This window comes from Episyrphus balteatus, chromosome 2 (genome assembly GCF_945859705.1).
Source record: "Episyrphus balteatus chromosome 2, idEpiBalt1.1, whole genome shotgun sequence".
Lineage (NCBI taxonomy): Eukaryota > Metazoa > Arthropoda > Insecta > Diptera > Syrphidae > Episyrphus > Episyrphus balteatus.
The window spans coordinates 70,349,254-70,421,342 of NC_079135.1; the positions used below are offsets into that span (position 1 = coordinate 70,349,254).

The 72,089-nt window shown below is 32.0% G+C and overlaps 3 protein-coding genes and 1 pseudogene across 4 annotated transcripts; 3 read left to right on the plus strand and 1 right to left on the minus strand.

Annotated features, from left to right (window-relative positions):
• Positions 1-30,958: 30,958 nt before the first annotated feature.
• On the minus strand, positions 30,959-42,611 carry LOC129911532 (dual specificity protein phosphatase MPK-4). Of its 2 annotated transcripts, XR_008771653.1 has the most exons (8): positions 42,447-42,611; positions 41,929-42,384; positions 41,723-41,854; positions 41,395-41,494; positions 34,834-35,069; positions 34,314-34,754; positions 34,100-34,255; positions 30,959-32,714 (listed from the first exon to the last, which is right to left on the minus strand). XR_008771653.1 is itself a non-coding variant. In XM_055989361.1 (7 exons), exons 2-7 carry the CDS (start codon positions 42,050-42,052, stop codon positions 34,152-34,154), a joined length of 1,137 nt encoding a protein of 378 aa, XP_055845336.1. In that variant the 5' UTR covers positions 42,053-42,384; positions 42,447-42,611; the 3' UTR covers positions 34,096-34,151. The 2 variants fall into 2 exon arrangements, 1 of the variants encoding a protein (XP_055845336.1); XM_055989361.1 differs by lacking the exon at positions 30,959-32,714 and having other exon boundaries at positions 34,096-34,255.
• A 3,681-nt stretch (positions 42,612-46,292) lies between these two features.
• Positions 46,293-50,791, plus strand: LOC129911541 (putative gustatory receptor 2a). The gene is made up of 5 exons (XM_055989371.1): positions 46,293-46,568; positions 47,834-48,950; positions 49,996-50,064; positions 50,406-50,495; positions 50,648-50,791. Exons 2-5 carry the CDS (start codon positions 47,943-47,945, stop codon positions 50,750-50,752), a joined length of 1,272 nt encoding a protein of 423 aa, XP_055845346.1. The 5' UTR covers positions 46,293-46,568; positions 47,834-47,942; the 3' UTR covers positions 50,753-50,791.
• Positions 50,792-64,134: 13,343 nt separating this feature from the next.
• LOC129909513 (uncharacterized protein K02A2.6-like) lies at positions 64,135-68,474 on the plus strand. Its single transcript, XM_055986588.1, has 2 exons — positions 64,135-65,067; positions 65,135-68,474. The coding sequence occupies exons 1-2, from the start codon at positions 64,135-64,137 to the stop codon at positions 68,465-68,467; spliced, it is 4,266 nt and encodes a 1,421-aa protein (XP_055842563.1). The 3' UTR covers positions 68,468-68,474.
• Positions 68,475-69,139: 665 nt separating this feature from the next.
• On the plus strand, positions 69,140-71,219 carry LOC129911542 (cyclin-G-associated kinase-like; annotated as a pseudogene).
• Positions 71,220-72,089: the final 870 nt, after the last annotated feature.

Consider the following 72,089-nt stretch of genomic DNA (forward strand, 5'->3'; position numbering starts at 1 on the left):
TTAAAATCAATATACATATATTGTGTGGCTACCAATGAATTATACATTACACTGAATGACATAATTTGTCTCCCTGGTTACTCCGTAACTCAATTTATGCTAACAGTTTTTTTTCCCTGCATTGTCTCCAGTGGGGGCCCTGGGGTCGGTCGGGGGCCCCGGGGCACCACCCCGCTTGCCCCAAGGGAGTGTACGCCCCTGATTGCGGCATCCTCATCCCCTTCGTTTCAATTAGAATGGTCTCCTTCACAATTAAAACAAAATGAAATTGAAAAAGAAAAAGAAAATAAGGAATGCACTGATTCTGTTGATAATACGTTTATTGATAAAGATATACAGATGTCACTTGCTTCAACTCCAAACCCTCCCTTTCAATTAGAATCGCCACCTTCCTTTGAAAATTCAACAAATAATATTGATGACAAATATTTAGTAGAAACTACAATTAAGTTAGTTGTTGAAAATGCACTCAAATTCACTTTATTACTTCATTCAAATGATAATATAGCAAGAAATGATGTTTATCAGATTCAGAAATATATTCTTGAATTATTACTTGAACCTATTTTTGAAATGATTAAGAATCTTTTCCATAGTAAGCTCAAATATAATTATGATCTAATAAACGAATTAGCTAGTATTTTAAGTGCTTTCAAAAATCCATTTCGGAGCTGTAGCTCAGATTATTTGTTAACAGAAACACTTAAGAGCTCTGGACATATGGATAATTTAAATGAATTTATAATAAATACAGAAATTAATAATAAATTTCAATGCGGAGAGTTACAGTTAGATGAAGTATCTGCAAAAGGCATTGTTTTGCCTCTCCGATCACAATTTAAAACATTGTTTGAAACAAATAACTTTCTTATCAAAATGTTAAATCACATGGAAGCCTTAGAGAAATCAACTCGGTTTGAAAATTTCATTCAAGGGGAGTTGTGGAAAAAAAAGAAAGCTTTGTATCCGAAAAATATTCTCATTCCATATTTTTTATACGCAGATGAATATGAAATAAACAATCCACTTGGATCTCATTCTACAACTCATTCTGTTTGTAATTTTTATTATTCTTTTGCATGTATGCCCCAAAATGAGGGAAAATTAGAAAACGTCTTTTTAGCAGCAATTGTCAAATCAAAAGACTTAAAGAAATTCGGAAATGCCAAATGCTTAGGCCCCCTTATTAGCGAGTTAAAATCACTTGAAGAAGAAGGTGTTTGTATTAAAGTAGATTTGAAGATTTATACAGTTCATTTTGTTTTGGGTCTAGTCCTTGGTGATAATTTAGGGCTAAATACATTATTGGGTTACAACAAATCCTTCTGTGGTAGATTTTGTCGTTTTTGTCGTTTAAGCAAAGAAGAATGTTGTATTTCATTTTCTGAAAAAACGAATGCAATACGAAGTAGGGCGAACTATGAAGCCGATGTTAAATCAGAAAATCCAAAAGAAACTGGTATTCTTAATGAATGCTGTTTTAACGAAATCCCTTCTTTTCACGTTGTTGAAAATTACAGTGTTGACGTGATGCATGACATTTTTGAAGGGATCTGCCACTATGATCTCTGTCATATAATAATCAATTTTATTCAGACAAACAAATATTTCACGCTAGAAACATTAAACAATCGAAAGCTTACTTTTGAATATGGTCCAATTGAAATCGGAAATTTATCGAATGAAATAACTCTAACTCACTTACATAAACGCCATTTACGTATGTCTGCAAGAGAGATGATAACATTTGTCCAGTTCCTTCCGATAATGATTGGAGACCTTGTTCCAACAGATGATGAAATTTGGGTTTTTTTGTTCAATCTATTAGATATTATTGATTCCGTTCTATGTTTTGAAGTTACGAATGATTCTATTACACATTTGAAAAGTAAAATTGAATTGCATAATAAAGAATACATTAAACTTTTTCAAGACAATTTGAAACCAAAGTTTCACATCTTAACGCATTATCCAAGTATTATAAATAAATCTGGACCACTTAGAAGATTTTGGTCTTTTAAATATGAAGCAAAACACAAATTTCAAAGTGTATTCACATTCAATAACATCAAGAATAAACATTTTTCTAACACTAGCCAAAAAATTTCAACTTAAGTATGTTAACAGAATTTTAAACTACAAATTTAATTTGGAAAATACAAAGTATATTGTTTCCTCAAAAGACGAGAAGCAAACTGGGTTCAATTCCCTAATAAGTAAAAAACTAGGAATAAATAAAGAAAAACTTAAATATTTTAAAAAAGTTCAATGCAACGATGTTCTGTTTAAAACAGGATATTTTGTGGCGAAGCTTGTTCGTGATTACTCAATTTTTAAAATTCTTCAACTTGTTCAATACGAAGAAAATGTTTTATTATTTTGCCAGAAATTAAATGAAGTTCACTTTAATCCTCACTTCATGGCATTTGAGATTGATCCGTCGATCATGGGAGAATTTGCAATTTTAAATTTTGAAGAACTAGTCGGACCTCCAACTACAATTATAAGAACTGCAAAGGGAAAATGTATGATACGAATAAAAGAATATTATCTGCCCTAAGTTATACAAATTTTATTCCTTACAAATAATTCCTTTTTAAAATAATTTCCCCTTTTGCGATTGTCAACTATCAATTGATAGTATAATATTTTTCAATTTTATTTCAATTCTAGATATTTATCATTAATAGAAATGATCAATACTTTAAATAATTCTGTTATAAGACATCAACTATTGATAGTTGACAATGATACTTCCTTATTTTTTTTTACTCTTTGTCGCCTCGACGAAACTGTACCAATTTAAGAAATAAAAGTGGTGACGATAAAACGAGGAACATTATACATACACGAGGTTCAATGATGATATAAAGTCAATACATAAATATTTACGTATATGTATAAAATCCACTCAACACATGTATCTACATTTCTTGTGTATGTATGTATGCATATAGTCCTTGTACATGACACATAAACATAATACATACAAGGATTTGGCGTGTATCTTATAATACATTAAGAAAAGGGTTGAGATGTAGGTTATATACTACATAAGAAAGTAGTTATAGATGCAGGCATAACAAAAGAACATTCTAGAACACGCAAATAGTATATACATATAAGGCGTAAAGAAGGAAAGTTGAAAACATTCCGAGTGAGATCTTTAAGTGCGTGCAACTATTTACAGTTAAAGTTATTATTCTTTTGATTTATTTTTGAATTTATTTTGAAAGCTAAAAAATGGAAGAAACCAATAGCCAACAATACAACGAACCAGCGATAACGCAAGGAATTAATAATGATCAGCTAATAAATGTTAATCAGGACGCAGCGATAACGCAAGTAACACTGGTCAACAAAATTAAACTTTTTTTTTGTTACAGAAACCAAGGTATACTTTTCTATAGGATTTTGGTGTGCTAAGCTCGAATCCGAAGTCAAAAAAATTCTATCACATCACGTTTTTGAGATAGTCTAGTAGAACTAAATCTTGTCTTTCTAAATCCGTTTAAATCTTTTAAAAATCTCTTTTCTTCTTTGAGAAATCTGAAGTTGAAATCAACGTGTTTGGTATATCTTATGTTTATTTACTTTTAATAGCGAATCTCGAAAAGTTCTTTGCCAATCGCTTTCAAATTTTGACACAACGTTTCGTTTACATTCCATTAAGTTCTTGTCTTGTTTTTAACAAGAAAAAAATTATATTTTTCTCACTAGTAATTATTTAGTATAACTTATCTGACACAGTCACGCTTTGATGTATCTCACCGCGATTCACCACTTTCGCAGATATAAAAACTTGCAAGATTCAAAATAGAACGTTGTGTCAAAATTTGAAAGCGATTGGCAAAGAACTTTTTGAGATTCGCTATTAAAAGTAAATAAACATAAGATATACCAAACACGTTGATTTCAACTTCAGATTTCTCAACGAAGAAAAGAAATTTTTAAAAGATTTAAACGGATTTAGAAAGACAAGATTTAGTTTTACTAGAAACCGTTACAAATTTATTTAAAACAAATAACCAAAAGCTAAGAAATAATCTCGAAAACTGGTAAAAAGCGGCATTTTCGATTTTCTAACGGGATTATCTCAAAAACGTGATGTGATAGAATTGTTCTGACTCCAGATTCGAGCTCAGCACCCAAAAAACCTATAGAAAAGTATGTCTTGATGTCTGTAACAAAAACCTTGTTGACCAGTGTAATTAATAATCATCAGTCAATGAATGTTAACCACGAAGCAGCGATAACGCAAGTAAATAATAATCATCAGTTAATGAATGTTAACCACGAAGCAGCGATAACGCAAGGAAATAATAATGATCGGTTAATAACTAATGTTAGTCTCCTTCCTGGCTACCAAATGTATAATACGGGGGTATCAGTCACTACTACGATGCTGTCAAAGGAAACTGCTCAACTAGAGCAGGAAATCCTAGCAACAATAATAAATAATGAAATCGAGGATCTACTTCGGAGTTGGAATTTAGGACACCTTGCCAATCGTTTTAAAGGTAATTTTGGTTTAAATAATTTTTTATTACAATTCAAACTATACAATACAAAGTATTTAATAAGTTATTTTTTCTATTGCGATATCTTTTTCCTTAAATGTTTTTATTTTTTATTTCTTAGAACAAAAAATCAGCATGGACATACTGAAAATCATAAAGCAAAATCACATTGCTATGCTTTTTAAAAACGAGCCAATAGGTGATTTGGTTTTGTTTGAGCACAAACTAATGGAATGGCGCAATGCTAACAATTTTATTTCTAAGCCTTTGGAAATTGATGAAACACCCCACTGTTCCAAAAAGTTGGCTTCAACCCCACCACCATCTTCGCCGACCACTTCTCCGTATTGTAGTTCCCCCGAGCCATTTGAGATCTCAGCCACATTAGCAAATATATTGGACAACAATAAAAAAACTTTGACATTGGTCAAATATTATGCTCAAAATAAAAAACTTTTGGAAGAGCATCGGCAAACATTGATAAATGCTATTTGCAATCATTTTTTGGAAAACGATTTACATTTAACACTAAAATGCAGCTACAGGCTCGAAAATGAGATTTTAATTCGTTTTCCAACTGAAAAAGCGGAATATTACAGAACCGGCAAAAGGGGGAAAATTTATACGAAATTCTGCAACGCTAAAAACACATTAAAGTCGATTCGTAACCGATCAAGTACGCCCGAAGTTGTCATACCAAAAGAAGCAAATGCAACATGTTTGCAAAACATAGAATTTTGTAAGTTTTACCTACATTTTAATTTATTCCTTTAAGTATATAAATTTCTTTGTAGCTAATATTACCTGCGATCGTTTGGTGGAATTTATCTACTGCTTATTACTTGAAGTTGCTTTCAACTTTTATTGAAAAAGTAGTTATAAGCAGCCTTAAATACTAACCAGTAGATAAATGTTCCCAAAGGGGCGATTTTTTATGTTCAGATCTTTCCTCATCTTACTCAATTTTGTATTGTTTATTTCAGCTCCAGAACCTGATGCTGCAGAATATGTTTCAACCATTAAAAACGACAACTTGACAAATATCTTTATAGATAAACAAGGATTTTGAGGTCATGTTTGGCAAACGACCAGGAGTGGTCACAAGATGGCCCGAACAGGTCCTCAAAATCAAAGATTTCCTTCTTGAAGAAAACCGGCTGAAGGATAAAACCGCACGATTATTGATGGAGAACATCGATGATGTGACAAAAGGTAAAAATTAATTAATATATGTATAGCTGCTTCACATATAAAAAATATTTTCTTTTATTTTAAAATAATCCACATTTTAAAAATATGTCTTCTATTTTGATTTTATAAATCACAGAAAAAAATATTTTACTAATACAACCTTTTTGCCTATCTTTCCAGATGATGCATCCATAAAAGTAATGATGTGCCTCCATATCTTTTCCCCACTCAAAAATGTGTGAAGAGAAGTGTTGATGGCAGATCAAATGTGTTTAAATACACAGTCAAAAGCTCCCAGGAAGCCTTCTTATTTCAAGCCAGGACTGCACAGGAATTAGAAGACCATATAAAATTCCTGTTAAATAAGCATGAAAATATCCAGCCGTTTATCATGGGAATAGGTGAAAGTTTCTTATATGAAAATTATTTCGTTTACCTAGATGGTATTAAATACCAGTTTAAAAATTTTATCAATGCTGTAGATATATGTTTTAAATCCTTCCATCTTTTTAATCTGGAATATCCGCCTGCATGTTCGCAGTTCTGGACATTCATAGAGTACAATTTTTACGATATTAAAACCTCTAAAAATAGAACACCAAAAATGTACATACTATGCGAATATCTTAAACAGATAAATAATAATTAATGTAAAAATAAAAGTTCAATTCATTTAACAAAATAAAATATATTTATAACGTTTAAACTTTTCTTTTATTGAATGACAATTCAGATTTCATTTGTTGCTTAAAAATTTGGGTTGCTTTCTTTTTCTGGTTATTTGTTTGGAATATTTTTTTTTTAGGAACGAACTTAAGGATTGAAATGGTAATGTATATATTATAGAAAATGTTGCCAAAATTTTATGAAAATAATCATCAAATCTATGAATTATTTCATAAAGTTGTATGATATTTTTAACACAATTTAAAACATTTTTCATGAAAATTTATATATTTATTTATAAATGTATATAAATTCATGATGTGATTTTATTCATATAAATGCATATAATAGCAATTATATGAATATAATCATATCATGAATTTATATACATATATAAATTAATATATTAATTTTAATGAAAAATGTTTTAAATTTTATTAAAAACATCATACAACTTTATGAAATAATTCATATATTTGATGATTATTTTCATAAAATTTTAGCAAAATTTTCTATACTTTTTTACGAAACTAATGAAAAAAATCATAAGATTTAAGAAATATTTCATAGATTTAATGATTTAATTCATAAAATTTATGAAAACTTTTTTGCGAAAATTATGAAAAAAATCATTAAATTTAAAAAATAATTCACTAATTTAATGATTTTTTTCATAAAATTTAAGAATCATTTCATTTACTTTTTTCAAATAAAAAATGAAAAAATCATTAAATTTAAGAAATGTTCTTTAAATGTAAGAAACTTTTCTTAAACTTTGTTCTTAAATTTTAGAAGAAAAAAAAAAAAAGATAATGAAATAATTCTTAAATTAAATGAACATTTCTTAAAATTTAAGAATCTTTTCTTAAAACATATTCCAAATTTTTTGAATTTTTTTAAGAACAAAATTCATAAAATTTAAGAACTTATTCTTAGTTTTTAAGAAAGATTCATTCCCTTATGAATTCGTTCATAAAAAGATTCTTAAATTTAATGAATTTTTACATTGGCTCATTTGCCATGAATTTTTACATTAATTTAATGTACAAATTCATTAAATTTATGTACCTTTTTGGTTCAGTGTAAGAAAATAACAAGATAAATTCGTGAAATTGTAAAGAAAAAAACAATATTTGAAAAAGAAAAAGAATTAAATATTCGAATTAGAAAGAGAAAGCTAAAACTAAAACGAATTAAAAAAAAATATATTTTTCAAAAAGAAAGAGAAAAAAAATATATTTGAGAAAAAAAAAGAGAAAATTCATTGTAAATAATTAAATTTTTTTTATTTGAAATCTAAAAATATAGGTTGATATTGGTGTCAAAACCAATTCAGTGTCAAAGTGTTCAATTTTATATTTCATATTGAGAATTTGTTTCATCTTTAGCATTGAAAGAACTTTGAGTTCTCACCGAGTCACAGTGTGTCGAGCCCATATAAAAGTTTATCATAAATACTTGCAGCTAAGTTTTTGGAGTTTTAATATCTTTTTTTGTGTTTTTATGACAGGAATCGAAAAAAAAATTACAAATTAACAAATTAAACAACCTATTACTTTTTTTTTTAGTATAATTTATGAAATTAACATTTATTGAAGAAGCCACTTGTGAGCAAAATTAATTTTTTTTTTTATATATAAACAAAAATATACTTTTTTTGTGTGCTGAACTCGAATCCGAAGTCAGAAAAATTCTATCATATCACGTTTTTGAAATATTCCCGTTAGAAAATCTGAAATGTCGTTTTTTAACAGTTTTTGAGGTTATGTTCTTGAACGTAGTGATTTATTTTAAATAAATTTGTGACAGTTTCTAAAAGAACTAAATGTTTTCTTTTAAAGCCCGTTTAAATCTTTTCAATATCCTAATTCTACTTTGAGAAAACTTAAGTTGAAGTCAACTTGTTTTGTTTATCTTCTCTATACGAAAAAATCGTATGTTTATTTGCGTTTCATAGCAAATCTCGAATAGTTTTTTGTCAATCGCTTTCAAATTTTGAAATAACGTTTTATTTGCATTTTCGTAAATTCTTATATCGGCGAGGTTGGTAAATACGCTATAATACACAGTAGAGCGTGGCCGGGTCAAGTAATTACATTAAAAATTTAGTATGCAGAAAAATATAATTTTTTCTTGTTGAAAACAATATTTAAAATATTTGTAATTACATAAACAGCTTTTTGTTACTTGTGTATGGCTTAAAATTTTTAAAAACATCGATTTTTTCATTTTTGTGATCCCCTTGAAGATGTTTCTCAAAAAATGAATTATTTTGAGCACTTGACTCGTAGCACATAAATGTGAATATCTCTGGTAATCGCAAACAGAAGCAGACCAAACTTTGCCAATATTAAGTATAGTCCTAAGGCAAAATAATATAAAAAAATTATCGATATGATTTTATATATTTTTTTTTAAATTAAGTTTAAAAATTAAATTTTTTTTTTTGGCCATTTATCAAAGAAATTTTAATAACTCATATATAATTTTATAAATTTAATTTTTGTTTGTTATACGTTTTACAACAACACTCAAATAAACAAAATAACATTAACAAAATTTTTCAAACAATTACCAAACGTGAAATATACACTCTCAAAGATTCCCATAAATTCCTCAAAATATTTTTTATTTCCGAGGTACTCATGTTTCGGAGCTTATTTTGAATACATAACCTGGGTTATTTTCTAAGATAAATATGTTTTCATATGAGTTGACACTTCTAAATTATATTTTAATAGCAAAAATATTAATTTTTAACAAAAAAAAAATTGATTTATCATAAGCGGACGACACACTGTGCGAGTCGGAGAATTGTGCACACTTCATCTGAAAAGTCGGTAAGTCAATCATATCTATATTAAACATAAAATTGAACAAATTTTGATTACATTTGAGTTTTTTTTTATTGCTATATCACTCTTTACATGAAAGAGACAGATATAAAAGCCATATTTTAAAATTGAAGGTTCATTGGCCTAAGAATATTTTTTTTGTATTAATATGATCGAATCAGCTGTGTGTAGAGAAATTTTTTTTTTAATCTTATATTGCGATTCTCTCCACTTAACAAAACAGAAATATTAAATGAATTAATTTCAATACCAGAACTTAATTGTAGTGAGTTGAAATGGAGAATTAAATGAAAATTAAAAGAATTATTATTATATTAAAAATGACAGGGGAAGAGATATTTAGTTTTACTTATTAAAATATATTTACATTTTTTTTTAAGAAGATTCATTTACTATGATAATCTTGTAGTTACATTTTTTTATATAAATAAAAGGTTCTATGTTTAATTTACAAAGAAAAAGTAAACAGACGCGTTTAGAATTATTTTTAGTTGAAGATCGATTTTGAATTGAATAATGTTAGTTTCAATGATTTTGATGTGCTACCAAATAAGAAGAGTCATGGATCAATGCTAAGGAGGTTTTAAAGGGAAGTGAACTTGAAAGAAAAAAAAAGGGGATACTATGATTTAAAAACAAAAAAATTATTTAAGGGAAGTTTATTTTTAAACTTCTCCTTTCAAATTAGGGACCATTATTTAAAATAGGAGTAAATGATAGTGGTCAAGGAGTGTTTTAAGGAATTTATTTTTTTTAAAGCACTATGGGGAGGGCAAACTACTCCGAGAGCTCCAACACCTAAGCTCTCCAACAGAAATACCATCTGTATAAAAACACTTAACAACGAAGTTTTCGGGTCCTGCAAAAAAAAAAAATTAAAGTCCAACAACACCTCCGACTATATGAAGGTCTGAATAAAAATAAAGTAACACGGTCCTCTTTCTGTTATCAAGAACTCACCCCACCGACGAGCTGGAACAGCTGAGACAAGCAGACCTACCCAGATAAAGAGAGTGGACACCCCTTTTTACTAAAAATTATATTGTTACACGAGCAATGGATTCGAAAAATAGACCAGCTCGCTGATGTTAATGCCTGGGACGAAAAAACAATTATTTACCAAAGGCAAAGTCGGTTAGCTGGCTTGGCAAAAGAGTGGTTCAACAGTTTAAATTGTTACGATTTGACTTGGGACGAATGGAAATCGTTGATTTTAAAATCGTTTCCATACACTCACGATTTCGCTTCAAGTTTAAGGAAACTAGTGAACCGCGTTAAATCTCCGGCAGAGAGTATGACGGAATATTATTTTGCTAAGATGAACTTTTTACGAGCATGTAAAATTACGAGAAAGGATGCGGTGTCGTGTTTGATCGATGGTCTCGGAGGTGCGACATTAAAATACAATGCAAGAGCTGGACGTTACAACACACCGGAGGAATTGTACAGTGAATATTTATCGTCGGTGGTTGAAGAAAAATTGGAACGCCCGCCGACGAGACAATATTTGGCATCACCAAATATTTTTTTAGTCGTATATTTTTCTTCAATCATTCTTGTCATTCAATTTATTCATTCAACTTCTTTCTGTAAAAGGCACAAGTTCGCCCGCCATAACTTAACCAAAAAAGTAACAAAAAAGTTTCTACAAAGCATCATTCAAAATTATACAAACGAAAAAAATAAAAAGTGAAAATTAAATTTATATAATTTAAAACAAATAAAAATTAAGTTCTTTTATTAATAAAAAGAAATTAAATCAACACAAAAAATACAAAGGATGACCAACCCCCCAAGTTGGACTTATCAGCAACAGCAGCAGCATCAACGACCACAGGTGGTTTCAAACATTTGTCATATCCCAGACAAACAATCAGTCTTATGCAGTTGATTTCATTTTAGGAAAAGTCAGTGAAGGATTAAAAGAACGAGCCTTGGATGTCTTACAACGAAAAAAGTTATCGGATTTAGGAGGCTTACCGAACGTAGTGAAATTTAAAATCAATTTAAAATATATGATTGCCAGCAACATGAACGTTGAAGATGGCTTAGTTAATGGATCAAATGGGGTATTATAATTAGTAATAAAAATGAAGAAAAACCATCATAAAATTGATAAGGTATGGATTGGCTTTTCTTGAACAGCATTTAGTTGGAGCTGAATTATCCATTACAGAAAAATCTATCCAATTAATGTCAAAATAAGTGCAAAAAACTGATCTTTCGAAAATTGTCCCCTCTTGTTTTGGCAAAAGCAATTACCATTCACAAAAACCAAGGACAAACCTACAACGGTAGTTGCGACCGACAACGATGACTGTAACTCAAGTTTAAGTAAAAAAAACAACAACATATGTATGTTATGCGTATGCAATCTGGATGGATGAAGAATTGAATAAAAGCCGATAGGACACAACCCATTATTAGTCATCATCGATAGATCATCATTTTTAATTAATATAAAATGTGAATAAAGAATTATTATAATTTAAGACAGCATTTGAAAGTGTGGAACGGCAATTTATAGTGGACAAACTGAAACTAAAAATTGAAATAAAACATAAAAAGATCAACAGGTTTTTCCTTATATACCAAAATCTCTCCTCTCAAAAAATAGTAGTTTCGTTTCTCCTGAAAAAATAAACTCTTCTTTGGTAAATGAAAGAAAAAGAGAGCGAGTAATGCACAAAGTTTTGTCTCTTTTGTAATATGCAACATCGGAGTTAACAGTTATATTTTCTCGGCGTTTCGCGTTTGTTTTGAAGAATTTTTTATTTTCAAGTGAAATTAAAATAAGAAAAATAAAACGATAAATAAAATATAAACTTGAAGATCAAACTAAATAGTATTTTATTCATTTTAACATAACGTACAATAATATGGTGAAGATTTAGCGTTAAAGAAATAGTTTTGTTCTTAATGAGAAAATGAGCTTTAAAACTAGTGAATTAAAACTATTTATTACGATGTTTTTAAGTTGAAAGTATAAAATGAACTCATCACTGTTTTCTACTGCATTAATTTGGGAGAGACCGATACCGAATAAAGACATAAAATCACGACCCAAAATTGGTGGCCACTAGTATTAGTAACTACTAACCTTAGTTTAAATGACTTGTTCCGGAATCTTATCGATGCAATAAACTCTCCAATTACTTCAATGCAATCACCATTGTAAGCACAGAAAACAAGGTGTGAAACTTTTAGGAAACCGAATACGAAATAAAACACGATATTTCTTAAGTGAGAGTAATGTTAAGACTAAACAGCTTTATTAATTCAAATAAGCAAATTAGGTAAATAGATAATAAGAAAAAGTTAAGGATCTATGATGTTGACACATAGCACATTTCAATTACTTTTAATACTTCCACTTGTGTCATACATTATTAATTAATTTTGAACAATTCATTTATAAAACTTCAATATTTCAATATTTAAGCAATATTATTTTTAACAAAAAATTACATTTTCATTTTTAAATTCAATATTTAAGCAGTATTATTTTAAATTTAGTTTGAAATTCATTTTTTTAAAAAAACAAGTTAATGAATGCATATTCAAAGATAGTTTTAAATTACAAAATTTTTCTTTTGGCAAAGATTTGGTAAGCAAATCAGCAACTTGGTGTTCACTTGGAACATATTCTATTTTAAACAAATCATTTTCGTAGTTCTCTCTTATAAAATGATATCGCACATCTATATGCTTAGTGCGTTTGTTGTTCCTTGGATGTATTTAAATATACGCTTCACTGCGCATATATTCGTCCCATCTGGATTCTCCAAGTGCCGGCTCACTGAACTGATGGCAAAAGAAATGTCAGGTCTTGTCCCAACAGCCAAATACATTAGTGACCCGACTGCCTCACGAAACGGAAAATCTCCAGCATAGCAACCTCTACTGACAGCATTTGGGGTTTTCTCAGATGGAGTAGAAACCGGCTTCGAATCATTCATGTAGAATTTAGTTAAAAGTCTCTTCGCGTATGCTGCTTGATGAATCATAATCGCATCATCGTGCCTTCGTAAAATTTCCAACCCAAGAAAATAGTTCGCATCACTGTGGGTAACTTCAAATTCCTGCTGTAGATATTTAAGTAGATCATCCACATCTTCTTTACTCGACGCTGCCACCAAGCCATCGTCGATATATATTGCGAGCAATATCCTTTTCTTCTTAGAGCTGCTTATAAAAACGCAAGGATCATAAAGACTTACTTTGAAATCGAATTTTTGAAGAAAACCAGAAAACTTCTTGTTCCAGCACCTCGATGACTGCTTTAATCCGTAAAGACTTTTCTGCAACTTGCAGACTTTTCCGCTTTCATCATCGTACCCTTCTGGTTGCCGCATAAAGATGTCCTCCGACAGATCGCCATTCAAAAAGGCAGTTTTTATATCGAATTGAAATAATTTTAAGTTTTCAGCTGCAGCTATAGCCAAAATGGTTCGAATTGACGCGAATTTGACGACTGGGCTGAATGTTTCCATGTAATCCAGACCATATTCTTGACTGTAGCCCTTGATAACAAGACGGGCCTTAAAACGGCTAATTTGACCATCTGTTGACAGTTTTACTTTGTAAACCCACCTGTTACCAATTACCTTTCTTCCTTGGGGTAAATTGACCAGCTGCCACGTGTTATTCTTGTGTAAACTCGCGATTTCTTCATCCATCGCACATTTCCAATTTTCTGCCATTGAGGAATCTATTGCTTTTCGATAACTTGGAGGTTCCATTAGCTCAGCAACAAAAGCGAAGCCCTCAGACATAACAAAGTTAGACTGCTTCCTCTTACGAAGTTTTGATCTGTATTCTTCTTGAGTCGAATCAAATTTCTCTGTAGCGATACTCTTACTACGTCTTCTTCTTTGTACATCATCATTAACCTCGCATCGCGCACCCACTTCTTCAGCATCAGCTTCTTGGATACCAGTTTCACTTTCGTCCACCTCGCTTCCATCTACATCAACAGCAACAACTTCGACAACAGGAACACCCTCTTCATCAGCTTCAATACCAGCAGCACGTTCGACACCAACAGCACCTTCTTCACGAGATACGTCACCAACAGCATCTATCGTTGTAGTAACAACTTCCCCCTCAACATCAAACGTTTCGTCTTCAAACATTTTAACAAAACCAAAATCAGCCTCTGCTTCTTTAGGAGTAGGCTGTCTTCCAACACATTTGTTGAACAGAACATCTCGCGAAATTTCAACCTTTTTCGTCTCGTCTAAAAGAATTCTATGGCCTTTTGTATTACTGGCGTAGCCCACCCAAATCCCCTTTTTGGCTTTCTTATGCCATTTTTTTGTTTTCTGGCTCGGAATATGCATATATACCTCACAACCAAAATGCTTGAAATCAAAAAAATTGCTTTTTCTGCCAAACCAAACCTCATAGGGAGATTTACCAGCTATTGGACTTGGACAGCTCCTGTTTAATACGTAAACTGCAGTGTTGACTGCCTCAGCCCAAAGTTTAGCATTGAGATTTTGTCCACACAACATCGATCTAGCTGCTTCAACGATTGTCCGCATATCTCGTTCGGCTCGCCCATTTTGTTGCGGAGTATATGGGACTGTTTTCTGATGGCATATTCCCTGAGCCCTAAGTAATGATTCTACGTCTTTATTAACGAATTCTAATCCGTTATCGGTTCGCAAAACTCTAACAGCGTGACCAGTATCAATCTTCACTTGCTCTAAATATGCTTTTATTAACGCAGTAACCTCAGTTTTTTGTTTAATAAAATAAACCTGACGAAAACTAGAGCAATCGTCTTTCATTAATAAAAAATATCTCGACCCACCATATGACGTTTCATGCATGGGACCGCAAAGATCACAATGTACGAGCTCACCTGGTGTAGCTGCTCTACTCAGACTCTTGGCAAACGGTAATCTATGGCTTTTACCCATTGCACAAGCGGAACAAAAGAAAGAGTCTCCCGAATAGGAAATGTTGTTTGATTTCAGGAAATCTTTGACGTAATTCACGTTCTGATGACATAAAACCTCATGCCACGTCTGCAAATCATTAACACCTCTTCGATTAGAATCTTGCACAGCACTATTGACCTGAGATTCACTCGCCATCACCACTTGAAACAACAATCTAAACATTTTATTTTGGCGCACACCAACAGCAACAACATCATCTTTTGTAAACAACTCGCATTCATCTTTATTCGATCTCATCTCCAACCCTTTATCAAGTGCACAACTCGAGGAAAACAAATTCAATTTTATATCGGGAACGTATAATACATTTGATATATGTTTCTCCAACCAATCTCTCTTGTTATACGCAAGAATATTGATATCACCGGTACCGTATGCATGTATAATTTCACCGTTTCCCACACGAATATTAACTGGTTTATCAAATTTCTTGAAAGAAACAAACCACTCTTTTCGAGAAGTCATGTGGTCGCTTGCACCAGAGTCGAGAAACCAACTATCTCTCTCGCTCATCTTAGCAAAAACAGTTTGAGATATAAAAGCTTCTCCTCTTTTGAAATCGCATGTATTGTTTTTCTCTTTTTGTCTCATAGGACAATCGGCTTTCCAATGGCCTGATTTCTTGCAGATAAAACATTTTCCCGTTTTTTTGCGATTACTGCTACGATGACATGTTCTTGATGACGTTTTCCCTTTTCTTGCTACGAGAGCTTCACACTCAACTTCATTTTGCATATTCATTCGCGACTCCTCCATCAACAGACGTGCAGTTAAATTTTTTAAAGTTTGCTCACTTGCCACTGTAGACTCCCATGCACTGTAGAAGTGATTATATGTCGCCGGTAGAGTCATTAAAATCTTCGTAATAACCATGGTATCAGAGACATCCTCACCTAGGTCTTTTAGTTGTTGAACGATTTTTTGAAGCTTTGAGATGTGAACCGAAAGACTTTCACCTTCACTTTTGGTAAAGCTATAAAATCTCTGTTGCAACAAATGCACGGACGTCTTAGATTTTTGCTCATACACATTTTCTAGCTTGGTCCACATGTCGAATGCGCTTTCACAACTCATTATATGCAGCATTGGCTCCTGCCCTATAGATGTCACGATTACCCTTTGAGCTTTACTGTCGGATTTAGTCCACTTTTTTAGCAACTCAGAATCCGCTGCTTCTGTTTCAGTCTTAACGACAGGCTTTTGTAATGTACCAACTACTGTATCCCACAAATCGTATGCTCTTAGCAAAACTTTGATCTGGAACTTCCAAACCAGCCATTGCTCGGAACTAAGCAATTTTTCAACTCTTACCATATCAGTTTCCATTTTTGCGCCCCAATACGACAAGTTAAAAAAAAATTATAATCCGCGTTTAATCGAATACGAATTAAATTAAATTAAATACTTCCGAGTATATCTATAATTTATTTAAATAATTAAACGCTATAAAACTTATTAACTTCTCCGTCGCGTGTCTGGGCCCATAACCTGTGAAACTTTTAGGAAACCGAATACGAAATAAAACACGATATTTCTTAAGTGAGAGTAATGTTAAGACTAAACAGCTTTATTAATTCAAATAAGCAAATTAGGTAAATAGATAATAAGAAAAAGTTAAGGATCTATGATGTTGACACATAGCACATTTCAATTACTTTTAATACAAGGCATGGCATTAAAGTTGAATGATCAAAGTACTTGTAAAACATTATTTTAGGAATCAGTGAAACAGCAGCGTCTGTGTCCAAAACGAAATCGAGCATGACACAATTTACCTCCACTATCATTGAAAATGGGGCATGTTGAGTTTGAACAGACGCCTTTTCGCTTGACACACCACATTTATCAAGTATCTGTTCCAGCAAGCAAATTAATGTTGTATCTGGTGTGTCAAGCGAAAAGGCGTCTGTTTAAACTCAACATGCCCCATTTTCAATGACAGTGGAGGTAAATTGTGTATTGAAAACCGGATAGTATATTTATAAAATTCAATTTATCATGTAAATTTGTTTCAGGTGTCATTTCAAAAAGTTTAGTTTCACTAGGATCAAACTACTTCTTGAACGTACAAATTTTATCACGTGTATACGATATATGTACGTACTTCTAGATTCAAGCAGCCATTGATTTTAGCGGAACGAATATAACCGGTGAAATATATACTCCCAATAAGTACTTTTAAAGAACAAGTTTCAGTGGTTTTTCTGTACCAAATATATACATTAGAAGCACTTCCAGATGTGCTTCGCTGATGTACTTTTAAAGTACATTTGTCTGTACTTTTAATGGAGGGGAAATTTATTTCATCTTGCATGCAAGAAAGAGATAGCTGCTTCACGTATTCTTATATATAGAATGTATATACGTGACTGACCTATCATTTTTTAAACCGTTTAAACACTATTATTGTGAAGCACGTAATTTTTTTATAAATGATCCATGTGAAGAAATGAAATCTTCATGTTCTTGTACGCTTAGTACATAATATGATTGGTTTCTTTTTTTTTATATATGTATAACGAAATACAAAGTCATATGCCTTCCCTCTTCGTCATACAAAGTTTTAGACCAGCACGAATTTTTATTTCTATGCGAACAAGATGGACAGGGGTAGGAATCCTCCAAAATGCCAAAAAAATTTGCTACAAGAAAACACAAAAAAAAACACCCTTGCCCGATGTTATAGTACCCAATAATGACCTTCCCATTATAAGCGTAGATCACCAGCTGATGGGGTTCATGCATGTTCGATATGGGTTGGGTTGTACCTAACAATATAAAAAGAAAAAAATTCTTTTAATATACATAAAAGAAAAAATCAATACAAAATTAAAACACAAAACAAAAGTAAAATAAAAAGTGACAACAAAAAAGGAAAGTGAAAAAAAAATTCTGGAACATATTTGAAAGTAATTTTATTGACGAAAATTAATTTTGTTCGTGCTACAGGAGTCCCAAGTGCCTCAGGAGTCCTACGTGCTATTGGAATTGCAGTGTTATTATCTCCGTATGTTATTGCATAAAAATAAAGGTCCAACATCGTTTAATTATAGGTATAAAAAACTGTTGACGGAATAATTTATAATAGTTTTCGAGGTGCATACAATGCCTTGGGATAACTTGACAACGTAACAACATCAAATGAAGCCGCGGCGGTTCGCTTTTTAGAAGCACCGGATGGCAAAGGAAAAACATTTCTTTTAAATCTTTTACTTGCTAAAATAAGAAGTTCTCATAAAAACAGCATCTTCTGGTATTGCTGCTACATTACTTGATGGTGGAAGAACAGCTCATTCAGCTATTAAGCTTCCTCTTAATTTGAATTCAATAGAATATCCCATTTGTAAGTTTTCACGCAACTTTAAAACAAAATTATCGACGAAACAATATTTGGCATCACCAAATATTTTTTCTTAAGTCATAAATCAAATGAAAGGTGTAACAAACTGTAGTGTAAGTGCATGTTCTTAATGAGAGAGAAAAGGCAAATGCATATCAGGTGATAGATTGCTCTCACCGATCATATACAATGTACACAGTACAGGCAAGCAATAACATTGGCCATTATTCTGCAAATGACGCTTTCTTTAAAGGGCATTCGTAGTGGACCATTCGGTGAGTGCAGTGCGGTGTTATCGAGCCAGTGATTGTATAAAATAAAACGAGAAAATGTGAGTTTGTGAAATAAATTAAAAAGTAAAAAAGTGAAAGTGAATGAAAATAAAAAAGGTGAAGTAAAAAAAGAAAATAAAGTAAAATCGAGCGTACGTATTTATAATTACTCGTATATGAAACAAAAGAAATAGATAAATCAAACGGAAATCCAAGTAAAATGGAGATAGATGGTGAAGTATAAATACCATGGGATATGTTGCCCACAGAAAAGTTTTTACGGAGGAGCAAGAGCTGGAGCTCCCAAAATATCTTCTTCGATGTGCTGACATAATAAACACCACATGTCGCTTTTCCCCCATTCCAACACTAGAACTTGAAACAGAAGTAAAAAACTGCTTGGATATATGCTATGATCTGAATCTCAATGTAAGAGCAATATGTTGTGATCAAGGTCCAACGAACCGAAAGCTATACAAGCATCTTAATATTAATTTACAAAAATTTCACTTTAATTATAAAGGAAAATAATATACGGAACGTATGACACAATTAATAAAAAGTGCTAGAAATAACCTTTTAAAATATGACCTAGAGATACCAGATGGATCCATAAGCTGGAAAATTATTGAAATTTTATACAAAACAACACAACAAGTGTCCTAAGTAAACATCTTCCCACATTGATCCAACAGATTTTCAAAAAATGAATGTTGCTATGGCTGCACAGACACTTAGTCGATCAGTTCCTTGTGGGATTGAGGCATAAAATATGCATCTCCAACATCCGTTTTTATAAATAAAATAAATAAATTGTTTGACCTGCTTATAGAGATATCAACAAATATCAACAATAGCCTATGAAATAAAATTTGAGCAAGTTCTAAAAAAGGCTATTGAGATTGCAAGACTGGATTTAATGAAATTACTTCTTATTACAAATCACTTTAGGGTTATTAATGATTCAAAATGTTCAAAGTGCTCTTAGGAACCATTGAATATAATCATTTTTTTGATTTTTGCTCCGCGTGGAAGGCGTCGTTTTGATAATTTCTTTATAAAAAAAAACATTTCTGTGCCAATAATAACAATAACCCTACATGCAAACAATTCGAGGCTGCATATAAGCGACTCCTGGTTCATTTTGAGCTATAGTCAATTGTAAAACAAATTCAAATTGCTCGTTGGATGCAATGCAAATCCTTTAATGTGGAAAAAGCGCCATACAACTGCACGATGTTCCTCGGACAATTCTAATTTTGAACTATATAGTTACAGTAAACAACTCCACTCTCATTTCAATGTAATAAAATAATCAAATATAAATATTTGCAAACATGGCAAAGTTGCAATCGTGAGAAACGAAGCAAAACTAAAATCCCACATTGCAACTTGAAACCAAAGAATGTATAAACATAGCATTTTAAGAACAAATTTCAATTTTGAATAATAAAAGCTTCGGCAGTTTTTTAAACATTACTCGAACTAAAAAGGTCTACCTCTCCTTTTATTTATATCTGGCGCAGTCGGTAAACAACCGAATATCGGAAACGAAAATTTTATTTCAAAGATGAAATAAAATCGCAACGAATATCGGTAAAGAAAATTTTATTTCAAAGATGAAATAAAATCGCAACGAACATCGGTAAAGAAAACTTATTTCAAAGATGAAATAAATGCTCAACGAAAATCAGCAGACAAATTTTATTTCAAAGACGAAATAAATTCGCAACGAATATCGATCAAGAAATTTTATTTCAAAAAGGAAATTCAAATACCAACAATAAAAAAATAAAAACAAACAATTTATTTACAGATGTATTCACTTCTGATCCTACTTCAACTAACACAAATTTTGAGACAGTCCATAGAAATATCAAATATTAACAATGAAAACGGCTTTGTTATATTTAAGATGGATACCAAACTGATAGTGGATAACTACACGAAAATTCTCCACATAGAAGACATAGAAGACTATGATAACGCAATGAACGTTATAACAGACAATTTAAATAAACTAAAGTTAGAACCAAATAGCGATGAATATCTCAGACTTGATAAAGAACTCGCTTTAGCAAAAAACGACTTAAACATTTTGATACCAAATGTCTACAAAGACAAAAAACGACAGAGACGTGGACTAATAAACGTTCTAGGCTCCGGTCTAAAATTAATCGCAGGAACGATGGACTATGAAGACGCAAAAGACATTGAACAGCATCTAAGGATGATAGATAGAAATTCGGAACAAATTACACGAGAAACAAACAAACAGGTAATAATTAATAATAATTTAGCAATTACAAACAAATTGTAGATCATGTTAATACACAGCAACAAAAATTGAATACGTTTTTAAACGAACTTAATACAAGATCAAATTCTACATTATTGACTTTTGAAAAATTAAAATTAATTTTCCAATTCTACGTTGATATTGAAGTTCTAATAAGACAGGTAGAAAAAATATCTGATAGTATACTTATGAGTAGATTAAACATATTAGCACATAACATTTTTTCTAATGAAGAAATATCAGAATACAAAATATCAGCAAGAATGCTGCCTTACATTAAGAATACGGTTTTTTATAAAAACGAAGCACTTATTTTTTGTATAAGTCTTCCTAACTTTTCAGAAGATGAATTTTTCAACGCTTTAATAATTCCAATTCCGAATAACAAATTTGAAGAACTAGATTCCGAAGTAGAAAAAATAATAATACATAAAGACAATGTATTTGAAAACGAAAAAGAAATGGTAATAAAAAGAAATCTAAAGCTTCACAAACACAAATGTATTCAAACAATTTTAAAAGAAAATACAGTATGTAATTTAAGAATTAATAATTCAACTTATATTGAAAAAATTTATGATGATTTAGTTGTAACAAAAAACATTCCTACAACAGAAATTAAACAAAATTGTATAAATCACAAAACGAAAATTAATGGAAACAATCTAATCAAATTTAGCAATTGTAAAATTGAAATTCAAAATGTAACTTTTATAAATACTTTTAAAAACTATACTGACAAATTTATAATTCCAAACTTAAACACTAATTTTAAAAAAAATTATAAATACTTTAACTTTAGACAAAGTTCATGCTAATTTCATTGAAAATAGAGACAAAATTGAATATTTGCAATATAAACATCTAACAACTACAACAATTAATTCAAGCATTACTTTTATAAGTTTAATTTTGATTATAACTTTCATAATAATTGTCATAAAAAAGATAAATAAAATAAAACAAAGTGAAACAGAAACAAATGTTAAACAAAATAAAAGTCTAATTAAAAATGCAGATCCTTTTGCAGAGACTGCAAAATTCTAAAAGGGGGGAAGAGTTACAGTAAACAACTCCACTCGCATTTCAATATAATAAAATAATCAAATATAAATATTTGCAAACATGGCAAAGTTGCAATCGTGAGAAACGAAGCAAAACTAAAATCCCACATTGCAACTTGAAACCAAAGAATGTATAAACGTAGCATTTTAAGAACAAATTTCAATTTTGAATAATAAAAGCTTCGGCAGTTTTTTAAACATTACTCGAACTAAAAAGGTCTACCTCTCCTTTTATTTATATCTATATACATATGTATATCGGACGATGCATTTCTCGATGAAGTTTTAAATGAAACCGAACACTTAGTTGATAATATTCGATTGAGCGAATATTCTGTTGTAAAACGACTAAAAGTAAAGCTATCTTGTGGCTTATGTCGATATCAACTTGAATCTAATGATTTAACTTACAATCAAAAATCACTCATCGATGTTAAAAGTAAAGTTTTTCTAGTTAACCCCGACGTTGTAAAAATTTGTCTAGCTACTGAAAAAGTATACAGGGAAGATATTTCACTTCTGAACAAGACCCATTTCAAAAAAAAAAAAAAACAATTAGCTGTCCGCAAAAAAACTTGCAATGCAATTATTAACAATGCAGTTATTGTACAAACTTATAAACGTTTGTACGTTATTTATTCATATTAAAACATTATCAAAATACAAACCATTAGTGTTATTAGTGTGTTTAATTAACAAATTACAACAACTTTGTTTAAGTAACTAAAACAAATTACAACAAGTGTGATTAATTAACTACAACAAATTACAAGAAGTGTGTTTAATTAACTACAACACAAAATAACATAAGAAAGCAAGTATGTCTAAAACTCTAGAAGAATTGACAACACTGCAAGACCAAATTGGAGAAGAGATCTGCATCTTTTACCGAAACTACAAAAAGGATGGGAATGATCGAAAAACCCTTGCAAAACTGCAAGAAAGAAAGGAAAAATTGGATGATCTTTGGGAGTATTTCGATAAAAACGACAGTGAAATACGAGATAAATTCCCAGAAGCGCTTCAACATGCGTACTTCACGAAGTCGTATTACGAAGAAATTCGTAAGGTCTACGAGGCCATGAAGCTGAACATTATGAATCGGTTGGCCAATTTCCAAGGAAAAAAATGTAGCAGACCAGATCCAGTTGGAGCCACCAGCAGCATTTCAATCAGGATCATCGGTCAACCCAGGATCTACAAGGAAAACTGATATAAGTCCAAAGGAAATAAAAGAAAGTATTCAGCTTAATCAGGGAAGTACTTTCTCTTTAAAGAAGAAATTTAAAGTACTTCTCTCAAACTACTTCAAAATATCGTTGGATAATTGTTCACCAGAACTAAAACAGAGTCAGCCGGAGATGTTTAAGGTCAAAGTCAACAACATAAGAGAGAACTTTGACCAAATTAAGAACACATATAACCGGCTGGATGAATGTGTAAAGAATTGTTTTGCGGTGATCGATGTTAAAAACTATTTAGAGTGGCCATCTTTCAAGGATATATTCACTCGGTTTATATAAATCATATCAAGTTGAGGGATGTTCAAAAATCTGTTCATCTTCATTCAAAAACAAAAAAAAAAAAGACGAAGGCTAACATGGTTAAAAAATTTGGTTTAACCGACAATAATGTCAACTTTGTGTGTGAATGCTTTAAAAGAGCAGTACGAACACAAACAATGCTTAGTAAATAACCCAATTCACTACAAAGTTCAATTTTGAAAGTGAAAGAGTACAGTACAAAGTGAAATAAAGTGTTGGAAATTGTTGGTAGTCAATAAAGTGATTTAAAAGTGTGTTTGTTTGAGCCAATAATAAAAGTAAATTGAGTTGAAATAAAGTGTATTCTTTTTTGAACTCATTCCTCATTCTCATTGTATAAATGGAAATGGAAGCCATTTTGTAGTGTCTATCTCTAGTGTGTTGCGAGCGCGAGTCAATTTTCAATCGATTTAAAAATTATAAAATAAAACATAAAAGTGAACAATTAAAACAAACCAGAAACCACCAAACCACCACCGAATTGCCGATACCAAAGTAAGTATTGACTAGCAGCGCCTGCCAAATCTAGAACTGACTGCGACGATCCCATTGAATGAAATTAGTCATATTCAATAGAAGTTAAGCATAAGCTTAACTGAGTATAATCCGAGCGACAACAGCACACGATCGTCTCCAAAATCCATCATCCGCACGTGGGTCCAACTCAGTTTTGATGAGACGAACAAATAGTGTCGACTCGTGTGCGAGAATAAATCTTTAGAAATTTCGTTGGTTACATACCAAAATCTCAAACGGCTTGCAGAAAAAAAAATAAGTTAAAATAAAAGCAAACGCTTTCATTCCCGATGAGGACGTCATCGACTACGACTATTCCAATCTTCTACAGACTGAACATAAGGAGTTCTGGGTGAAGACGTTTAAGAAATACCAGGGGCCGCATTACCGCACACGATTACGATCTTACAATACGTTTCGACTATTTCTGTCTCTATTTAATTAGTAGAAAAAGATAGGGACACATAGCAACCATACGTTAACGTATGCCGTTATTCGACCCCAGGTAAATATTAATTACATAAATATGAAAAGTTTTTATTTTGAAAAGTGACATAGTTATAAAAAAAATAAAACGAAGAAAGTGAATAAATTAATCCGAGGATTAAGATAATATGGATACGGATAATAATAACTACGTGACAATGACGACGATGCGACGTAACAAATCTAAATGTAGAAGGCGTTTGTAATTAATTACATTAACAGTATCATGTACAGTTTCAAATCCCATTTTAAAATTTGTGGAAAATTTAATTAAATGTGGTCGAAGAAAAAAAAATCTATAAGGAGTAGCTGATTTTACTTAAACCACACTGCACTGTTGAAAACGAAAGTTCAACCAGCATAAATTCTATTCATTTGTCTCCCACCGACTCAATTGGTGGTGTAGGTATTAAACAAAAATTTCACTTCTGCACCAAGTGTTGTAACTTGTAAGTGCAAAAAACTGCACCAGTCCTAGAAAAAGCCATAGAAGGAGAATTTGTGGGTGTCAATCATCACTCTTTTGGTTTTGGTTTTCAAAACTTACAAAATGCTATCGTCTACGAACAAAACACAACGACTAAAATGCAACGTTCAAATCTGTAATGGTGTCATTGACTGCATCGCGACATTTACAAATCATATCTGGATCGAATTAGATGTAAGACCAAATTTATGTAAGTTCTTCAAGTCTACAATGTTCTTTAAAAGACTTGCCAACGAGCCTAGAACTCGAAGAAAAATACAGGTAGGTTGATACTTTTTATAAAATTAACTTGAATTTAGATAACTTGTTTTACAGTCCCCCTGTTTCATCAGATGTATGGAAGCAAATTAACAGAGATTTGGCTGAAGCTTGGAAACCCATAACCTGCTATAACTACGTCCATGGAAATAAAAATGGTGAAAAAAGTGGAAGGCGTTCGTGATTACATTAGCAGTGTCATGTACAGCGCTCAAACAGTAATTGCACAAGGAAGTTATATCAATGCATTTTATATTCCGGAGTTTGGCAATAATCTTATCCGCATAAGTAAAAAATGTTCGGTGTGGGCAGGAGTAGTGATGCCCTAAGTGAAGACGCTTCTTGTATCTGTTCCGAAACGCCAGGCGCATTGCATACAATTTAATACCAGTAATTCAGCGATGGAAGGGTATAACAGTTATTTCAATCAGTGATACAACTCCAGTCGCTGGTATGATCCGGAAATCATTTGCATGGATAGCTCCATAAACTATAAATATCTGAGGCAGAAACGTAAAGTTGATTTTGTTTTTTTCTAGGCCAATGATATGGCATCACCAACCTTACCCTATCGAGCAGAGGACTATTATTTTTCCCAAACAAACGTAAAGGGACATCACTACTGTTGAATTATCTAGTTAAGATTATAGATATACGCAGGTAGCCTTACACTAGTAGGGATAGATAGGCTATGTGTATCGTGCTGATCCTTTGTATACCACAATAAAAGAACGCATAGATTGGGTTTATGACTCACATCTGCAAGCAGCATGTTGTGTTTATAAAAAATGCGGCGCGTCATACAGTCGATATCCTAATTCAAATAGAGATAAGATAGGTTAAGAAATATTTGTATTAGATATAAGAAATAGCTGTAATGTAGTTTAGTTTTACTTAAATAAAAGAGTTCAGTTTTAGACACGACAAAGAGCAGTCGTTTTATTTGAAATAATAATGGTGTTAATTTCTTCAACTACAAAACACGTAAACGGATAAATTATGCTGCCAGCACTGTTACCAAACCGAAGACCATAAATGTGGACGAAGAGCTGAAAAATACCAAGGATCCGGATGTTGCTGGATTTTCCAACTGGAAGCCTAAAGATCCAGATTTTCACCCTTCAACAACGACAAAACGACATTTTCTGACAGATACAGATATACTGGATCTTTCACGATATTCATAGATCTGTGGCAACAAGGAATAACAACATAAGTCAACTTATGTCGAAATTGAGATTTTCACAAAATCTGATGCACAATAAGCGATTCTATCTACCATATTTTTTTCGTATTTTTATCTTAAGCGGTTTATGAATTACAGGTAAAAGAAAAATGACTCTAGCATTGACTTCTTATGGGAAGCCAAACTTTCAAAACGCTCTCCTGAAAAGTTGTAAAAACTGACTTATGTTGTTTTTCCTTGTTGCCACAGAGATATCAAGGTGACAGTCGGACGTCGGTTCTCGCCTCAAGCATTGGAATGTGGTAAACGAAGACTTAAAAACAGCATTATTTAACAAACAAAATGATGAACGAAATCATTTCAGAGAAGTATAATACTGCTTTCATGTTACTGGGCTCTTTGATCTTTTAGATTACGAACATACTCCGAATGAATGGCGGCTCTTCATTGTCGGGATCAACCATAAGTACACATAAATTCTTCAGAAACTTAATATATAACTCATTTGAAATATTCTAATATCTCTTTGTTCTTGAAATTAATACATTTGAAGGCGGTTTTATTTTACAACAGGAATGAGCTTCGAACAGTCCTTCTGTGTGTCCATTTCAAATCATAAATTTCGTGACAAGTTTGACAATTTAAAGTACATTCAAAAGTAAATTAATAAAAGCCAACTTAGACTAATACAAGAAGTAGAAACTAAATAAAATAATGTGGCTTTAGGAAAGGTTATAAGGGTTCCACTGTGTATCCGAGGGTTGCAGCGATGTTTTGAAAAAATGGTTCGGAATCATTTGAATCAAGATGACTTAGCTCAACGTATTATACCATCTCTTAATCTCTTCAACACTCTAAATTTGAAAAAATCAACAAACAGCTAGGGCTAAAAAAGAAGACAATTTTGACCTTATAAGAACACTTTATGATATGCAGTATGATGTAGGAAATAGGGTGTTTTCATAAACGTCTGCCTAACTTATGCCTGAGTTAGTCGTGTTCATAAAGTCAGATCTGCGATCGGACTAACTTAGTCCAACTGCAGTTCTGCTGTTCATAAACGTCAGCATGTCGTCAACATCGGGCAGATTGCGCAGCCAAAATGTTATTGCTGCAGAACTCAAAAAGAAATTTATTTGACTCTTGATTCGATTTTTTTTGTTAATAAATGTAAATATTGTTAAAAAAAAATGAAAAGCAAACATATTAATTAGGGTGGTGCAAAACATGTTTCTTTTTTCATTTTTCGAAAAATTTAAATTTTAATGACACAGAAAATTTCGAAATCGTGTTTTTTGAGAAAAGGAGTTTATATTAATTTTTTTCTTATTAGGGTGGCTCTAAAAAATGTTATCTTCTACAAATGCTTGAATCATCAAAAAAAAATGAACGTGGATATTGTTTTGACCAAATTATCGAAGAAAAAAAATTTTCCATTAGGGTGGTTCAAAAATTTTTTTTTTTTAATTAATTACAAAAAAAATTATGTTTCACTGCAGAGAAAGTTTGTTAAACATGGCTTATGAAATATAATGTAAAATTGGGGTAGGTATTTTCGAATTAGGGGGCTCAGAAAATGGTATAGGTATTTAACATTTACGCTTGGAATTCAACCAAATTCAATTTAATTAATTTGGCATGAATTTAATATTACTATAGCAAAAACGCACTTAACAAATTTTCTGTGCACTAAAAATCATTTTTTTTTTTCAAACGCATAAAAAACTTTCTTGAACACCCTAATTAAAAATATTTTTTCCATAGATAATTTGTTTTAAATGTGAACTACTCGGTGTTTTTATTATTTTTTTTTTAAGAAGAAAGTATTTTTTTTTAGCCACCCTAATGTAACACGGTTTACAAATTTTTCGTGTTATTAAAAACAATATTTTCGGGAACTGAAAAAGAAATTTTTTTCGCTTAAACAAAACTCATTCTATGGTAATTTTTTTTTATATTTTTTTTCTGACGTTTATGAACACTCAGTGACTGCTGAAAATTGTACAAACGCAGGCCTGCAATTATTCTGCAGAATTGGTGTGTTCATTAATGCAGCAAAGCAGAAAGACGATTGGACCGACGCAGATTTCCGACGTTTATGAAAACACCCATAGCCTTTAAAAAAAATAAATAAAACATTCATAACAAAATAGTAATATAAAAATATGTAACCCTGCAATAAAAATGACCTATGTAAAAACAGAAAAAGTCTAAGCAAAATATAAGTTTTTTTTTAGGTTAATGAAATTCCTAATTTACACGAACATAACTACTTTCATTATGTTTGTGGATTAATGTTTGAGTGGCATAAGATTGAAACGAAAATCTTCATGTTTCAAGCCGCGCACGTCCACATTTCATCAAATTTCGCTACATTCCACCCTCCATTGTTCGCAAAAGTCGCCATCTCTCTGGCTTTATCCGAGTCGGAACACATTTACTCCCTCACCAAAAAAAAAGGAGAAAAGTTTAACTAAGTTTGATCAAAAAAAATCGTAATATTTATAGAAATAAGTAGGTAACATAAAATCCCGACATTGTATAGTAGAACTCAATTTTTGTTATCTCCTAGGTACATCGTCATAGTCATGAAGACGTTACATCCAAAGAACTCTCGAGATCACCTATGACAGCAGTTTATATGTCGTCAAAAGTCCAACTATAAAATAAAAATTGATCGACGGTACCTTACAACTTGGACTCCATCTTCAGGCTACATGATCCAACCTAATATATGAAATGAAAAAAAAAATCTTCATGATTTTAACCAATCGTAAGATATTATATAGGGTAGGAACAGAAACAGCTCCGAGGACACCAACACCTATATGTCCTCCTCTAACTTGATAACAATGGGATCATATCATTTGGGTTGAGAAAACTTCCGGCCCTGCCTCATTTATTGATGGAAATTTTTTTTAAGCCGAATATTAGCTAAGGCTTATGTCTACGAAAAAATCAACACCGTTCGCCGCGAGTAACAAGAATCCCCCCATCGACGAGCTGAGCATGGCAATTAACAAGCCTACGTTACCAACGGGGACGAACCCATCTTTCGACTCCTGCCTGGACAGGCCAGTGGAGAATTAAAAAATGTTCGGTGAGGACAGGCGTAGTAATGCTTCATGTAAGTGAAGAAACGAGCTGTAACCTGTAACCATGATGTGTTACAACTCGGGCAGTAGGATTTGCAACTGCGATTTTCTATGATAGATCAGCAATTTCTATAAGTTTCTAAAACAAAGAGATTATATAAACAAATAATCTAGTAATATTTTAAAGTAAAAAAAAAAGTGAAAAAGTAAAAAGTGGTAATCTACCTGATGTTTTTTAAATTCATTTAAATAAAATATAAAAATAGTAAATACTTCAAACAAAAAAAGTGAAGTGAAAAATTTTTAAAGTTTAAAAGTGAAATAAAAAAATAAGAGATTTAAAAACGGAAGTGAGGAACGTAAATATAATTATTATTTTTTTTTTTTAATATCGAATTTTAATTTATTTAATTTAAGTATTTCGGTTAAAAAAAAAAACTAAAAACAAAAATAATTCTGCACTTCTAGAGGTCATTTTCTTTCGTTCTATTAGTATTTTAAAGTCAAAAAAAGTGAAAAAGTAAAAAGTGGTAATCTATAATTCATTCAAATAAAAAATAAAAATAGTAAATATCTCAAACAAAAAAAAGTGATGTGAGAAAATTAAAAAGTTTAAAAGTGAAATACAAAAAAAAAAACAGAAAAAATAAGATTTAATAACGGAGGTGAGGAGCGTAGATATTATTATTATAATTTTTTTTTTTAATATCGAATTTTAATTTATTTAATTTAAGTATTTCGGTTAAAAAAAAAAACTAAAAAAAGAATTAATTCTGCACTTCTAGAGGTCATTTTCTTTCGTTCTATTAGTATTTTAAAGTCAAAAAAAGTGAAAAAGTAAAAAGTGGTAATCTATAATTCATTCAAATAAAAAATAAAAATAGTAAATATCTCAAACAAAAAAAAGTGATGTGAGAAAATTAAAAAGTTTAAAAGTGAAATTAAAAAAAAATGAAAAATAACAATTAATAACGGAAGTGAGGAACGTTGATCACGCAACCTTAAAGTAAAACCTTAAAAAACGATATTTGGCATCACCAAATATCGTCAAGTTTTTTTTGTGCCGGATATTGGCTGCCCTTCCTTCTATTTTTTTCCACAATCATTTATGTCATCTATTTTTGTCATTCTTCTTCAATATCTCTCCGGCACAAGTTAGCCATTACAAAAAAAAAAAAAAAAAAAACAAGAAAAAAGAAGAATTCCCCGATCAACCCCCATTTCTGTTAGTCATCAGCACAAACGGCAATAGGTTGCGAATCAGTTTGTCTTTCCAGACAAACATTAGATATTTTTTTTTTTTTTTAATATCGAATTTTAATTTATTTAATTTAAGTATGTCGGTTAAAAAAAAAAAACTAAAAAAAAAATACATTCTGCACTTCTAGAGGTCATTTTCTTTCGTTCGGTACATAATTTATACCCCTTTGGGTTTTGTACCACAAAATTTGTGTTCGCCGTTTAATTACAGTACCTTGCCATATTATTAGGCCCAAGCGAAAAAAATACAATTTTTTGCTTCATGTTGCTGATTTTTAAAGTTTTTGTCGAAATATCCTGAATTTTTTGTTGTCTCATTTACTTACTCTTATCATGTAGATACGGACTGACTCAAAAAAAATTAAAGAATTCAAAAATGTTGATAAAAAATAACGTGCAAAAGGGAATAAGCTCCAAAAGAGGTTTTCTATGGAATTCATGACCGGAATATTTCCAGACGGGTCCAATAATTAAATTTTTGTATCGAGGAATAACGTGACATTCTTAACTTTATGACAAAAGCCCCATCTTGCATAAATAGTGAGGCTCTGATCATCTGGTTATTACGTAAGATTCTTAGATTTTTGGTAGTTTATTCTTTCGTAGAAGACCAGACGAGCAGACCTTCACAATATGTTATTCCAACTTTTTTTAAGTCAATCCGTATCTACGTGATAAGTGTAAGTAAATGAGACAAAAAAAAATGCCATCTAATACAAAGGAACCAAGAAAAGTTTAGAAATCGGACAAACGCTCAAGACGAAGAGAAGCGGCTTTCAGATATCGCATTGAAATAAAAGTTATTCGAGACAGACGACACCAAACAACTGGAATCTATCGCAAATTCAGTAAAACTTACTGTGCAGAAACGAACTGTATATAAATATCTGTTATAACTCGCGCAGTATGATTTGCAACTGCGATTTTCTATGATAGATCAGCAATTTCTAAAAGTTTCTAAAACAAAGAGATTATATAAACAAATAATCTATTAGTATTTTTAAGTAAAAAAAAAAGTGAAAAAGTAAAAAGTGGTAATCTACCTAATGTTTTTTTAATTCATTTAAATAAAATATAAAAACAGTAAATACCTCAAACAAAAAAAAGTGAAGTGAAAAATTTAAAAAACTAATAAAAAAAAAAACAGAAAAATAAGATTTAATAACGGAAGTGAGGAACGTTGATCACGCAACCTTAAATTAAAACCTTAAAAACGATATTTGGCATCACCAAATCTTGGCATCACTAAATATCGTCAAGTTTTTTTTGTGCCGGATATTGGCTGCCCTTCCTTCTATTTTTATTTCTTCAATCATTCATGTCATTCATTTTTTTTTTGTCATTCTTCTTCAATATCTCTCCGGCACAAGTTTGACATTACAACAAAAAAAAACCAAGAAAAAAGAAGAATTCCCCGATCAACCCCCATTTTTGTTACTCATCAGCAGCAGCATCAGCACAAGCGGCAACAGGTTGCGTATCAGTTCGTCTTTCCAGACAAACATAAGATATTATTATTTTTTTTTTAATATCGAATTTTAATTTATTTAATTTAAGTATTTCGGTAAAAAAAAACTTAAAAAGGAATACATTCTGCACTTCTAGGGTTCATTTTCTTTCGTTCGGTATATAATGTATACGCCTTTGGTTTTTGTAACCACAAAATTCGTGTTCGCCGTTTAATTATATGATTATGACTTATTAATCTGTAAAAAAAAAACTAATATAATAGAAAGTGAAACAAGTAAACCTAAGTGAAATAAAAATTGTCCCATGTATGGCATGGGATGTGAATGAAATTGAAAAAAACTCAAGGAATATATTCATAGGGACTAAGCAAATTCGAAAGCTTCTTTGAAGTAAAAAGACTCGTAGTGAATAAAAAAAAAAAAAAAAAACAAAGTGAAAAAGTGGAAAGTATAAGTGAATTAATAGTGTCCCATGTATGGCATGTGAATTAAGAAAGTATAGAAAAGACAGGGGAAGTAGTAAACCTACTTATTAAAATATAAATTTTATAAGGTTGTATGATAATTTCGAAAATTTTTCAGAATAAACCATTCTAAATCTAAACGGTTTAGGTAAACGATGTTTAAAAACCGTTTCTCGAAACTATTACTGCTTTATATATCAAGTGAAATAATTGTTAAGAATAAAATCAGTTGTGATGGAATCCTGAACCAATTCATTGAAAAACATCGAAAACTTAAACAAAAATAATAATCTAAAATAAACAAAAAGTCTTTATCACATTTCTTTATTTTGTAATGATAAATGAAATACACTTAGAATTAATGTGAAATTTTCTTTTTTTAAATGGGTAACTATTTTTTTTAAACAGCAAACTATAATTTTTTAATTAAGATGTAAAACAGGGTAAATGAAATAAAATTCAATAACCAAAAAGGTGTTACTTTGAGATGGAATTACACATTTCATCATATAGAGCAATGATGGCAGATCTTTTTTTAGTTTTAATTTTGAGGTTTTTCTGAATTTCAAAACGTTTTGTATGTTCATACTAAGAAGATTGATAGCGAATAATTTTGTAAATACATTTGTATGATTTGGTATGAGAGCGGAAATTTATATTAACTACGAGACATACCTATCGCTTGAATGTTGGAACATTATAGTTTTGGTAATAGCTTATAACCTATTTTTATTTTTTTTAGGTATTTTTGAGTGTTTTCGGGAGTTATTTAAAGTTAATAATAAACTTATAAGGATATCCATTGGCCTATCTAGACAATTTTCTACAATGCTACAATGCTCTACAATGCATATAGTGGTTAAGATGCAAATATATTGATAAAACAACATTTGACATAAAAAAAACTTAAATATGCTTCATACCGTATATAGTAAGTAAGTGAAAACTTAATATTTTTCTTTACGCGTCAATCCTTCATTTCTCTATTAACCATAAACATAAAATCACATAGTTGTTGTTGTTCTAAGAATAACTTACATATTAAAAATGTGTTAGTTTTTGATTTGCAGGTGAGTTTGGAAAACTAGTCATTTTTTTAAAAATATTTTCTTAGACTCATTGCTTTAAATCTATGTACTACTTAATAATATCGCTTACCAAACTTATATTGCCATGTTATGTTATTTTGAAATTATTTTTTTTTTTTTATTTAAACAGTTGTTTGTACATTTTGTACTGCTTTTGTTAGTTCTACTCTGGATGCAATTAAATAAAAAGCCGGAGATACTTCTTCTCCACAAGGACACTGGCATCCTATTTAAAAAAAGACAAACATTATAAAATTGAGATTTCTTTCATTTTTTTAACTTACCATTAATCCAACTAAAGTTTCCCAATTTCTGCTCACATTTGGGACAATTTAATCGTCCTTGTGTATTATTTGAAATATTTTTCATCCAAGCAATGGGTTCCAAAAACAATATACTTTTGCATTTGGCATCAGGATCATTTGTCCTATCAAAAACCGAAACCCTGCGTATTTGTTCTGCTATTTGATCGATAAGCCGTGTTGGAGCGACTGGTGTTTCTTGTGTTGCGGTTGTTGTTGCTGGAGGAGCATTTGTTGTTCCAGCCCCATCGATCTGTGATTGCGGAGGTTGTCCATTTTTTGGTGAATGTAGAAGAACATTTGATTTGGAAGCAACTACACGTCGACATTTGCGACATCTATATACAATTGGTTCTGGATTTTCCTGAGTTATTGCAGGATCCGGTTTAATTAGATTTGTAAAATTTTGTGGAAGAATTTTTGCTGTAATTATATTTTATGAGTATTTTAGCAATGAAAAGAAAAATATTTACATGATATAAACAAGTAGATATAAGTTTACCTTTACGAACTTGTTCACCAGCCAATTTTAAACGATAAGCCTTATATTTATCAAATTGAGGATCAATTGTGCAGCCCATTCGACGATAAAGTTTCAACTGATTTACAAATCCCGAATTAGGGTGTACAAATTTACGTTTAGATTTTACTATTTCGAATGCTTGTTGGTATTCTAGATTGTGTTTTTTCATCATATAAGCGATAACAGCCGTTGAACTTCGACTGACACCAAAATAGCTAAAATGTTAAAAAAAAGAGGAATTATAAAATTAACTATCGTCGCTGTAGATCGAATAGGTACCTGGTAACCCAGAAATTTGATATTTTGAGATAATGATGCACTATCTAATGAAAAAGACCCTGTTTGCCTAAAATCAATATTTTCAGATCTTCGCGTAATCAAAACTAGATCATTTGTATTTTCCCTCATTAGGGAGTCCCTTATTTTGAACAAGGCTGAATTTCAAAATGTATATGAGCTTAAAAGTTTCTTAATAAATTAAAAGAAAAATATTCCCCAAATTTCAGATCTCTGGAACCTCAATTCTGTGATCAAAAAGGTTCGCAGAATGAACGGGTTGGAGAAGCTTTGGATGACTTTTGTTTACCTCATATTATTTGGACATAGTACAGTACAGGAAAGATAGACTTTTTCGTGGAACGAAAGAAGGGTGTAAGAAAAGCTTAAGTCCCGGTTTTCGGAACGCCAACCCCCTGGCGCCATTCCGCCATTTTGAAAAATAGCTAGCCCGACAAGTCTTCGTATCAAAATGCGACTAGAAATGTGTTAATCACGATTGATTCGTTCTTTTTGAATCGTTCACCACAAATATTGATTGATTGCAATCACCAGATTACTAGAGAATAATAGAATAATTTTTGAATCTCGTTCAAAGGCAAGAAAAAGATCAGAGTGAACGAAACGGAACGTAATGGTTCGAAAATCTGTCAACAAAAAATATTGAAATAGAATACTACGCACAGTAATAAACTTCAGTTTGGGTGTCTGTTGAAGCTAGCAGACTGGAAGTGACTGTAGGTAAGATATACAGACTTTATTAATTGGCACCAACAGTATTTAACTTTTGGTTACACATATTTTCTTATATATTTTTTATATTTCAACACTCCTTATTGAATTTGTAACCAAAATAAAATAGTTTTTGGTTTATAAAGTGATTTATTTTTTGTGATGCCAATTTATGTTTGTGTCCTATAGGCTACATTGTGTTGAAACGGTTTGAATATCGCTAATATTTACTCAGGGTATTACTTTGTTTTGCGTCGCGAAAAGTGAAGATGGACTCGGTTTTGATGATGAAAGCTTGTCAGAATCCGATTTTGAGCCAGATTTCGAAGATTCTACTGAAGAAAGGGGCGATATTGATATGAAAGATTCATAAGGGCGTTTAAATGACTCTAATTCTGATCAAGAATTGGCACCTACATCGTCTACTTCGGACACTGTCCCTAAACAATTAAAGTTGAAAGGGTTACATTTTGGTGGAAGAAAAACAACTTGGAATTGAACGCTAACTGCTAGCTTTCACTGGTGGCAATAAACTGAACGGTGAATTTTTGGATCTAAAAATGCTAAAAAAGTTCTTTTTAAACCTATTTTCGTCAGATCACGCACACCGTGTGTGAAAAGTGTGACGTAGCTTTATGCTACACGAAAACAAAACATTTTTTCAGAAATTTTCAACTGTGTTAACTGATATAGTTTTTTTTCATTATTACTCATTGTTGCCTAGAAGCTACATACCATTTATTGTAACATAACTGAATAAATTATTATGATTTCAAAAAAATATAATTCTGCAATTCTTTTTTTATTCTGAACTCATGAGTTATAGAGGGTTAACGATTGGAAAATTTGTCAATAAATAGCTCAGTTTTTAGGTAATTTAAATTCAAGTCTATAAAACAATTTAAAACCATGCAAAACTTAATAAGAAATGAAAAAAGAAACCAAAATGATTGAAAAAATTAACAATTGAAAAGAACGAATCAAGTTTTTAGTTAATTTGAGTTCAAAACTCTAAATTGATTTAGGGCGATTTTATTCACTATTACTCAACTTTGGAAAAACTCTGAAGTTCGCAGGCTTCAGAGTTGACCCAAAACTGGATATTTGAATCTTAAGTTGAATGTTTGTTTTTAGGGACACAAAATATTTGTTGGCTTTCTTGAAAACACTCAAAACGCATCAGATCCATCATTTTCAATATCCAAAACATTAGGTAGGTAATGGAATGTTGACAACAATAATTTTTAGGTATTTTTTTAAATCTGAAAAAACTTTTGACACAAAAATAAATATAAATAAATGACATTTTAAACTTAAATCTCAAGTTTGCTCGGCAAACTTCTCATATTGGGCAAGTTCAGAAACGTTATGCCCCATTCACAATATTGCGAGACGACGAGACGAGAGCGAGACGAGATTTTCCTTTACGATTTTCAAAATTTCCAAATAATGAAAATATATGAAACAATACACAATATTCCGATTCTCGTTGCGTTGAAATTCCGAAAATTTGGAAAAAGGACGCACGAGACGACGATTTTTCGAAAATGAAATTTTAATATGAAATTTTAATATTCTTGACAGTTTATATGGATAAAAGTTTTCTCGATTTAAAACATTCGAGCTAGCTCCGGTGAAAAGCTGATTGCCTCCCAACTTCTCCGCCCGGAGTTCGATTCTCAGTAACTACTGTTTATTTTTTTTTATTTTTGTTTACTTTATAGAATAAAAAATCGCAGTATTGTGAATTTCCATACGATTTTAAAACGATTTTTTTTTAAATCGAAAACGTTCAGAAGAAACGTCTCGCTCTCGTCTCGTCGTCTCGCAATATTGTGAATGGGGCATTAGGGACTAAATATTTAGGTAATGGGTAGGTTCAGAAACGTTAGGCACTAAATATTTAGGTAATTTCTTGGTCTCTGATTGGTCAGCTGTCAAAAAAAATCTTTCCAATTTAGGTAATTTTATTGGAAAGCTAACTGGAAAGTTAGGCAAGAAAATTTTCCCTAAAAATTTAGGAAAGTTTTTTTTGTCAACATGACAGCAGATTGTTTTGAATTAAAGAATTAATTTAGCAAAATTAAATTTATTTGTGTCAAAACCGAGTAAAAAGTGCATTATCGGTTATAATTAATATTATTTATTCATTAAAGTTAAATGCGAGCGGTAAAATACTTAAGCAAATTTCGAAATTTGACAATAGTATCATATCTAAACTAATTTAGGCAATTTACTCAAATTTCCGTTCAGAAAATGACGTTACCTAAATATCTAGTCCCTAATATTTCCTGAACGTGCCCAATTTCTCGGTCTCTGATTGGTCAGCTGTCAAAAAAAATCCTTCCAATTTAGGTAATTTTATTGGATTATAATATTATAGATTATTATATTATAGCTGACTGGAAAGTTAGGCAAGAAAATTTTACCTAAATATTTAGGAAAGTTTTTTTTGTCAACATGACAGCTGATTATTTTTAATTATAGAATTACGGTAATAAAATTAAATCTATTTGTGTGAAAAACGTGTGAAAAGTGCATTATCGGTTGTAACTAATATTAAAGTGAATTGAAATTTGGTGTCTGCCCCATGCGCTCTATAAAATTTTCAATAAATTTCGAAATTTGACAATAATGGCGTATCCAAGTCAATTTGCTCAAATTTCCGTTCGGAAAATGACGTTGCCTAAATATCTAGTCCCTAATATTTCCTGAACGTGCCCATTTTCGAGAGTTGAGAAAATCGAAAGTTGATTTAGTATTTGATCTAGATTTAGTATTTGACATTTGATAACTTCAACTTTCAGTGAATAAAACCAAATTCTCAAGTTGAAACTAAAAATCCTAAAGTTATATTCAACTTCGACTGAATTAAATCGCCCTTAAAGATTTGCAAAATTAGTAAGACTTATGTGTCACATCCTACTTTGAAAAAAAAAAAATAATAAAATAAAATAAAACAATGAATTTTTTTGAAACCAAAAAGAAAAGAAACCGAAATGATTGAAAAGAATGAATCATTGAACTGAACGACATATAGACCGAGAGCCGGGAGCAGATTTTTTGCGTGAGAGGTAACCGATTCATATTAAAATTAGAATAAGTCCCAGCCATGGTGATGACGAAAACGAACGTCTGCCAGCATGTGTCTGCGCCTTTGCTGAGAAAAAGTGCATCAAAAGTACATTTTTTCTGAAAATTGATTTAGTAAGGGTAACCACCTGGAAACAATTGGAACCTGACGCCCTCGTCGCCCTGATTACAAAAACACCCATGACAGACGTTTTAACCGCGCCCAAACACCCGACAGACGGGTCCGAAAACGCGTTTTTTTACGCGTTTTTAGGGATTGGGGTAACCACCTAAAAACAATTGGAACCTGACGCCCTCGTCGCCCTGATTACAAAAATACCCATGACAGACGTTTTAACCGCGCCCAAACACCCGACAGACGAGCCCAAAAACGCGCATTTTTTCGCGTTTTTAGGGATTAGGGTAACCACCTACAAACAATTGGATCCTGTAGCCCTTGACTCCCTGATTGCAAAAATACCCATGACAGACATTTTATCCGCGCCCAAACACCCGACAGACGAACCCGAAAACGCGATCTTTTACGCGAACGCAAGGGCTTGGGATAACCACTTGAAATTAGTCTCATTCTGTTGGTCTTGACTCTCTGATTACAAAAATACCCATGACAGACGTTTTAGCTGCGCCCAAACCCCCAACAGACGAGTCCTAAATCGCGATCTCTTTCGCGAAATAAAAAATCAAGGACTTGAGGTCACCACTTGAAATTAATCACATCCTGTCGTCCTTGACTCCCTGATTGCAAAAATACCCATGACAGACGTTTTACCTGCAAATGTACAAATGAGATTCTGGCTTTTTAAAAACGTGTTGCAAATATTGTAGGTGCTGGCCGTTGTGTTCAAAATATTTTTTTTTGTGTTTGAAGTCAATTTGTGAGAAAATTGCATTTATTGCCTAAACGATGGAAGATTGTCCTTTACTCTCATATAGTTGTTTTCCTTTAATTGCCTAGCCAATCTTTTGGCATTAGTAAATATATGAAATTTAAGCAAAATTTTTGAAAAAAAATTTTTTGTTCACAAAAATCTTCAATTAAATTTAATCGCGTTTTTGGGTTCGTCTGTCGGGTGTTTGGGCGCGGATAAAACGTCTGTCATGTGTATTTTTAAAATCATGGAGTCAAGGGCTACAGGAAGAGACTAATTTCAAATGGTGACCTCAATTCCTTGGATTTTTATTTCGCGAAAAAAATCGCGATTTAGGACTCGTCTGTTGGGAGTTTGGGCGCAGGTAAAACGTCTGTCATGGGTATTTTTGCAATCAGGGAGTCAAGGACAACAGGATATGATTAATTTCAAGTGGTGACCTCAAGTCCTTGAAAGAGATCGCGATTTAGGACTCGTCTGTTGGGGGTTTGGGCGCAGCTAAAACGTCTGTCATGGGTATTTTTGTAATCAGAGAGTCAAGACCAAGAGAATGAGACTAATTTCAAGTGGTTATCCCAAGCCCTTGCGTTCGCGTAAAAGATCGCGTTTTCGGGTTCGTCTGTCGGGTGTTTGGGCGCGGTTAAAACGTCTGTCATGGGTGTTTTTGTAATTAGGGCGACGAGGGCGTCAGGTTCCAATTGTTTCCAGGTGGTTACTTTTACTAAATCAATTTTCAGAAAAAATGTACTTTTGATGCACTTTTTCTCAGCAAAGGCGCAGACACATGCTGGCAGACGTTCGTTTTCGTCATCACCATGGCTGGGACTTATTCTAATTTTAATATGAATCGGTTACCTCTCACGCAAAAAATCTGCTCCCGGCTCTTAGACTAATAGGTATAAAAGATTGAATCTTTTAAAATGACCAATTGACACAGCTCTAACTGCGACAAGGGAGAACTTTACAGAAGAAGTCTTCATTTCAGGTGGCATGTTCAAGTGAAGAACAGACTCAACAATAGAATATGCACAACTGGAGACAGCTAACCAGGGACGGAACTGGCTGTTGAGACAAGATCGACCTTAAGCAGTGAGCGCCTCTTTCAGTGTTAATAAGTAATAAGTAAAACCAAAAACCTAACAAAAACATGTCAAATTACTATGAGACGTCTTATATTAGATAATTCCTTGACTAGAAACGATGAAAAAAACATCTGCTCTTTACTTCTTTTCTAGTGCTCATAATAATCATGTAGGTATGTTAGTCTTCAAAGAGGAAAATATGGAAATATGTTAGGTGGCAAACTACTTGCACAACGAATTTATGCAAAAACAAAGATATAGGTACACAAATGTACAAAACCAGACTTTTAGCCATGAAACAAAAAGTAACATTCCCTTGAACTCCCTCCCGCAACAACTATACAAGCAATATTAAATGAAATGTTTATATTGACAAAACTCTGAATAAAAAAAAAAAAAAACAAGTTCAAAATTGCAATTGCAATAGACAGAAAAAAATATAGACAGAATAATGACAGTGTTATTTTCATACTTTTTAATCTACTTACCAATGCACCAATATGTTTTCTCCCTTATCCAAAGCCAAACTGATGAATTCTGTGCACTGATCCAAATGATGTAGTATATCCTCCTTTGGCATATCGGAAACTATATAAAAAAGTAAAAGAAAAAAAAAAAAAACACAAACTTACATAAATTATTTTGAAAAGAAAGATGATGACAACGACGATGGATGGATGGAAATGGATATAAAGAAGGATGGATGCTCTTTCTATTCGGAAGTCCATTATGAATAGATGAATATTGAATAGGAGCAATCATTGGAAAGATTAGTGTCATCTATATATCTGTGTTGTAGGCAATATAGGTACTTACTCTGAACGTATTTCGTTGTAAGAAATGAAACTTGCTGTACATGTGAAGGGAGCGGCACCGAGTCAAGGGTAAGAATGTGGGTGATTTTATGGGATTTTAATGTTTCCATATTTGTTGCAGAAGTAAGATTTCCTAAAATTTTGGTTTTTAAGTTAACTTTTGAGTAAAAAATAAAGAAAAAAATTAACAAACAATAGATTGCCTACCTAAAAAAAGACCTTTTTCAATTTCGTCCATGCTAACAGGACCGCCATCAAAATCCTCACGATAAAGATGTCCTGTATCTTGACGGGATTTCCTTGATGAACTGGAAGTAACAACTATTGCCATTTTTTGCGGAGAAGCAATGTTGAGCTGTTTTTCACAAATATTGTAATTGTAATGAAATTGCGGTAAGGAAGATCTTTCAACTACAGCCCACGGCCACAGTATGATGATATTTTTGTGTTGGTTGTTTTTATTTTTCTCAAAAATATTGAAAGTAGAAATTATATATGCGCAGGAGCAAGAACCGGCAGCCGTTGCCCGTTGCAATTTGGAAGTGTGCGAAGCAAATTTAGGTTTTTGTTTTTTTTTGAAAATGTCAAAGGCAGCTGAGAGCTTATTGAATTTACACGTTCATACAGGTTTGTTCATTTGTATTCTCACATGATAGGAGTTAGCTGAAATTACCAGTTTTCATAATCTTACTTAAGTAAAAAGAAAAGAATTCTTTTATAATTACCTTGACAATACGTGATTTATTTTTTTGTTTTTCATAATTTAGTTTTAATAATTTAGTAACAAACCTTGAATAAATCAATTATAAAATACATTTTTAACTTTTTGCAGCTTTTTGTCTGTTGCATTTGCCGGTTCGGCACTTCAGAGTTCAGATAAGTAAACCGGTAACGGGAAATTTTTGCCGCCATGATTTTGAAAAAACTATCCCAATTATTTCTAAGTAATGCCAAACTTCTTTTTGAGGTGAATTTCAATTTCAGTATTTTAAGTGATGCCAAAAATAAATTTTCGTTTGCCTTTTTCCACTACGCACGGTTTTTCACTTTTAAAGCCTAGTACGCTGCTGAAGCGAAACGAAAAATTTTGAAGTCTCCAAAGTCAACAGCGCTCATGTTAACAAAAACAAAATACCATCGGGTATTATAGCAAAGTAAAATTATGAAAATACAAATAAAAAAATTCAAGAAAAAGCATCAGAAAATAGGTTTAAAGGCAAAAACAAAATAAATTTAATTTTGTCAAGATTTTGTTGACCTTGCTATAATACCTGATGGTATTTTTTCGTTAACATGTCCGCTGTTGACTTTGGAGACTTAAAATCTTTCGTTTTGCTTCAGCAGCGTACTAGGCTTTAAAGCCTTAACTACATATTGGCTCAAAAAGTGAAAAAGTACAAAAGTGAACATTTTCAAACGCATTTTTGTATAGTTTTATGGGCTAGAAAATAAAAACAAATTATTGTTTGATTGTTCTCTTGACAATTTTTCTTTTAAATACCGATTTTTAAAGTTATTCCAAAAATTGCCAAGTAAACGATCAGAATTTTATTGATACGAATTTGAACCCAAATTTTAGAACTTGGTACACTTTTACATCTCGGTACTTTTTGTGCCAGCATAATTTCAACATAGTAGACCTTGGCTCTTTTTTTTAACAGTAATGTTTTTGTTGTGATTTCACTACTTTTTGCAAGGTATGGCTGTAGACTTGAAAATCTCTATATTTGATGAGAATTCAGTGAAAGTGGGCGGGTTCCACGCCCCCTGCCTAAAATTGTCAAATTTAAAATTTTTTCCTTTGTATAAACTTCCAACTCTACCAATCTACCAAATTTCAAGATTCTACGATAATCAGAAGTGCTCTATAATATTTGATGAAAATTCAGCGGAAATGGGCGGATATGCCACGCCCTCTGAATTGAAAATCTCAAATTTTTGAAGCCCTACCCTACTAGCAATTTTTCTTCTATAATGCTTTACAGAAGCAACATTTGCATCTGTAAGGCTTTATAGAAATAAAATTGTTTGTTGGGTATATCTCACAAACGATTCATTGTAAGAACCTGAAATTTTGTGAGGAGTTTGGTTTTGACCAGGGCCCTATTTCATAAAACTACAAGACTAATAATTATTTGTGAATTTACTTGTAGCTTGTAAATTATCAGCAAATTTCTGTTTCATAAAGAATTCGAATAGACTAATAACTACAAGTATCGTAGACTTGTAACTACAAGCAAATTTTACAAGTGTGGCGAATGTTTCTGTTTCATAAAAGTATTTGCCTTAAAATTTATTAGTGATAGACTTGTAACTAAAAGGGATTTTTTACAAGAGTAGAAAGACTAATAAAAAAAATATGGTGTCTATTTTTGGATCATTTGAGATTCGAATGTAATGCATGGATATCGTTATAGCTCTTAAATGATCAAGCACTATATAACCAAGAATCCACAGAAAGTTTTGGGTGTGAGTGGTTGAAAAAAGTGAACTTTTTGGCAGTCCCTTTATGGGGGCATTTGAAAGTTATTTTGTGGTTAAATTGCAATAGCAATGCAGTTTTTTTTAAATACGGTGCCAAAAAAAATTGATGGCGATAAAATCAATGTTCTTTGGTTAGAGACAAAAGTTTTGGCTTTGAAATCTTTGTATCTGAAATATGCATTCAAAGAAGTTATTCATTTTTATTTTGGTAAACGATTGTAGCGAGTTTGAAATTTCTAGCATTTTTTGTATGGAAGTTAGAGGGGGGTCGAAAATGGCCTGAGTTGTTTCCTGTAAATAAGGGTGTAGTGCCAAAGTTGCTAGAGAACTTGGCTGGGCACTACGCGTGCCCCTTGATACGTGTTTCCACTGAACCTTATGATGAATCCTTTTTTCGAACAAATGACAATTTGAATCGAAACACTTTTGGATCAAACTAATGAAAGACGTTAGTAGAGTCACACCTTGCGCAGATTTTGGCACCACAATTGGATTTTTTTTCTTTTTTTGACTTGGTCCGTTTCAGCTCTGAAACATACATATTTCGTTATTCTGTGCAGACTGACAGAAAATTTTGCTTCAAAAGTGAAAAAGTACAAAGCTAAAAAATTTCAAAATTATTTTGTAATAGTTTTTTGAGAGACTTGCTCTATCTAAAAAAAAATCTCAATCGGATAAAATCTGCACAAAATATCAAACAGTTTAAAAAAAAATCTCCAGGGGTCTTCAAATCCCAAAAATCTCCACCTCCACCCATTACAAAATTGAACTACCTAAAAACTTACGCTGCTAAGGTGAAACGAAAATTATAAAATTATTTTTTTTAATAATTAAATAATAACACCGGCACACAAAAAAAAAAGTGTCATGAACCAGAAACCAGACCTATCTTTCTATATGTTTTTGGGCACGCTGAATCCGAATTTGAAGTCCGTTTGGCCCCATCACCCTCCAGTTTTGAGCTGTGAGTGCATTTTGTTTGAATTTTTATGACTTTTTTGGAGTTTTTTCCATTTTTCTCAAAACTGAAGGGTGACCGGGCAAAACGGACTTGAAAATCGGATTCAGCGGTCCCAAAAACATATAGAAAGATAGGTCTGCTTCCTGGTACATGAAAAATTTTTTTTTGTGTGCCGGGTATGACAGCGACATGTCGCGACAGTGCTAGCACACAAAAAAAAAAGTTGTATGAACCAGAAACCAGACCTATCTTTCTATATGTTTTTGGGACCGCTGAATCCGAATTTCAAGTCCGTTTTGCCCGGTCACCCTCCAGTTTTGAGAAAAGTGTAAAAAAGACCCCAAAAACTACCTTTTTTTGAGTTTTTTGCATATTACTCAAAACTGGAGGGTGACAGGGCCAAACGGACTTGAAATTCGGATTCAGCGGTCCCAAAAACATATAGAAAGATAGGTCTGGTTTCTGGTTCATGACACTTTTTTTTTTTGTGTGCCGGTGTAATTAACATATAAAATATAATTACATATGGCAGTTTAGCAAAATAAAATTATATTATGAAAATTTTTTAAGTCTCCAAAGTCAAATAACTCTTATGTGGCAAGAAAAATGACCTGGACTAATGTGAGTGACAAATGATTTTAAACTTTCCAAATATTTTTATGAATTTGTATGAAAATTTTCGTTTTGCTTTAGTTTAGTTACATACTAAACCTAGGTATATGAACTATATGAAGAAAATAAAAGCTAACGGAAACTTCAATCAACAAGTTGTTCAAGGATCATGCGCGAAAATAAAAAAAAAGAGGCTTTCTTTAGAACTGATTCCGAATTGTTAATTACCGTTGAAATTTCTCTAACCTAAGCATTGGTAGTCATACTAAAATATTTAAGTAAATTAGTAGTTTGCAAGGTGTTGCTGTGGACATTTGTCTTTATAATTCTTTTTTCGGTAAATACAGATGCAGAAAATTAAAACAATAATTATGAAGGTCACCTACTCATAAATACGAATTTGAAAATAAAAAAAAAACTTTTACCAAATACAAACCATTTGAAATTTTCAAAATGAAATATAAATAAAATAATTTTTTCTTTAAAAAACTAAATATTGACATTAAAGATTAAATAAGAAAATCAAGATAAAAAAAATTAAGAGCAAATAATATTTTCCTGAACCAATTTATATGGGTAATAGAGCCTACACCAAAATAATGGATTAATAATATTGAAGAAACAAAATGTTTTTATTTAAAAGATTATTTTTAAAAAACGGTTTCACTTTAATTAAATAAAGTTCAGCTCATTAAATTTAGCTTGCAGTTTAAATGAAACATACAAAGTTTGTTAAAAGGACGTTTATAGTGCATTTAACTCCACAAATTCTACATAATATTTGAATCAGGTAAGTGCATTAAAGTAACGATATCGAGTGTTCAACATCAAATGAAACACAAATTTAAATTTAAGAGACTTTTCATTATTTTATTGATTTCAATTAACTTGATCTAGAGGAATTGTGAAAAAAACCAAAGAGTTTGCTTAAATACAAAATATCCTGAAGTAAATGCTTCACCTTTCTATCACAAAATTTTTGTTCAGACGCTTATGTACTTGAGAAAAATTTCAACTTAAGTGATATCTATGGTTTTGATGTGATTACAAAATTATTCAAAGAAAAGTGGAAAAAATAGTTGGTATAAAATGATTTCCCTTTAAATTAAACGTACAAATATTCTTAATTTCTTAAATGCGCAAATTTAAAAGACACCCACTTAATCTAAGCAAAAAATCATCTTATTTTTATGTAGAAACATTTTAATAATAAAAAAAAAAAAAAAACTGAGGGACAGTGGGGATTGAACTTAATACTGTTGGGTCACTAGGTGAGTGCTTTACCATCAGCCTATCTCACTTTTGAAAATAAGTATGATAAACTGCAACTAAAGCTAAAGTCTGACTATAATTTTTAATTTTCTAATTTTAAAGTTCACCTTAAAATTAACAGAATTTAAGAGGATTCCATTTATTTTAAGCCGAAATCGTATTGTTTTGTGAGGATGGCGTTTAAAGTGTCCTTTTTTTCTCCCTGTGAAATAAAAACCATTTCTATGTCTTACGCGGAAAATTCATTTTTTTAGATATTCTCTAGTAAACTATGCATGTTTATTTTATTGAAACAAGCTTTAAAAAAAAAGTAAAAAAAAACATGTACATTATGTCCAAATGAGAAAAAAGTTTATCTTCAAAAATTAGGGAATTTTTAGTATTATTTTGGAATAGTTTTCCCACTTAAGTCTGATTTTCTTTTACAAATACGAAATAAGTAATATAATGTTACCTTATTCGCAGTTAAGAAAATACATAATTCCGTAATGTGTAGGTATTATTATCTAAAAATCTTAACATAAAGATATGTAGTTATTGAGCCCACTTTGTCATCATGTTAATACTTTTAAATGAGTCAATAAAAGAATTTAATTTCATACAACTTGTCTACACATAAAACATGTCTGGGTGCCGTGTTACTTTTATTTACCAAAACCATCCATCATAGTAATTTTGTTGTCATGCGTTGACCTTCTCCCTTGAAGTATTTTCAATTTTTTTTTAATCATTAAAGTTATAAAGGACTAAAGCTCATATTCGTATACAATATTTATCTTGCAGATTCGTTTTTCAAGATTACACGCAATATTATTACCCGGTGCAATATAACCAGACTTTGCACACCTACAACATATGTCCAGGATATTTTAAACTTTACAAACTTGTCACAATGAATATCCTCGAGTCAATATCAATTCCGCATCGCCTATTCCAACTGTGCAACCTGTCACAATTAAAGTTAGAAAAAAAGACATGGTCAACAGCAAAGAGCCGATTCTTGGAAATATACTCATACATCGTAGTGCTATGCTCAACAGCTTTATTACTTTATGGTATATTTGTTCCAACTAAAGTTGCAAATAAATTGTCAAGTGACATAGGAAAAACTATGGATTTTATACAATTGGTAAGCATTCGAATAGCCCACATTGCGTGTGTCATTGAAACACTATGCCGTCGCAACGAACAGCAGATGCTTCTCAAAAGGATTCAAGAAATCGATAGATTATTTGAAATATCACTAAACATTGATGTTGACAATCGAAAATTTCGATCAAAAAATTTAAAATCTGGACTTGCAATGATAACTTTATATTTATCTTGTGAAATATGTATAATATTAGTGACAGTCTATGGACCATCTCCAGACCTCGTCAGTTTTTGGATACTTTACTTTGTGCCTTTTATAATTTGTGGCATACGATACTTTCAATATTTTATATTCATTGCTATTATAAAGCAACGTTTTAGAAAACTTATTGATGTCCTTGCAAATGTAAGTTTGCTTAATGCAAACAAACTATCAGAGAAAGAAAAACTATACAACGGAAAAGTTCCAGCCACAGTAAAATTGGTGAAAAATTTGAACAAGTTTAATAAAAATCTATATCGTAATGGCTTTGATTTGACAAATCTACTTGTAATTCGAGATATTTATAATCGTTTATGGGAACTATCAATTTTAGTAAACAAATGTTTTGGACTATCGATTTTAGTGATTGTTGGTATGGATTTCTTGGCTATTACTTCGAACTTATATTGGATATTTTTGAACTTGAACAAGTATTCAACAGTGTATGAGGGATTTGTTCGTGTGATTGCAAGTGCAATATGGTCACTATCACATGTGTTTAATATATTGACAATTGCATTAATGTGTCATAAAACAGTTGAGAGTGTAAGAAATTATTAATATTTTATTTTGTTGTAAATTTTATGGGATATTCAAATTTTAGTTCTTTTTTTGATTTTGCAATTTTTGTACACATCAATTAAAAGTTCGAAGTACTTTTAATTTTTGTTTTTTTTTTTTTCATTTAACATTTTTTGTAGATTATTAAAAGTTCAAAGCACTTTTAAATTACAAAGCTTAGAGATTTTTTTGAAATTTCAGTGTATCTCGAATACATTTCCTACGTATCGCCTTTAAAATTATTTTAATAACACGTTTGCTGATACTTGCAGCTCTTCAAACTTTTACACGACCAATAAGGCAGTTAGGAAAAGATCACAAAAATGTATTAGATTTATTTAGTGGTCAACAATAGTATTTTTGAACATTTTTTAATACAAACAATGTTGCACATACACCTTTCATTATAAAAGTTTGTTACGCATCTCTTGCTTTTTTTTCTTTTGTCTTTATTGGATAGTTAAGTCTCAAAACGAAAAAGAGTTCAACAAAAATACATAAAGTATTTGATATAATTTTCCAAGTGGTTCACTATGGCGTATGTGGAATATTTTTTTAGTTGCAGTAGTTTTTTAACAGAAAACAAATAACAAATAAAGTTTTTGAGATACAGAAAGAGCCGCTTAAATTCGATGTGTGTAAGGTGTAATGTAAGATGTATTGTATTCGGTATTCAAAGATTTGATTTATTTTTAATGAGAAGACATTCGTTTTTCTAAATCTGAATTGCCTGGCTGTTTTTGTTTTTGGTTTTAAATTGTTTCAGATTCGTATGAATAAAAAATGCGATTTATGCTCCAAGGTGACGATGCGGAGACTCATTTTGACATTTGCGTGAGTGTCAACGCATTGAAAAATTTCACTGACCTAACTAGAGTAACTTTATCATTTTGAGTTCTATTTTGGGGCGACTTTATTTTTGCTTTTGTTAAGCTGTTAAAAATTTTTTATCTACATCTGGACATCCCTGGAAACAAAATAATTGTGTACTAGTACATTTATTCATACTATTTTCTTATCTTTTTCTTAGACCTCTGAAATAGCATTAGGTGTTCATAGGATTCAAATCGATTTATATAACGACAATCATAATTCATTGGTAAGTTTGTATTGTACAATAAAAAAAAAAATAAAGTGAAAGGGAACCAAAAATATATTGATGGGTAAACCGAGTCCCACTTCGGAATCTTTGTTAATACGCAACGAAATTAAAAAAAAATTGTGAAATTCAAAGGTAATTCAAGTAAGAATCTTGTTATGTTAGTTGGCCTTAGGTAGATTGTAGAGATGGTAATCTTAACATGTTTTTTGTTTTTGTTAACATCTTGACGAGAAAACTCTGCAACATTAATATCAATTGATTTCCTTTCACGCGTCAAAAATTATCTGTGTATTATTTTTATAGATAAATTAATGTAATTAACTGTCTTATTTATTTAGATCGAACAGTTTTCTCTACAATTAATTCATCAAAAACTACATTTTACAGCATTTGGATTTTTCACGATTGATTGCAGTTTACTTTACACCGTAAGTTTATATGTATAAGGTTCATGGTGGTGTATGAGTTATATTTTCTTTATTTTAACAAATGTATAAAACTGACCCTTAAATAGTCCAATTTATCGTTCAATAATCATAATCATGTAGGTATTAATGAAATATTTATTTCTTATTTTTAGATTGTTGGAGCTACTACAACTTATTTGATTATATTGATTCAATTTCATATGAGTGAACAGAAGGAAATAACAGCCAAAACTTCACCACCAGCAACTGATCATTAAATTCAAAAACTAACTTGAATTCAAAAACTTTTCTTAATTATTTTGCCATCATTTACTTGTTACTAAATAAAAATAGAAAAAAAATTACAAGATGGGTTATAAATAATTGCTCCGATTTGCAGGTTGAAAATTATAGAGTATTCTCCTTAAACTCTCTTTCAGACCGTCCGTCGTTGTTCGATTCTTTTCTAACTTGATCTCGAAACCAAAACCCCACCACCTTAAAGAATTGCCATAAAAAATGACAGGAAGAAATTTGATCAAAATTTGAGTGCCTTACGGTTGCGGATCATGAGTCAATGGTAGTAAAATAACCTTTGAGGACACACTGGAAAGAGGAGACGAGAGACTTCGACACGGCAACGAAAAGGTGGCTCAACTGGCCAGGCAAGGATCGGCTCTTCATGAGTCACTATTGGAGTCATGAAGGGCAATATCTTGCCAAATTAATTATCTAAAGCTTACAATAGGTGGCGTGGCACAGCTTGACTAGCTAAACTATATAACTAGGCAAATCTGGCCCACCTATAATACATCTACAGACAGAATCGTTGCGATGGGCACAGGACATTGGGCGATAGGAGAACATTTGGCAATTCTGGATATACCATATTTTTTAGAGTATTTAATTTCGTTCTTATTAAACAAAGTTTTAATATTTGTTGGCCGTTGTTGAATGAGATTTTTATCTCAACACATATGTATTATTTGTAATTATTTTGTCAAGAAAAGAATGTTTCTAAAGTCATGTCAACATTTAGGCCAAGATCAGGATAAACATGATTTGATTAGCAAATTGAGCCTTTATATATTATTATCTTGATAACATTCAACAGTTGCCCTACTTGATAGGGCAATTAAGTAATTTCAACAATGACAAATCACTTAATTGTCTGTCTAGAATGAATACTATTTTCAATTGAAAAACATTTGTACACAAACTTATGTCAAAAGGCTCAGTATTTTGAAAACTTGAAGACAAATAATATATAAAAACCACCAAGTTAAAATGGAAAAAACAAACGGATTAGCACTTACACTTTTGGAATTCCAATCAAAAGTTTTCGGATTCACACCATTTACCACAAATTCCAAATTTCACATTGCTTATACAGTAGCATGGCTATTATTACTCGCATCATTTCTTTACTCAGCCATTAACTATTACAACAAGTATCTAGATAAATCATCAATAATGGATTTAGTGAGTACATCATTGTTTTTTGCACAAATTATGGCAAACATGTTAATATTGATGGAAACCTTCAATACGCGTCAATCATTTTCAACTATAGACATGGCTTTTGAGAATATATTCGCAGCTTTTGATCAGCATGAAATTGATCGATCTTCCGAAATCGATCAAATGTGGAAAAGAATAAACATGAAATTGACTGCATTATTTACTTTTCTCATCCTTTTATTCGGATCTGTTTTATATGTTTATGGTTCTCAACCAGTGGTAGTATGGAAAGTGTTTATAGTAACTTTTCTACCAAAACAAGCTTTAAATGTACGCACTTTACAACTTATTGTATCGTTGATGCTAATGAGTGAACGTTTGGATGTTATGGATGCAACTCTGCAGGAAGCAGCACTTGCTAATCAAAATAAACTTAAAACTGCTCTTTGGATGTCTTGTACGGAGGAAGAATATCAAATGGTTGTTACATTAAGAACAGCTTATGATCAGCTTTATGATTTATTTGTTTTGCTGAATAATTGTTTTGGATGGTCAACTTTGACTATTTCGGCTGTATTTTATATTGATTTTCTATTAAGTGCGTATGGTTTGTTTATTTTAATAATATATCCTGGGAAAATTCTTCAATATACTCAGTGTTACTCGACAATTTCAACAATAACATTGTTGATCTTTGTAATGTGTTGGTATGGTCAAAAATGTTTTGATAAGGTAAGTTTTTTTTACTGCACTGATTAATTTGAGTGTTTTTTTTTTTGGCATTGCCATCCGGATGCAGTTGGCGCTTACATGCATTACAAAAACAACACGCAGCTGCCGATAAGAATAGAAGCTAGGATATTTGGGAAATCCTACTGCTGATAGCTTTGCCAAAAAAACACACAATATTTCATATGGTTAACTTAATTTAGAAAATTAGTGGTACGTTAGTGTGGTACAACATACCAGAACTCATGAGCAATTGATTTCAATTGAAGTCTCATTTATGGCTATTTTTAATCACGATACGAATGAACTCTGTTTCTTGCTTCGTTTTTAATTTGAGCCCCAGAAGCAATTTTACTTTTCATAACAGAAAAAGTGCCTTCCGATTTCTGAAACTCCCGTTGTTCATGGAATGCCCCTAATCAGCTTTGTACCTCATCGGATTTTTTGTTAAATTTATGGCGTTTTCGATTGGCTCTCCGGAAGCGTCCGGAATCATTCCGAAGCCTTCTGAAAGTGTTTTATTCGCACAAAACTGACAGACAGAACGCTTTTCAGAAGAGAAATTCTCTTCTCGATTTAAAATTATAAGCACTAATACATGAACACTAAAATGTCAACAAAAAATACTCAATCATTCTTTTTTGTTGTCGTTCAAAAATTTTAATTAAATTAAAATCAGAATTAATAAAATGATTAAAATGGGTACCTTAATGCAGTGCAATGATTTTTTTAACATTTTCTTCTTCCGTCGTCTTCAGATTTATAATTTTTATAATTTTTTCGTTTGAAAAAAAAAAATAATATCAATGTTTGACATTTGAAATTTGAAATTTCACAAACACAAAATAAAAAAACAGAATTGAGTGGAAGCGACTTGACCTGTTCCATTCGATTTCAGAATGAGTGAATTCTTGAGTGAAACCAATCGAAAACGACATTACTTTAAAGATGAAGGTTTTAGAAGCTCAAATTTCAGCACAGCTCAACGCTCAGATGAATTTGACAAAATTAGCTCAAAATTGAGTTGAGCTTTTTTCTGAACTGAGTTCTGATTGGACTGAGCAGAGCTGAATTGGCAGATGAGCTAAGCTCACTTTTGAACTAGTAAAAAATTTCCCCACCATAATACATTTAGTCCCAAAAATTTCTTTGGGCTTTCATGGGAAAGCTTTTATTACCTATTGTCAATTGCTTTAGTTTTCTGTTGTTCTTCTATACTTAAATAAAATTGTACTAATCAAAAAGACATGTCTCTTTCCTCCGATTCAACCTTGATATTTTAAAAGTAGCAATTTTCAGTTGGTGGTAATACTTTTAAGTTGTTGTTGCTCAAAGATTAATTTTCAATTTATTTTTTTTTAATTTTAAATTGATGACTCTTGCTGTTGTTGTAACGAAACTTAAATTTCTCTTTTTAGCAAGTTTATAATTTAATATGACTGTTTGTGGCAACCCTTTTGCCTTTCCTTTTTACTAAACCATAAGTACTTTATAGTATCAATTTTCAGTCTATCAGTTGTAAAATGTATTTTTACTTGCTCTATAACTATAGAAAAAAAAATCATGTGTGAAATTCACACGTGGTAGAAGTGAAACCTTAAAAAATCATTTTTCTTGCAAAAAAAAAGAAATAGAAAAAATCTACCTATTTTTATTCTATCACCTTCAAATCCATGTTTTTTATATGACATATGACAACCTACGTATATAAATCTTATATCATCTGAAAGCTTATTGTCTAAGTTGAAAATATATATATCGATCAGTTCTATGAGACATCTACAAAAAGAGCTAGAATTTTTTGAACTCGATCAATTTCCATCAAAAAAAGCAAAAAAACACGTATTTTTATCTTCTCACGCTATTAAATCCATTTTTTCCCTAACAACCTATACAAATTTTTACACCATTTGAAAGCTTATTGTCTTAGCTCAAAATATATATATCGATCAGGTGTATGAGACATCTACAAAAAGAGCTAGAATTTTTTAAACTCGATGAAATTTCATCTAAAAAGCAAAAAAAAACATTTATTTTTATGTTCTCATGCTTTAAATCGATTTTTTTGTTTGACAACCTATAAAAAATTTTATACCATGTGAAAGCTTATTGTTTCACCTTGTATAATGATGTATAAATCTTATTTCAAATATGTCTACAAGAGAAGCTAGAATTTTTTAAAGTCAACCATGTCGAATTTCCAGACTGAGATTACGGTACTTCCTACACTGATAGCTGGTCATCGCCAACAGATCTCCACAGGTGTTTTGAGGTATTTTTAAATTTTTTTTTCAATTTAAGATTGTGTAACTTGTAGAGCACGTAACGTTATGTGTGATATATCAAATAAAAGGTTATGTTAGCAGCATGCGTATTAAAGTTAAATTTAATTTGTATGTCCACTAGATCAAAAGATATAACGTGTGTTGGAAAAGAACATCTTTTTGCCGTTATCACCGAATTTTGAATATGAAATTAATTGAAATTTTGTACAATAATATATTATTTAATTACCTATCTACAGTACAAATTTCATTCACCTATCTATTAAAACAAAAAAGTTATAACAAGTTGAAGTCGTGTCGCGTTTTCGTTTCATTTTGTTTCAAATCACTACGACACTAAAGAAGTTTTCACTTCAAAAAAATTGAGGTTTTAATCAAAACCAACATTACAATGATAGAGAGAGAACTCCGAAAAAGTGGGTCTCGAAATTCCGTCCGTGCGTCCGTCTGTGAATCCATCTGTACACATTTCCACATCCTTAACGGGTGGATGGATTTTCTTCAAATTTGGTACAGATGATTTTTATGGAATTCTGAGAGTTGGTTTTTTTTTTATATATCTCGCTTAGAAAGTGTACCTCCCATAAAAACTTTTCAATTTAAACCAAATATCTCGAAAACGGCTCTAACGATTTTGATTAAACTTTGCAGACGTATTATTCAAGGCAATTGCAATTTTTTTTTTATTAAACAAAATTTTGACTTAAATGTCGTTTCTTCCCCAATATCATTTTTTTTTTATTTATATATAGAGCCAGCTCTTATAATCTACAAGTTAACTAACATAAAAGTGATTTGAACTCCAAGAGCAAGAACGTACGACCTAGTGATGGGTACCTCATACATGAGGCAATACAAATGTCCCATACACCACTCTGAAATGTCCCATCACCTCAAAGCAAAAAAATGTATTACCTCACACCTCACTACAAAAACAAAAAAAATATCTATTTACTCTTTCGTCTCCAGAAAAAAACTTATTCGTATTTCTCTCTGTCTCTTCTCATGATGATGAGCAGATGAGGAATGAAATTGAGTGTATGAGGAAAAGGAAAATCATGAATGTACCGCGCCACGAAATGTGTGTACATAATGTATTAATGTATGTGTATGAAGAAATGCATGAAGAGTAAAGAGTACCAATGTTTTAAAATGAAAAATAAATAAATGTATGAGGTTTTGTGTTATAGGACATTTGAAGTAGGTACGTATTTTGAGGGGAGAAAATTAGAAGTAATGAGGAGGAGGACGTGATGTTTGTTTATTTTTTAAGAAAGAAAACGAGGAGGACATACGACAATGTACTAAAATGAAACCAATAATAAAAATATGAAAAAGAGAAGAATACAAAGAAAGAAAGGAAAGAAAAGAAATAAAAGAAAGAAAAAAAAGATAAGAAAGAAAAGAAAGAAAAAAAGAAAAAGAAGAATAAGAAAGAGTTGTAAATTGAAGGAGGTTTGTTATTGTTATTGTTATTGTTTTTTTTTTTTTTTTTTTTGTAATTGAAATTGTCCACTAAAATTGGTTTGTCCCATGGGACATTTGAGGTGGGACAAAGTACCACCTCATTTAGAAAAATGAGTACCTCATACAAACTCCCCATCACTAGTACGACCCCACTGTGATTTTTCAATCGCCTAACCATTCAGGTTGTAGGCAAGAGTGGTGAGGATTTTCCTCTTTTTGGCGTTTGTTCCTAGAAAATGTAAATTGAAACGTTATTGGGCACGTTATTGCTTGTCAACAGATGTTTTTGATCAGCTGAGTTTTTATATGGGATTACAACAACACAAAGGTATCCAGATACCCTAAGATCGGTACGTGAACGCACCCATTGACTTCCGTCAATTAGGATTATGGGATTTTCGTAACTACTAATGCCCCATTTACAAGAGTGACAACTTGTCACTCTTTTTGTAATTTTTTAAATAGTGGCAAGTACCTTTAAAAAATGAATGCTCCATTTACGCAACTGATAACTTGTCAGTGATTTTGTCACACAACTCCCTACTAGCAATTTTGCTTCTATAATGCTTTACAGGAGCAACTGTTGCATCTGTAAAGCTTTATAGAACCAAACTGTTGCATCTGTAAAGCTTTATAGAACCAAACTGTTGCATCTGTAAAGCTTTATAGAACCAAAATTGTTTGTCGGGCTGTCAGATGCCTTTGCCATAATACTGACAAAGAATGAGAAGGTTCAATAATTTATAATATCTTGCCATTATTTAAACAAAATGGCACATCTTTTATATGACGAAAATAAAAATGGTAATAAAATTGCAAAAATACTGGCAAGTTGTCAGTCATTTAAATGAACAGAACTAGTTCAGTGTTGCCAGTTTTTATGACAAAACAATTTTAAACTTCTTTTCATAGTTACTGGACATAAAAGGGGTATCAATATACATAAGCCGTTTTTTGTACATTAATTTATTTTATTAGCTTCAGTTAGATTTCAACGATTAAGGTTTCTTCGAAAAACTATATTAAAGACCATTTTTTGACTCCTGTCTATTTTGTGGCTAATAAAGCCACTTAAATAGTTTTTTGTCAAGTTTATCAATTGATTCATCAGATATAATTAGCAATTTATACATTAATGATTGTGATTTATTAGCTGTCAACTCCATATGAAAAAGTCACAAGGATATGCTAACTACAACTATTTGTATTTTACTTTAAATCATTTGAGTCTAAATGGCTGTTTTAACAAGTAGCAGTGAACTTTTGTCAAAAGTAACATTTAAACCCCTTTATTTTTTACTACGTGTTTTCGCGCTCAGCCCCATTTCGACTATTCCATTAGTCTATGAAATCTACATTATTTCTTGGATAATTCTTTTAATTTTAATTGTTTTCTTAACATTTAATTTGTCAACTGATGACTATTCTATTGGAGGTTTAGTTAGTTATGGCCAATTTATAACACAAATTCTTAGCAACATAATTTCAATTGGAGAATCATATTTTACCCAAAGAAAGCAGAAAGATTTCTTTGAAGGATTACATCGTATCGATATCATGTTTATAAACAATCTCAGGCATAATCTTAGTAAAAAGAAAACAAACAAGATTATAGCCAAAAAGCTTCTTTGGGTTTATGCCATTCTTATGTTTATAACCATTATGATGATATATACCCATCAAACGACGAAAAACATAACAATTCTATTTTGGTATACCTTTCTTTCCACACAAGCTTTAAGACTTCGGTGTGCCCAGCTTATTGTTTTTGTAATAAATATCAATATCAGACAGTGTGTAATTAGAGAAATGATACTCAAAATTACAAAAGAGAATAATATTCATTTGAAAAATAATAAAATTAGATTAATTGAGTTTACAAAAGATGATGGGACAGAGTGTGAACGTGTAGCATTTATGACAATTATTTATAATCAATTATTTAAAATGGTCAAACTAATAAATGATTGTTTTGGTTGGTCATTATTGGCAATTTGCTCATCTTATTTTATCGATTTTATTACCAATTGTTATTGGATTTTTGTATCAAAAACCTTAAATGGACCATATGAAGTTTATATTTTAAATGGAGGCTTAGTGTTTTCATTGTTATTAATGTTAACTGTAGTTTGTTGGCATTGCCAGGAATGTACAAATTATGTAATTTATAAAAAAAAATTTATGGAAGGATAATTATAGTATTTTGTTTAAATTTCAGAGCAAATACATTGGATGTTCTATTTTTAAACTTTCGAAACCATTTGGAAATAAACGATATAATGATCTAGTTAGTGAATTTTCATTACAAGCACTTCATCAGACGTTTACAGTGGGTGCAAAGGAATTTTTTAATCTTAATTTGGATTTGTTGGGAAGCGTAAGTATAAGTGAATTACGAAAGTTACTTTAAACTATTAAAATAATAGCTTTTTTCGAATGAGATATTTTTGATATGCAGGGTTCCAAAATATTGATATAAAAGGAATTTAAAAAAAAATAATCATTGGCCACACTGATACACTTTTTTCAAATTATTTCATTTAAATAATAAAAATAAACCATTATTAAATTAAACATTTTTCTCTTTTTTTTTCAAGATGATTGGAGCTGTTATCACATACTTGGTGATATTAATTCAATTCATGTTTACAGAAAGAAACGGTTCAAAAATAAGTGTACCAAATAGTAACATAGCTGGAGCAGTAGCTGAAGTTGTTTTAAGAAACCAAACAAAAAGAAACTAATCAAACTAATTATTAAAAATGGTTATAAAATTAAATAAAGCACTGTATAAGGATATAATAACAATGTTACATACATTTTTAAGCCTTAACTTCATTGATATAAAAAGTCAAAAGTTTTTTCACAAAATTTTGTATTCAATATAAATTTTGCATTTGGCACTTTCTCTCATGTTCCGGAATTCGATCGAAAGTGAATTGGAATCACTTTTCAATTTAACGTGAAATGAAATTGCATGTTTTGCATTTCGATCGATTTCGAAAACTTCAAAATTGCTTCGAGCTTATTCAAATTATCAATTTTGATAGAAAAATTAGGCAGAATTCCAAAGAAAAGATAACAAGAAACTGTCAATCTGCATGAACTTGACGTGTGGCCTAGTGGTTAAGGCGTTGTATTGCTAATTCAACGTGCTCTGCACACGTGGGTGCTTATCCTGGGGTCAGCATACGTTCGTTATAACTTAACGTATGGTTGCAATAATGTCCCAAAACGTTAACGTATGATTGTAATCTTGTGCCGTGATTCGACCCAAGTTCTCGTCAAATAATTTTTAAAAAAAATTTGTTCATTCTAAAATTGAATCATTTATTTGCAAAACATGATAAGTTTATGATTTTAAATTTTTCAGGAGAAGAAAAAAACGTTCTATTTTCTTTTGATATGCGTAGAAAAATTTATAAAAAATATATTCTGTAGAACTCTTGCCTAGCTACAAAATACCGTTTCGTTTTTAATTTTTGGAGCGATAGCTCAAAAGATAAAAAATAAAAACGCTTTTGGACTTATCATACTTTGAAAATAAACGGATGTGAAATTAGTTTTTAAATGGATATGCAATTTTGCTTTTAGCCCCAGTCTATCAAACAATTGTATTTGAGAATAAAATACAATGTCCGGACTGCTAATTTAACTTTAAAGTAGCTTTAAACTTAAGATTTTCAGCCATTAATCTAATATACCATTTACATAAAAAGAAGCTGTTGTTTATTTTCAAAAGATGATAAGTCCGGGACTTATTCTGTTTTTGATGCTAAAAAAATATTTCGCGTAGCTGTAAAATCGGATATAGATGGAGTAGATAGTTGATATTTTAAAGACAGACGTGGTTATCCCTGGAGTACAAATTTAGTAAAAAAAACGAATTTTGAAAAAAAGTGGACTTATCATGTTTTGCAAATAAATGATTCAATTATTGTATTAATAACTTAGTACTACGTTTCCACCTACGCTAAATCCGTGATTTAGCCAAGTAGATTTAGAAACAAATCTCGAGATTTATTTTAATACTACGTTTCCACCTACCCTAAATCCGAGATTTAGCTAAGTAGATTTAGCACAAATCTCGAGTTTTATTCTAAATCTCGGATTGAAAGTAGGTGAAAATCTTAGATTATGGGTAGCTGAACCCAAATCTGAGATTTAGCGAAGTAGATTTAAAATAAATCTCGAGAATTATTCTAAATCTACTTAGCTTAATCTCGGATTTAGTGTAGGTGGAAACATAGTATAAATCTATTTCGCTAAATCTCAGATTTGGGTTCAGCTACCCTAAATCTAAGATTTTCACCTACTTTCAATCCGAGATTCAGAATAATTTATGCTAAATCTACTTAGCTAAATCTTGGATTTAGGGTAGGTGGAAACGTAATACAACTGTCCATCATCAAGAAACAATAGAGTTGTTTTTTATTACAATCGGGCTTAACTGGCTAACACTTAAACTTGAATTATAAACTAATATAACTTTTTTGCTTAAAGATAAATAAAAGAAAATCAAACAAAACTTTTTTTTTGTGTCATCCATTTTATTCTGTGGTATCTATACTCTTGGTAAGACGTAAGATAGAATGACATTTGGCGGGAGTTCCCGGATTGAAATTTGTTGTGGTTGTGGATCGAGTAGATAACCAGGGAGTGAATCCCTGCATCTTCGGTAATAGGCATGGACATTTTTGACGTGATAACGTCTTATAAATTATTGAACCACCCAACTAACAATTTCGATGATATAACGATGGTGAGAAGCTTTTTGTCATCACTAATTTCACACCTAAAAGACTCATATAACCCTGTTTATCATCAAAAAGGCCCCCTTTTTTTACTCCTATTAAACCTATAAGAAGTACGATGAAATACTCCTGTAAAGTTTTTCATCAGTAGCCGAATGTGGTATTCGATCCTATAAATGTGCGAAGAAGTACACTGTACGACTACTGTAAGGTTTCTCATCAGTAGCCGAAAGTGGTATTCGATCCTATAAGCCTACCACAGAATTCTTATTGGAAGCATAATAGGGCTATTCAATACTCACCAGGAGGGAGAAAAAAAATAAAACCGAATAAAATAAAAAACGAGAAATTATTTATACAATATTTTATTTTTATAAACAAATACACTTCAAATTTACCCGCAATAGCACATTTTCTATGCCCTTCATCACACTTAGTTCGAAGGCCCATACTAACAGTCTGCAGACGTTTTATTTCAGCATTTTTACCTTCCAGGGCTTTGATTATGTCCAAATGGAACTCAGCCTTCATTTGATCTAATTTCGATTTGAGAAAATTCTTTTCGCCTTCTAGCTTATCGTTTTCTTGTTGAAGTGACGCAATTTCTCCAACGAATTTTGCATTTTATTCAGCTAGCAGCATTTATCTCAAAGATTGTATCTAAAAACAAAATAATTAAAATAAGAATAGAACTGAACAAAGATGATTCTTTTAGAGTTATACGATTGGGAACCTTATTTTGCAGAAAGATAACCAATTTACTTACGCTGTTGTTCATTTAGTTGCCTTTGGATTTCCTCCATACTGCTGATAGATTCATCTCCACTTTGATTGTTAGAAGAGTAGCCATATTTCCACTGGTTTTGGTAGCAGTTAAAGCAGCGGTCAAAATATCACCATAATAGATTTCATGAGAGCGACAAATTGTTCTGGTGCTACATCGGTTATTGAGCAAAGATCGATGATCCCAATTCACTTTGTTTTCGATCAACCGAACTGCAATTGCTGTATACAAATTGCAAGACCTCTTGGATCCATTATCCCTTCTTTTCATAATGAATCGAAACACCAATAAGCTGCGCAATGGCATTGCGAACGGATTTTTCTTGCTCCTGGAAAAATGCATTGAGCATTCATTGTTTAATCCTGTAAATTAATACAAAAATGAAAGAATATTATATAGGGGAAGAAAATTGCATTTTTATTCTTACTCCAATTATTGCTCGGGTGGAATATTTTCCAATTGCGTAGTTTTCCAAAACGCTTTTCCGACAAAACAGCCGAATATTGGATTTTAGGTTTCTTTGATGAAACAACGATCTGGCTGGAATAGTTTCGGGATGCTTTTGTAGTCTTTTTGCGAATCATCCGTTGCCTGCAAAACAATTTTACAAAATTAATGGTTAAAAATATAAATTTAAAGAAAGTTCAGACCAAAAAAAAAAGGTTTTCCATTTTATTCAAGTTTAAGTCTTTCGTGTAACTTTTTCAGTTTTGTTAGTCTGCCTCTTTCAAGATGTAATAAAAAATATGTTGGTTAAATTCAGTACTGCAGCGACTACTCTCATCCACTACTTTTCATATTTTGTAAGGTTTTGCATTCATTCATTTTATTCTGATCTCGCTGAGCGCGCTCTGACCATGTTCCTTAAAATGTTCGGAATGAAAAAAGAAATACAATTTGAAGCTCTGAACGTTCAGAGGAAAAAAAGTAACTTAATTATTTGTTTGTCAGTTCAGGCTCTGTTCTAAACTTAAGAAGAAAAACGCCTATTGATCTGATCAAAATTATCTTATTTTATCACCCTGTGAATAACAATACTGAACAAACAATTATTATGTTTCGGGGAGTTCGTTATACAGATGACTAACAGCGGCAAACAGCTCTTCAATTAAGTTGTTAAGACAATTGGCCTACGTGAAGTTTGCTTCTTTCGATTGCAATATACCGATTCGAGGGGTAACCTAACATGGATAAAATTATATAAAAAGGTAATGAACCAAGATGTAAAGAAAAAAGATACAGTTCCGCCTAAGAGGCAAATTTTATCCAGAGGATGTTGCCGAATAACTCATCCAAGACATAACTCTGTGTCTGTTTTACTTGCAAGTAAAAAATGCCATATTGTCTTATGAAATCTATTGCCCGCCAGTTCTATTAGCATCGTATGCCGTTCAGACACGCCATGGTGATCACAATAAGAGCACCCACACCGCTGGTTTCCTATCCAACGACCAGACGTATCTGAAAAAAAGATTTTTTTAGTTGCATTGGACTTCAAACGATTTTAATCCAATAATTCAAAAGTCTTGAACCGATATTGCACTCTAAATTTTCAAGAAGCGAAAGAAACTTATTTTTTAATTCGATTCAACCGGGGCTGAAAAACGAGTGTCTAGAGTATTCATTTCAAATAAAAATATTTTTTTAAATTCATCTTCCAAGAATATTAATTTTCATTTGTCAGTTTCATGGTTCCCAACTTTATATTAAATTTATTTATTTTGGAATTATTTACTATGTAAACTCAAAAATTTTGCACAGCACTTAAAAAAATCAACTTGTTTGACAGATCAACGGCTATCATTTTTTTTTTACAAACAGCTCACAACCGTGACCACCCCGATGTATAGATCATCAGAAATGGTTGCCACCTGGAACAATTATGTTAAAGACCCCAAATTGGATATCTGTGCTTAAGGATGTGTTCTTTATTGTTTATGTTTCCAAAATGTTAGCATTATAGAAAAACACTTGTCAATATTATACTTTAACTATTTATATTGAAATCAATCAAGTAGCTTTTGCTATAATGTAATAGAACAATATGAAAATGAAAATTAAAATTAAATTGTTAGCTTGTTGAATAAAGACTTGTTTTCTTGAAAGTATATAACAATTTGGCGACGAGGATTATTTAAGAACTCAATTCGTAATTATTAAACCAACATTCATCTTAAAAAATGGCGACTGATCCGAAGATTCTGGAACTTCTCGAACTACAAAGCAAACTTTTGCAATCAATTATCGAGGAAAAGGATGAACGCCGAGGTCAGGAATTCACAATGGATACATTGGCAAACAACATTCAAGAATTTGTCTATGATCCTGCAAATGGATTGACTTTTGAATCTTGGTACAACCGTTTCGAAGACGTTTTCATTGTCGATGGGGCGTCTCTTGATGATGCAGCAAAGGTTCGTCTTCTCATGAGAAAAATGAACTCAATCGCTCATGAGAAATATGCCAACTTGATTTTACCAAAAAAAGTCAAGGATATAAGTTTTGAGGAGACAATAAAAAAACTCAAAGGTATGTTTGGTCGTAAAGGTACTCTATTCAATGTTCGTTTCAGCTGTCTTCAAACAATCAAACGAAAGACAGACGATTTGGTTACCTACGCATCATTGGTGAACAAAAATTGCGAAGAATTCAAATTGAGTGACCTTTCCATCGATCAATTCAAATGTCTGTTATTTGTGACTGGACTACAAGCCCCAGAAGATTCGGAAATACGAACAAGATTATTAGCGTCGCTTGAAGATGAAGAAAAAGCAAAAACCATCACACTCGACAAATTAATTTCTGAAGCTCATCGATACATCAATCTCAAAAAAGATACTGCAATGATTGAACATACACCACAGCCATCTTCAATTGTCAATGCAGTTTCATCAAGTCAAAAATTCAATCAACACGAGCGCAATGGGTCATTCCAACAAAGATCTGATACAACCAAGACACCAAGAACACCTTGTTGGCAATGTGGAGCTATGCACTTCTCTCGGGACTGTACATATTCACAACACAAATGTTCTCAATGCAAAAAGATAGGACACAAAGAGGGTTACTGCTCCTGTTACAACAAATCAAATTCATCATCAAATCAAGAAGATGTTCAGCAAAAGAAGTCGAATTTTAAAGGTAATAAAAAACATTTTTTTCAAGAAACGATCTTTTCAGAGCAATGCAATTCAAACAACTGTGAATTGTATTGAACATTCAAGCAAGCGAAAATTCATCACAGTTCAGATCAGTGACGTACATAATGCTAAACACATTAAAGACACACCTATTAAGCTTCAAATAGACACAGCATCCGACATCAGCATCATAAGTCAATCAGTGTGGAATAAGTTAGGCAGACCAGGGTCACGTCTAAGTGAAAAAGCAAAAAGTGCAACCAGTCATAACATCAAACTAATTGCTAATTTCACCTGCAGCATTCGTCTCCGTTCTGGAGAGGTAAGTCAGGGAAAGTTTTTCGTAACTGACATAAACCTGAACTTATTCGGGATTGACTTATGTCACAGTTTCAATCTTTGGGATAAACCTCTTAGCAATGTATGTTGTCAAATCAGTCACACTCCACACAATCGTGATGCAGCCATTGCAAGTATTCGTCAAGAATACAAGGGTTTATTCAGCGATGAACCAGCATGCGTTAAGGTCGACGTTCAACTTCACCTCAAACCAGGAGCTATTCCTGTATTCAGAGCAAAGAGACCAGTGGCATATTCTGTAATACCATTAATTGAAAAAGAACTGAAACGCCTGGAAGATCTTGGTATCATAACCCCAGTAGACTTTTCCGAATGGGCGGCACCAATTGTAGCAGTAAGAAAACAGAATGGTAACATCAGAATTTGTGGAGATTATTCTTCAGGCCTCAACGATGCTCTAGAACCACATCAGTATCCACTTCCAATTCCTGATGACATATTCGCAACACTCAGCAACAAGAATATTTTCAGTCATATCGATCTAACTGACGCTTATTTCCAGATACCAGTTTCTACTGAGTCACGAAAATTTCTGACTATCAACACTCACAAAGGTTTGTACAATGTCAATCGCTTAGCACCCGGAGTGAAGTCAGCACCAGGAGCGTTCCAGCAACTTATGGATACTCTACTGGCAGGGTTGAAAGGTGTTGCAGCTTACTTGGATGATATAATCATAAGTGGCTCCTCCTGGGAAGAACATCTCCAAAGTCTTCACGAGGTACTGAAGCGCCTTTTTGATTATGGATTTCGAGTAAAAATTCAAAAATGTTCATTTTTCGCATCACAAATCAAGTACCTTGGACATATAATTGACAAGAATGGATTACAACCAGATCAAGCGAAAATCAATAAAATTCAGAACATGCCAGCACCGCAGAATTTAACGCAACTTCGATCGTTCCTTGGAGCTGTCAACTACTATGGTAAGTTTGTCAAGGAAATGCGTCAAATCCGTTCGCCTTTAGATAAGCTTTTACAAGCCGAAGTAGAATTCAAATGGTCCAAGTCATGCCAGCAATCATTTGACAAATTCAAGGAAATACTTTCATCAGACTTACTTCTTACCCATTACAACCCAGAGTTGCCAATTAAAGTCGCAGCTGATGCCTCAGGTGAAGGCATAGGAGCATTTATTGCCCACATTTTCCCAGATGGAACAGAAAAAGTAGTAATGCATGCAGCAAGAGCTTTGACTCCATCTGAAAAGAAGTACAGTCAAATCGAAAAAGAAGCTCTAGGTCTCATTTTTGCAGTGACCAAGTTCCATAGAATGATTTATGGACGCAGATTTAGTTTGCATACCGATCATAAACCTCTTTTGGCAATTTTTGGAAGTAAGAAAGGTATACCCGTTTATACCGCAAATAGACTACAGAGATGGGCTCTAACACTGATGATGTACGATTTTAAAATTCTTTACGTATCAACAAAAGAATTTGGGTGTGTAGATGTCCTATCCCGTCTTATCGAGTCCCAGTCAAAACCTGATGAAGAATATGTAGTCGCATGTACAGTTTTTGAAAACGAAATATCACAAAATTTGAATGAACAATTACAAAACTTGCCATTAACATACAAAATGATTCAGAAAGCAACCTCAAAACATAAAGTTCTCCAGACAGTCATCAACTTCATGAGATCTAAATGGCCAGACAAGAAATCAATTTCAGCACAGGTTAAACCATATTTCGACCGAAGAGATGCACTTTCAGTAGTAGACGATTGTCTACTTTTCATTGACAGAATTATAATCCCATCATGTTTCCATAAACGTGTTTTGAAACAGCTTCATCGTGGCCATCCAGGAATCGAAAGGATGAAATCAATCGCCAGAAGTTACGTGTATTGGCCCAACATTGATGATGACATTACAGGATATGTCCGACAATGTCAAAGTTGTGCAACTGCTGCAAAATCGCCGATCAAGACAACTTTATCATCATGGCCAAGACCCTTAGCACCAATGGAACGCATACACATAGACATAGCAGGTCCATGCGATGACAAATACTATTTTATCATAGTAGATGCATTCTCTAAATGGCCTGAAATTTTCCAAGTTCGAAGCATTTCATCATCAACAATCATACAAAAGCTCAATAAAATGTTTTCCCAATTTGGAGATTGTCAACAAATTGTGTCTGACAATGGAACACAGTTTACGAGCTCAGAATTTCAAAAGTTTCTTCAATCAAGAGGTATTCAGCATACGCGTACAGCTCCATACCATCCACAATCAAATGGACAAGCAGAGCGTTTTGTTGATACTTTAAAAAGAGCCTTGAAAAAGCTTCATCACGAAGGGACGAGTGAAGAGAACCTGGAAACATTTCTTCAAACATATAGATCAACTCCAAACAAAGTTATAAACAATAAATCACCGGCAGAACTGTTTCTTGGTAGGAAGATAAAAACTGCTTTAGATCTGATGACGCATAAACATCAAGATTATTTATCAACCGTACCAAACAAACAAAATCAATACTTCAATTCCAAACATGGCTGTAAGAAACGAGAGTATAGTCCAGGCGATCTTGTATATGCTAAGTTCTACAAAAGAAATAAGAATCATTGGATTCCTGGGACAATCATTGAAAGAATAGGTAATGTCAATTATAACGTATTAACAGAATTTCCAAATCGTTCCAGACTGATCCGTTCACACGCAAACCAGCTAAAAACTCGCTATGCTCCTGATTCTCCTGATAACACCAATTCTATCAAAAAGAAGTTTTCAAACAACTTAAATGACATTCTTTATGAATTAAATATGATACCATCTGTGTCAAATGACGTAAATCCACCTTCCGTTGAAGAACTAGAATCTATACCAATACCTATTGAGCCTAATGAAATAATAGAAGAATCTTCACAACAACAAAATCAACCAACTACAAGTTCCAGTCCAATTGCTGAATCTAGAGTTCCTAGAGTTCCAGAAAACGAAGTTAGACGAAGTGAAAGAGTCGTTCGTACTCCAGCCTGGTTTAAAGATTTTAACATATTTTAAATAAAAGGGGGAGGTGTTAGCATTATAGAAAAACACTTGTCAATATTATACTTTAACTATTTATATTGAAATCAATCAAGTAGCTTTTGCTATAATGTAATAGAACAATATGAAAATGAAAATTAAAATTAAATTGTTAGCTTGTTGAATAAAGACTTGTTTTCTTGAAAGTATATAACACAAAAACATCCATTTGAAGTTTCAGCCAAGCTACGAATTACAAACGGAAATTATACAAAGCCATCAGATGCCGGATTTAATTGTTTCCATGATGTCATCAAATAGTGAATAACTGTGAACCCCTCAAATAGGTTTAACATTTCAACAATTTTAGATCGTTTGGCTGGGATATCTTAAACGAAAAATTGGTCATTAAAGAGACCAATTGAATTGGTGGTAAGTAATTTTTTCTGAAAAGCAAAAAATGACTTACATGTTTGTTTAATTAAAAGGGAAAAACCATTAGTAATACCACCAAGTGGTTCACCGGAAAACAGTCCAGCAACAACAAATGCACCTGTGCTCTCTCCACTTCCCTCACGACCTACACCACGAAGGCCTACACATTCTCCCAACCTATCGGCCTATTCAGACAACAATGTCTCAGATAGTTTTCCCCAACATCAACAGCAGCGTCCAGCAAGACCACCACCAGCTGCTGCCACCAACAACATGCAACAATACAACTACCAAGGACAAAATCTACCACAGCCACCCAAAGCAGCAGGTGCCGCACAAACAGGAAGTCTTTTCTCCTCAATCCGAGGTGGTGCTAGCAGTTTTCTCAAGAATCTCAAGGACACCTCCTGTCGAGTTCACATCGAGATAAGTTACATTACATCAAGTATTCTAATGATGCCATGTCCCTCTGAAGGCTTCGAATCGGCCTACAAAACAAACATTGAAGACGTCCGGTTGTCCATCGAAAGTCGTTATCCACCAGCAAAAGTAAGCGTCTACAATTTTGGCAATCGAAACTGTCTACGTCTACCTCCACCGGTACGCCGGACAGTCGGAGACGGCTCCATCTACACATGTCCTCAATCCAAAGCACCGCATTTACATGGAATGTTTTCCGTTGCTAAAGATATGTATGTATGGTTTCTTGAGTGCATATCCAAAAAGTATTATCATTCAGACAAGTGATAGTGGTGGCTGCAGTGCAGCCACAATGGTTTGTGCCCTTCTCATGTACAGTGGTCTTATTCATGAACCCGAAGATGCTGTTCAAGTGTTTGCTGTCAAAAGACATCCAATTAGACCTTCAGAGTTTCGCTATTTGTATTATTTGGATGATATTCTGAGGACAACACCACTTCTGCCGCACTACAAGACTCTTAATGTGGTTTCGTTAGTATGCCAACCAGTTCCACGTATGACAAAAGCTCGTGATGGTTGTCGATCGAAGTCTATTGCAATGAAAGACTTCTAATGAATACAGTTCAGGATTATGAAAAAATGAAGTGAGTTTTAGAAGATTTTTTGTACAAATTGAAATTCATTTTGATTATTTTAGATTATATTTATCTGGACCTGGAAAAATCATACTACCAATTAACCTTACTGTTTGTGGAGATCTTACAGTTGTTCTCTATCATGCACGCAATGCTCTCAAGGGAATGGGTCGCCCTCAAGGCTTGAAAATTAAAATTAAATACTGGCTTCAGGAAACCCTTATTCACAACCATTTGGACGAGCTAACTGACCAGGAACATGTTCCATCTAACGTCACTGTGTCTCTCTCGATTGTCGTTACTGACAATGAAAGCCGCCCGTCAAAGAATCCACCTTGGTTACCGGCTAAACCAAAACATAATCCAATCAATCTATTTAGTTCATAATAATTGGAATATGTAGAAATGGTTGATAATTTTGGTAATCAAACAAAAATATATTATTCCCGAGTCTCGAATAAATTGTTCGTTCTTTTGTAGTTACCAAGCCAACTGCGGGATCCGTGCCCGATCGCCCACACCAGCCGCCACGATCAAGGCCAGCACCACCCATACCCCATATAGAAACTACAACCAATCCGGTTTCAGAAGTATCTGAGCAACAAACAGAAGCACCTTTGGTAATGCCAGACATTACAGAGAATAGCAAAGAGCATCCTTATGCAAGCACATTGCCAGCTCCACCAATCGATTTGCTGAATTACGGAGGAGGAAGCCAATCAATGACTCAAAATCCAACAACATCTTAAAGTCAGCCTGATATTGCATCGACAAAAGAGGCTAGCTTTGATTTGTTGGGATCATTTGATTCAGGTGATTTGCGTTCAGCTCTAATACCTGATATTTTGGGTAAGTTTTTTTTTTTAATTTTTCAAAATTCATAATTTTTGAATAATGATTTTAAATTTTTGTGTGGAGATAACAGTCAACCAAAATCAACAGTTGGATTAGATGATATATTTGGATCAATTAGTGCACCGGCCACTGCAACGGGGGGAAGAAGCAAGGCTCAAACAGGTTTGTTTAAAAAAAAAGTCAAAGCATATTGATTATAATATTTCTTTGTTTGTTTTTGTAGGTTGAAGCTGCTGCTTTCTTGGATGCATCAAGAACACCGCAACGTCATCATGTTGCCGAAGATGAAAACGATAATAAAGAAGAATTGGCCAACGGTGATGTTGGTGGTGATGTGTAGATTTACAAGATGCTTAGAAATTGCTTGAAGAAGTCGTTGTTTTACCGATATTGATGCCATATTTTTTAAGGCAATTTATTATTTCATATACCTAAATACCATATACATACATAATATGCAATTTTAAAAATTTTTTTTTTGTTGACATTCAGTTTCAGTTAATTATTAGTTTGATGAAATAATTAAAAATGAAATAAAAATCATAAGTTTTTTTTTTTCGTATGTTTCCATACTTCCATTAAGGCTGCTGTTTTCCGTTAATTCGATTATGTATAATCTTTAAACAACAACAACATATTGAAAAGGTGCTACCACCAAATGTTTATGGCTAGATTTACCATAACAGAAACACGAAACTAGTAAAAAGTGACTAAAAATCTGGAACTTGAGGTGTCATAATAAGTTCTCTGCATAGTAAATGAAGTGTGTCTGCGCTTTTGTTTTGTGAAGATAATTCGTTTCGTATCATCAGCTTAATAAATCAATTTATTTTTTTTATTAACAAATAGTAGGGTATGACGTTACAAACAATGCCGCTGCGGGTGTCAGTTTTAACCCTCTACTGCATACGAAGCCAAATATGGTTTTGCCTGTTTGTATGCACTTTTCTCTTCTCTGTCACAAAAAAATGGTAAAGATTAATTACAATCCTCTTCTTTGTGTTTCTGAGAACCCATAGAGATAGTTATTTCGTGTGTCCGACACAAAATAAAGGTGTATTTTATGATCACAGGTGAGTCGATCAGTCGTGTGCATTGAAATCGAATGTGTAGAATATATTCATACTTTAAGTGCTAATTACTGCGTTTGTTTGGAAAGTAAAGTGGAATAAAAAAATTTTTTTTTTCAAAATATATATAACGGACAAAAACAAACTGCTTTTCTCGGTTCCATGTCTTAAAATGAGCCAAATTTGAATTAATTCTTAACCTTTTGTAATGCAATGTATTTATTTTACTTTATTTTGTTTTTA

What these genes read in the sequence shown, in the direction of transcription:
- LOC129911532 (XM_055989361.1), bottom strand. Translation starts at nt 42,052, where the DNA reads ATGGCAATAGTTGTTACTTCCAGTTCATCAAGGAAATCCCGTCAAGAT. An exon ending in TGAAAAAGGTCTTTTTTTAG is followed by an intron (nt 41,855 to 41,928) that starts GTAGGCAATCTA and finishes CCAAAATTTTAG; the next exon opens with GAAATCTTACTTCTGCAACA. An exon ending in TACAACGAAATACGTTCAGA is followed by an intron (nt 41,495 to 41,722) that starts GTAAGTACCTAT and finishes TTTTTTATATAG; the next exon opens with TTTCCGATATGCCAAAGGAG.
- LOC129911541 (XM_055989371.1), top strand. Translation starts at nt 47,943, where the DNA reads ATGAATATCCTCGAGTCAATATCAATTCCGCATCGCCTATTCCAACTG. An exon ending in GTCATAAAACAGTTGAGAGT is followed by an intron (nt 48,951 to 49,995) that starts GTAAGAAATTAT and finishes TCTTTTTCTTAG; the next exon opens with ACCTCTGAAATAGCATTAGG. An exon ending in ACGACAATCATAATTCATTG is followed by an intron (nt 50,065 to 50,405) that starts GTAAGTTTGTAT and finishes TTATTTATTTAG; the next exon opens with ATCGAACAGTTTTCTCTACA.
- LOC129909513 (XM_055986588.1), top strand. Translation starts at nt 64,135, where the DNA reads ATGGCGACTGATCCGAAGATTCTGGAACTTCTCGAACTACAAAGCAAA. An exon ending in CATCATCAAATCAAGAAGAT is followed by an intron (nt 65,068 to 65,134) that starts GTTCAGCAAAAG and finishes CGATCTTTTCAG; the next exon opens with AGCAATGCAATTCAAACAAC.